This window comes from Salmo trutta, chromosome 3, assembly GCF_901001165.1.
Source record: "Salmo trutta chromosome 3, fSalTru1.1, whole genome shotgun sequence".
Taxonomy (NCBI): Eukaryota; Metazoa; Chordata; class Actinopteri; order Salmoniformes; family Salmonidae; genus Salmo; species Salmo trutta.
This window is the reverse complement of record NC_042959.1, coordinates 28740990-28813078: the sequence shown is the minus strand read 5'-3', so window position 1 is coordinate 28813078 and position 72089 is coordinate 28740990. Positions and strand designations below refer to the sequence as shown.

The window sequence follows — 72089 nt, the reverse complement described above, 5'->3', positions numbered from 1 at the left end:
GCACATCCTCATCTGCACATATCACTCCAGTGTAAATTGCTAAATTGTAATTACTTCGCCACTATTGGTCTATTTATTGCCTTACCTCCTTACTTCAATTGCACACACTGTATACAGATTTTTCTATTGTTATTGACTGTACGTTTGCTTATCCCATGTGTAACTCTGTGTTGTTGTTTTTGTCGCACTGTTCTCAACTGGCCTACCTGGTTAAATAAAGGTGAAATAATATTTTTTTAAAGCCGCCTTTGCCGTAGAGAACAGAGAAAAAGCTGCAGATGCACAATTTAGCTGTCTGTTTTTAACTTTGACGCCAGCCATCAAAGAACAAATGTATGTCCAGCTGTCCTTCGGGTCCATTATACACGGCTGGTCAGCAGCACTGATTTAGGACACTTTTGCCAAAGGAGACATCTCTGAGACCTTCATTCCTCTTGATTGATTCTACCGCATTGGTCTGAATAGTCTTGGACAAGTTTTTATCAATGAGGAACACATCAGGATCCTTTTGTACAAAAAAGTCACTGATATTTGAGTCTATGCCCATCTAGTGCATAACATTCTGAAACCCATATGTTTCTTAGAGCTTGGTTAGAGCGTGTTTGTCCTATTTTGCATACAACTTTCCCACAACATTCTGGGAATGGTGCAGGATACCCAGCTAGCACATACCATTCTGAGAACCATATGATTCTCAGGTGGGAATTTCAGTACTTCAGCATAACATTTCCTACAGATGGTTCTATATAAACGAATGTTCTAAAACCGTTCCGAGAATGTTAAGAAACAAAATTCTTCTGTGGAAATTTCAGTACTTCAGCATAGTGTTTTTACAGGTTTCATCATGGTTCTATAGTCATGTACTCCAAACGTTCAGAGAACGTTAAGAAACAACGTTCATCTGTTTGAATTTCAGCCCCTCAGTATAAGAAAGAAAACATTAGTAACATTCAAAGAAAGTTTTAAAAATGTTATTTAAAAACATATGCATTCCATTCTCAACGTCAACAAAACTCTCTGTATCCTCTATTTTTAAGAGTGCTTGTTTCCTTTTAAATGGCGTCTGTTTGAATAGACTAAAATGCTTTGCATTAGTTAAAAAACATGGCATGCTAGCTCTGTCCTGGTGGCGCAGTGGACTAATTCCATGGATCGAGAACAGAAGATCATAGATTAATGCCTAAGCAAATTCATTTCCATTTGTCCCATCTGTGCTTGACGTTCAGAAACAATGAACCCAAACCAAGATAGCAGTGTTATTAAAAGTCGTATCGAAACATTAAATGAACGTATTAAAGAAGTTATTCAAAAACCTCCAAATAACCTATAATTTCCATTCTCAGAACGTTAATAAAATCTCCCAGGAAAACTTTCAGGGAACCATAGCAAAATGTTCTCAGAACCTCCCTGCAACCTAAAAATGTGCTTCCCAGAAAAGGCACCATTTTCACCTCCATTCTCAGAGCATTTAAAAAACGTAAAAGTTTACATGTTAGGAAACTTATGGCTTCATTCCCAAAATCAGTGGGAAACCAAAAACATATGTTCCTTTTGTAGCCTAGGCTAATGAAAAACTGAGGAATGGAGTAAATAGACTGGAACACCTAGACCTATAGGTTGTTTTGTAATACTAACAACCTTTGGCCAATGTAGCATCTTATGGCAACGTGTATCAAAGTGATTGTTTTGCCATCCTGGCATTAAAATCAACTTAATTTAAGTATGTTTATCTTACTTTTGCCTCCTCAGGGCTTGTACAGTAATCAACTGACCTATTTATGCTGTTCCATAAATAATTTCATCAGGAAGAGAATCCGATAAGCGGTGAGAGGGAAACATTGCGCAATATACCAAATGTGATCTCTCTCTTTCTTTCTCTCAGGCTGTGTACCCTGTGTACTTTATTTTGTGTAGTCATAGATTTTCTAGAGAAAAACGAAAATGACATGTTTCTTCTTGCTATTTTCCAGTTTGGTTGTCTTGATACCAGCAGGATGGCTTGTTTTTGTGTGCACACTGACAGACAAGCACCATGATGCCCGGTGCACACAGACAGTAGTAGTCTAGCAATTGGGGGGAGTAGGAACCAGATGGAGTAGGAGCCAGATGTGACGAGAGCGCTGCGCAACTGACTGGTGCAACGAAGTCTGGAGTTGATAGATAGATGATGAGTTCTCTCTTTGTCTCTGTCTGCGTCTCTTTTGCAGGTCTAAATTGCTCTGTCTTTTCACCACTTGGGATGTGGCAAAGTGTGTGTGTGTGTGTGTGTGTGTGCCTGTTTCCTCTTTCAGTGTCACTAACGCACCAAACACCAGGAGAATTTGTCCCAATTTGCTCCCTCCTCCGCCCACGCCTTATCCCTTACATTTACACTAGGGGGACTTTTCTTTCACTGAGAGCAGTAAACACACAAAGCACAATAACACACACACACACACACACCAATTTGGATAAGCAATAACACACACACATACACAGTCACACATTCTGCTCAGAGCAGACAGATCTGTCACAGGGGAACTCTTCTGAACTCTGGTCTGATGGTGAGACAGAGTTTGAGTGCCAAGCATCCAGAACATGAACCCAGGGCTCTATTCAATCAAATCCGCTTTAGCCGACATCCGCATAGCGGAAATGCATTACAGCTATCAAATCCACAAGCGGCTCCTGGTATTATATCTAAAGGGGACATTGCTAGAGTCGCATTAAGAGAAACCCCATTCAGCCCTGTTTACAAGTTCAGACACTGGAATGTGAGATCTCCACCTCCACCTCTATCTCTCTCTCTCTCTCTCTCTCTCTCTCTCTCTCTCTCTCTCTGTCTCTCTCTCTCTCTCTGCCTCTCATTCTCTCTCTCTTTCTCTCACTATCTCTCTCTCTCTCTCTCTCTCTCTCTCTATCTCTCTCACTATCTCTCTCTCTCTGTTGGAGGTGATATCCAGAGTGACAGAGACTGAGTGGTCTGATCTTTAAGAGCAGAAGCCCCACTGTGAGCTCATGATCCGATATGGCAGCAGGACAGACCACAGGAGACAAAAAGCACCCTGTGTGTGTGTGTGTGTGTGTGTGTGTGTGTGTGTGTGTGTGTGTGTGTGTGTGTGTGTGTGCGTGCGTGCGTGCGTGCGTGCGTGCGTGCGTGCGTGCGTGCGTGGGGACATTTTGGTAGTCCCCACAAAGTCAAATGCTATTTCTAGGGGGTTTAGAGTTGAGGTTAGAATTCGTCTTAGGCTTAGGGTTAGGAGCTAGGGTTATGGTTAGGGTTAGAATTAGATTTAGGTTTAGTGTTAAGGTTAAGTTTTCAGCTTAAAGTTAGGGTTAGGGTTAAGGTTAGGGTTAGAGCAAGGGTACAGGTTAGGGGTTAGGGAAAACAGGATTTTGAAAGGGACTGAAATGTGTCCCCCATAAGGTTAGTTTAACAAGACTGTGTGTGTGTGTGTGTGTGTGGAGGAAGGTGAAGGAAGGAAAGAAAGAATGAGCAAGGTGGAGGGAGGGAGGAGCATAGTGTGTGGTCCACTTTCCATTAGATTAGTGTGTTGTCCACTCACCAGTATCCTAGTGTGCAGTCCAATCTCCAGTATCCTAGTGTTTGGTCCTCTCTCAGTATCCTAGTGTGTAGTCCACTTTCCGGTATCCTAGTGTGTAGTCCACGCTCCAGTAGACTAGTGTGTAGTCCACTCTTCAGCAGACTAGTGTGTTGTCCAATCTCCAGTATCCTAGTGTGTAGTCTGCTCTTCAGTATCCTAGTGAGTAGTCCACTCTCCAGTATCCTAGTGTGTAGTCCAGTCTCCAGTAGGCTAATGTGTAGTCCACTCTCCAGTATCCTAGTGTGTAGTCCACTCTTCAGTAGACTAGTGTGTAGTCCAGTCTCCAGTAGGCTAATGTGTAGTCCACTCTCCAGTATCCTAGTGTGTAGTCCACTCTTCAGTAGACTAGTGTGTAGTCCACTCTCCAGTAGACTAGTGTGTAGTCCACTCTCCAATAGCCTAGTGTGTAGTTTTCTCTCCTGTATCCTAGTGCGTAGTCCAGTCTCCAGTAGGCTAGTGTGTAGTTTACTCTCCAGTATCCTAGTGTATAGTTTACTTTCCAGTATACTAGTGTGTAGATAACTCTCCAGTATCCTAGTGTGTAGTTTACTCTCCAGTATCCTAGTGTGTAGTCTAGTCTCCAGCATCCTAGTGTGTAGTTTACTCGCCAATATCCTAGTGTGTAGTCTACTCTCCAGTATCCTAGTGTGTAGTCCACTCTCCAGTATCCTAGTGTGTAGTTTACTCTCCAGTATCCAAGTGTGTAGTTTACTCTCCAGTATTCTAGTGTGTAATCCACTCTCCAGCATCCTAGTGTGTAGATAACTCTCCAGTATCCTAGTGTGTAGTTTACTCTCCAGTATCCTAGTGTGTAGTCTAGTCTCCAGTATCCTAGTGTGTAGTTTATTATACAGTATCCTAGTGTATAGTTTACTCTTCAGTATCTTATTGTGTAGTCCACTCTCCAGTAGCCTAGTGTGTCGGCCACTCTCCAGTATCCTAATTTATATTCCACTCTCCAGTATCCTAGTGTGTAGTCTACTCTCCAGTATCCTAGTGTGGCATCCACTCTCCAGTATCCTAGTGTGTAGTCTACTCGCCAGTATCCTAGTGTGTAGTCCACTCTCCAGTATCCTAGTGTGTCGGCCACTCTCCAGTATCCTAGTGTGTAGTTTACTCTCCAGTATCCTAGTGTGTAGTTTACTCTCCAGTATCCTAGTGTGTAGTCCACTCTCCAGTATCCTAGTGTGTAGTCCACTCTCCAGTAGCCCAGCGTGTAGTCCACTCTCCAGTATCCTAGTGTGTAGTCCACTCTCCAGTATCCTAGTGTGTCGACCACTCTCCAGTATCGTAGTGTGTAGTTTACTCTCCGGTATCCTAGTGTGTAGTCCACTCTTCAGTATCCTAGTGTGTAGTCTACTCTCCAGTATCTTAGTGTGTAGTCTACTCTCCAGTATCCTAGTGTGTAGTCTACTCTCCAGTATCCTAGTGTGTGGTCTACTCTCCAGTAACATAGAGTGTAGTTTACTCTCCAGTAGCCTAGTGTGTTGTCCACTTTCCAGTAGACTAGTGTGTCGTCTACTCTCCAGTAGCATAGAGTGTAGTTTACTCTCCAGTATCCTAGTGTGTAGTCTACTCTCCAGTAACCTAGTGTGTTGTCCACTCTCCAGAAGATTAGTGTGTAGTCCATTCTCCAGTATCCTAGTGTGTAATCTACTCTCCAGTATCGTAGTTTGTAGTCTACTCTCCAGTATCCTAGTGTGTAGTCCAGTCTCCAGTAGGCTAATGTGTAGTCCACTCTCCAGTATCCTAGTGTGTAGTCCACTCTTCAGTAGACTAGTGTGTAGTCCACTCTCAAGTAGACTAGTGTGTAGTCCACTCTCCAGTAGACTAGTGTGTAGTTTTCTCTCCAGTATCCTAGTGCGTAGTCCAGTCTCCAGTAGGCTGGTGTGTAGTGTACTCTCCAGTATCCTAGTGTATAGTTTACTTTCCAGTATACTAGTGTGTAGATAACTCTCCAGTTTCCTAGTGTGTAGTTTACTCTCCAGTATCCTAGTGTGTAGTCTAGTCTCCAGCATCCTAGTGTGTAGTTTACTCGCCAGTATCCTAGTGTGTAGTCTACTCTCCAGTATCCTAGTGTGTAGTCCACTCTCTAGTAGACTAGTGTGTAGTCCACTCTCCAGTAGACTAGTGTGTAGTCCACTCTCCAGTATCCTAGTGTGTAGTTTACTCTCCAGTATCCTAGTGTGTAGTCTAGTCTCCAGTATCCTAGTGTGTAGTTTATTATACAGTATCCTAGTGTATAGTTTACTCTCCAGTACCTTATTGTGTAGTCCACTCTCCAGTAGCCTAGTGTGTCGGCCACTCTCCAGTATCCTAATTTATAAACCACTCTCCGGTATCCTAGTGTGTAGTCTACTCTCCAGTATCCTAGTGTGGCATCCACTCTCCAGTATCCTAGTGTGTAGTCTACTCGCCAGTATCCTAGTGTGTAGTCCACTCTCCAGTATCCTAGTGTGTCGGCCACTCTCCAGTATCCTAGTGTGTAGTTTACTCTCCAGTATCCTAGTGTGTAGTTTACTCTCCAGTATCCTAGTGTGTAGTCCACTCTCCAGTATCCTAGTGTGTAGTCCACTCTCCAGTAGCCCAGCGTGTAGTCCACTCTCCAGTATCCTAGTGTGTAGTCCACTCTCCAGTATCCTAGTGTGTAGTCCACTCTCCAGTATCCTAGTGTGTCGACCACTCTCCAGTATCGTAGTGTGTAGTTTACTCTCCGGTATCCTAGTGTGTAGTCCACTCTCCAGTATCCTAGTGTGTAGTCTACTCTCCAGTATCTTAGTGTGTAGTCTACTCTCCAGTATCCTAGTGTGTAGTCTACTCTCCAGTATCCTAGTGTGTGGTCTACTCTCCAGTAACATAGAGTGTAGTTTACTCTCCAGTAGCCTAGTGTGTTGTCCACTTTCCAGTAGACTAGTGTGTCGTCTACTCTCCAGTAGCATAGAGTGTAGTTTACTCTCCAGTATCCTAGTGTGTAGTCTACTCTCCAGTAACCTAGTGTGTTGTCCACTCTCCAGAAGATTAGTGTGTAGTCCATTCTCCAGTATCCTAGTGTGTAATCTACTCTCCAGTATCGTAGTTTGTAGTCTACTCTCCAGTATCCTAGTGTGTAGTCCAGTCTCCAGTAGGCTAATGTGTAGTCCACTCTCCAGTATCCTAGTGTGTAGTCCACTCTTCAGTAGACTAGTGTGTAGTCCACTCTCAAGTAGACTAGTGTGTAGTCCACTCTCCAGTAGACTAGTGTGTAGTTTTCTCTCCAGTATCCTAGTGCGTAGTCCAGTCTCCAGTAGGCTGGTGTGTAGTGTACTCTCCAGTATCCTAGTGTATAGTTTACTTTCCAGTATGCTAGTGTGTAGATAACTCTCCAGTTTCCTAGTGTGTAGTTTACTCTCCAGTATCCTAGTGTGTAGTCTAGTCTCCAGCATCCTAGTGTGTAGTTTACTCGCCAGTATCCTAGTGTGTAGTCTACTCTCCAGTATCCTAGTGTGTAGTCCACTCTCTAGTAGACTAGTGTGTAGTCCACTCTCCAGTAGACTAGTGTGTAGTCCACTCTCCAGTATCCTAGTGTGTAGTTTACTCTCCAGTATCCTAGTGTGTAGTCTAGTCTCCAGTATCCTAGTGTGTAGTTTATTATACAGTATCCTAGTGTATAGTTTACTCTCCAGTACCTTATTGTGTAGTCCACTCTCCAGTAGCCTAGTGTGTCGGCCACTCTCCAGTATCCTAATTTATAGACCACTCTCCGGTATCCTAGTGTGTAGTCTACTCTCCAGTATCCTAGTGTGGCATCCACTCTCCAGTATCCTAGTGTGTAGTCTACTCGCCAGTATCCTAGTGTGTAGTCCACTCTCCATTATCCTAGTGTGTCGGCCACTCTCCAGTATCCTAGTGTGTAGTTTACTCTCCAGTATCGTAGTTTGTAGTCTACTCTCCAGTATCCTAGTGTGTAGTCCAGTCTCCAGTATCCTAGTGTGTAGTCCACTCTCCAGTATCCTAGTGCGTAGTCTACTCTCCAGTATCCTAGTGTGTAGTCCACTCTCTAGTAGACTAGTGCGTAGTCCACTCTCCAGTAGACTAGTGTGTAGTCCACTCTCCAGTATCCTAGTGTGTAGTTTACTCTCCAGTATCCAAGTGTGTAGTATACTCTCCAGGATTCTAGTGTGTAATCCACTCTCCAGCATCCTAGTGTGTAGATTACTCTCCAGTATCCTAGTGTGTAGTTTACTCTCCAGTATCCTAGTGTGTAGTCTAGTCTCCAGTATCCTAGTGTGTAGTTTATTAAACAGTATCCTAGTGTATAGTTTACTCTTCAGTATCTTATTGTGTAGTCCACTCTCCAGTATCCTAGTGTGTCGGCCACTCTCCAGTGTCCTAATGTGTAGTTTACTCTCCAGTATCCTAGTGTGTAGTCCACTCTCCAGTAGACTAGTGTGTAGTCCATTCTCCAGTAGACTAGTGTGTAGTCCACTCTTCAGCAGACTAGTGTGTTGTCCACTCTCCAGTATCCTAGTGTGTAGTCTGCTCTTCAGTATCCTAGTCTGTAGTCCAGTCTCCAGTAGGCTGGTGTGTAGTCCACTCTCAAGTATCCTAGTGTGTAGTCTACTCGCTAGTATCCTAGTGTGTAGTCCACTCTCCAGTATCCTAGTGTGTCGGCCACTTTCCAGTATCCTAGTGTGTAGTTTACTCTCCAGTATCCTAGTGTGTAGTTTACTCTCCAGGATCCTAGTTTGTAGTCTACTCTCCAGTATCCTAGTGTGTAGTCCAGTCTCCAGTAGGCTAATGTGTAGTCCACTCTCCAGTATCCTAGTGTGTAGTCCACTCTTCAGTAGACTAGTGTGCAGTCCACTCTCCAGTAGACTAATGTGTAGTCCACTCTCCAGTAGACTAGTGTGTAGTTTTCTCTCCAGTATCCTAGTGCGTAGTCCAGTCTCCAGTAGGCTAGTGTGTAGTTTACTCTCCAGTATCCTAGTGTATAGTTTACTTTCCAGTATACTAGTGTGTAGATAACTCTCCAGTTTCCTAGTGTGTAGTTTACTCTCCAGTATCCTAGTGTGTAGTCTAGTCTCCAGCATCCTAGTGTGTAGTTTACTCGCCAGTATCCTAGTGTGTAGTCTACTCTCCAGTATCTTATTGTGTAGTCCACTCTCCAGTAGTTTACTCTCCAGTATCTTATTGTGTAGTCCACTCTCCAGTATCCTAGTGTGTCGGCCACTCTCCAGTATCCTAATTTATAGACCACTCTCCGGTATCCTAGTGTGTAGTCTACTCTCCAGTATCCTAGTGTGGCATCCACTCTCCAGTATCCTAGTGTGTAGTCTACTCGCCACTATCCTAGTGTGTAGTCCACTCTCCAGTATCCTAGTGTGTCGGCCACTCTCCAGTATCCTAGTGTGTAGTTTACTCTCCAGTATCCTAGTGTGTAGTTTACTCTCCAGTATCCTAGTGTGTAGTCCACTCTCCAGTATCCTAGTGTGTAGTCCACTCTCCAGTAGCCCAGCGTGTAGTCCACTCTCCAGTAGCCTAGTGTGTAGTCCACTCTCCAGTATCCAAGTGTGTCGGCCACTCTCCAGTGTCCTAATGTGTAGTTTACTCTCCAGTATCCTAGTGTGTAGTCCACTCTCCAGTAGACTAGTGTGTAGTCTATTCTCCAGTAGACTAGTGTGTAGTCCACTCTTCAGCAGACTAGTGTGTTGTCCACTCTCCAGTATCCTAGTGTGTAGTCTGCTCTTCAGTATCCTAGTGTGTAGTCCAGTCTCCAGTAGACTGGTGTGTATACTCTCAAGTATCCTAGTGTGTAGTCCACTCTCCAGTATCCTAGTGTGTCGACCACTCTCCAGTATCCTAGTGTGTAGTTTACTCTCCGGTATCCTAGTGTGTAGTCCTCTCTCCAGTATCCTAGTGTGTAGTCCACTCTCCAGTATCTTAGTGTGTAGTCTACTCTCCAGTATCCTAGTGTGTAGTCTACTCTCCAGTATCCTAGTGTGTAGTCTACTCTCCAGTATCCTAGTGTGTGGTCTACTCTCCAGTAGCATAGAGTGTAGTTTACTCTCCAGTATCCTAGTGTGTAGTCTACTCTCCAGTAACCTAGTGTGTTGTCCACTCTCCAGTAGATTAGTGTGTAGTCCATTACCCCTGGACAGGGACAAGCAGGCAGGATATAATGCCACCCACTTTGCCAAAGCACAGCCCCCACACCACCAGAGGGATATCAACAGACCCACAACCTACTACCCTGAGACAAGGCTGAGTATAGCCCTCGAAGATCTCCTCCACTGTATGAGCCCGAGGGGGCGACAAACACACACACGCACACACACATACATGTGCACACACACATGCAAACTAAGCTGCACCTGATCTATGTCCACACGTAATCATACAGACACGTAAGACAGCCCTGGCTTTAACATGGCCTGGGCGCATCCCTCACAACCTAGGGATGTGATGGAATGGGGTCAGGTGAGTTTTGATGTGTGTGTCTGAGGCTCTGTGACTTTGATGCTTGGGACTGGGGGTTTCACTGGTCACAGGGGTGAATGTATCAAGCCTGTCAGAGTAGGAGTGCTTATCTAGGGTCAGGTCTCCCGTGTCCATGTCATCTTATTCATTGTGATCTAAAAGGCACAACTGATCCCAAATCAGCACTCAGTGAAAAAACGGATGAAATACACCCACACATGGTTCTGAAACAAGCCCATGTTGATCTGCACTGACTGCCATGACATAACCAGGCCAAGGAGTATGGAACTCCATTTGAGTCTTTGTGTGTCAAAAAAAACTATTTCACACGTCAAAAAAGCTTGTTAACCAATCAGGACATGAATATAACTGCACGTCACATAATAATTGAACACGTTCATTAATTGTTTACGCAGTTATTACACATTGATTACACATCATACATCATAGTGATTCACTGATACTTATACTATGATGTTGGGAATGTTGTCTCGCACACCTGCCGCACGAGGCAGACACACACTTCCCCAAGCTCTGGGACAGTACTGGTCAAACACACACTTCCCTAAGCTCTGGGACAGTACTGGTCAAACACACACTTCCCCAAGCTCTGGGACAGTACTGGTCAAACACACACTTCCCCAAAGCTCTGGGACAGTACTGGTCAAACACACACTTCCCCAAAGCTCTGGGACAGTACTGGTCAAACACACACTTCCCCAAGCTCTGGGACAGTACTGGTCAAACACACACTTCCCTAAGCTCTGGGACAGTACTGGTCAAACACACACTTCCCCAAGCTCTGGGACAGTACTGGTCAAACACACACTTCCCCAAGCTCTGGGACAGTACTGGTCAAACACACACTTCCCCAAGCTTTGGGACAGTACTGGTCAAACACACACTTCCCCAAGTTCTGGGACAGTACTGGTCAAACACACACTTCCCCAAGCTCTGGGACAGTACTGGTCAGACACACACAGCCAACCTCCAGTTTCCAAACTGTCATCAATATTGCCAAAATGCTTGCTTATTATTCTGTATTTTGACTAGCTAGGATGAATCAGGTGCAACTGTTTGGAATATGGCTGGCTAGCTGGCTGGCAGAAGCAGCAGAATCACCATCCTTTCTCCCCTGTCTCTGGGGCGGTTGCGTGTCGGGGAGAATGTTGGACTACCTAGCTAACATTTTTGAACCTGCTCTTTTGATCCTGATCTCATTTCAAATGCTCACACCAACATTTTCCCATTTGGTCGAACAAATATTGGCTTATTACCAATGCATCATTGTAAACACATCGTGGCCGCCGTGTGTACAGCGCTTCTTTACAGATTTTTTTTATATTTTTTTTTACAGTTTTGACTGTGCTACTGAGTGTAATGGTGGCACTTGGCTATCTTCATATTTGTAACATAGTTATTATGATTTGTCTGGGAAAGGTTAGACCTCTCACACACACTTAGAGTGAAAAGGTCAAGGTAACATGTGGAGGAAAGGGAAGAGAGAGAGGGGGAGGAAGACAAAGAAAGAAAAATAGCTCAAAATGCGATTTACCTGTGTGTTGTATACAATGTCAGTATAGCGTTGGACCTGGGAGCTTTACACTTTGCTGAGAATATGTCCAATGCATGTTACAAGCTCAAATAAATGACTGAATTGAAGGGCGCACAGTACAGGTTTTCTAAGACACGTATACAGAGAGCTAAAAAGAAGCATCCTATATCATTTATGAGTTTTTTTCATTTTCATTGTATTTGTCTTGCATGCACTCTGGCAAGGTGCCTACTTTTTATAATATAGTGGCTGTGCATACTGAATGCGTGTGTTTCTGCATGAGTGTGTGCATGTGTGGGGACATGTCTGGAGACATCCCATAGGAAAGGAAAATCAAGGATGAGATCTCTTTTTTATGATCTTCATGTCTCCTAGACAAAACGGAGTATTATTCAACACCAAAGAGAGATTTAGAGCATTTTCGTAAATACTGTATCTCAAATGTTGCTCCTGAGAAGCAATCATGGAATAGTCTCACATTGATCAATGTATATGTTCTCTTAAATGTGTCTCCTTTCAACTCCCTCAATTCATGAAAAAAAGAAAAGAAGAACAAGATCTCAATGACAATCTTCAGTAAGTTTTCAAGGTTATTAGTCTTTAAATCTGACCAAATGATGTAGATGTTGGAGGATGTCAAAACATTTCACTGCTTTTGCTCACTTTAAATTGAGTCTGCTAAACAAACTCTAGGAGGCAGGGCACAGCCTGGTTGCAAAATAACAGTGTAGCTACGTACTGTATGGGACTGGGGGTAAACCATGGCTTCATGTTAACACATTTCAACATCTGGATTTGGCTAACCAGGCCATGGTATGGGGTAAACTGTTCCTAGCATAGCTAGCTACTTTCTTAAGAAGCCTATAGTCCCGTGTGGCTCAGTTGGTAGCGCATGGTGTTTGCAACGCCAGGGTTGAGGGTTCGATTCCCACGGGGGAATCAATGTATGCATTCACTACTGTAAGTCGCTCTGGATAAGAGCGTCTGCCAAGTGACAAAAAAAAGGCTGTTTTGATTGCTCTGATTAATTGAAATTATACATCAATCAATGTGTTACAGTTTATTTTAGTTTTAGTTATCCCGAGAGTTTCAGTTGCAGTTGAAAAGCAGCTATGTAAGCAACGTGATCACAAGCTTTTCTTATTTGTTTTAACCTATTCTACCTAGCTAGCTAATGTTACCCCTATCCTGTATTCCACTAATTAGGTTCGCAAGTGATCAAAGTCTGTCAAACAGTTCAAACTTACTGTTGACAGCGGGGGTACAGTGGCATCGTGCCACATTGTGAGTTGATCAGCTGTAATGTCAAAGAAGACGCCTTTCTTAGAAGAGTTAGTTACTATGACTTCTCAGTGATCACTACTGTCTCTTGCTTCTTCTCTTGAGGTCACGTGGTAGCCTGTTTTACTTTGTGATTGGCTGGAAGGGAGTTAGATGTATACATTTTTGTAATCATTGTTCCTCTAATTGTCCTGGCTGGCAAAGTACCAGATGTTGTTGAGAGGTTACACACAGATTTGTAAATTAATCTTTCATTTCCACATATAGGCTGCTGGCCTAGCTGTTAGAATAAGATACTATGCAAGGTGTTGGCATACGCAGGGGATTGAGGATAACATTATAAATAGCGAAGGGCAGCCTGACAAGGACTGATAAGCAACTCCATGTCTTTTCACAGTCAGTGATAGTAGGCTACCAAGACTGTCATCGGTGTGCTGACAACGCACCATGGCTGTTAGAAGGCTAGCCTGTATAGCATTGCTTCGGGGACACCGTGTGTGTGTGTGTGTGTGTGTGTGTGTGTGTGTGTGTGTGTGTGTGTGTGTGTGTGTGTGTGTATGTGTGTGTGTGTGTGTGTGTGTGTGTGTGTGTGTGTGTGTGTGTGTGTGTGTGTGTGTGTGTGTATGACTTCACATTAACTTAGCCTAACACTTTACAGTGTATAGTATTGGCAACGCTAATCTCCCCTGCACCAAAGAGGTAGTGTCCACTTGAACCACAGACTTTTAGAAATCCCCCCGTTTTCCCAGCCACACTAATATTTTTACTTAAATTTTTCAAATGAAAAAAGGTAGATTAGAAAATTGGAAAAACAATATCAAAATCGACATTTTACAGGGTAGAAAAAAAATGATATTGAAAAATGTACACCTATTTTCTATTAGGCCTATTCAATTTGAACACGTGTATCAGAAAATGTTGAAATGTAAACATGAAAACAAAACTAGATGGTAATTTTCCATGAAGAAGAATTGTGTGACTTGCTTCAGCTCTTTTAAAGTATTTTGTGGCAGTGGATAGGATAGCCTAAAAGTTGGTTTGGTGTCTCTAGCTTGAACAGTTCAAGGGTTACTTTTGGTGGGTTATTTTAGGCAAATTTATGCTAATTTATATAGTTATAGTTTATAAAAGTTTAAAGAATTTGAAGTTGGGAAATGGTCAAAGTAGCTGATTTGTGTCAAAAGTTACATTGTTTACAGTGAATAGAATAGAATGTTGGGAATGATGATCCCATGAAAGTGGATGGTGGACAAAAAAAAGGTTCTACATGTTTTAAAGTTTGAACGGTTCTGCTTGCTTAAACAGTGTAAGAGGATTAGCATTGTAATTAATATTGATAATAACTATACGTCAGCAATATCTATTGGACAAAACATAATCTGAAAACACAACCAAAACAAGCTGTAAATGCATCCAACAAGTGTGTAGCGTCAATAGCTTGATAAAGTCTGTGTGTAAGGAATGTGGGACCAAATACTAAACATTTGAGTACTTAAATACACTGTCATGATGTTGCCCTGTTGGGTGAGGTTTATGACACCCTCATAAATACCTTTCTCCCTTTTCTCTCCATTCTACAGAATGGACTCTTGGAAAGCCCTTTGTTAACATAGAGAGAGTATGGTAACACAAAAGGGATGGGGAATGGAACAATATTTCCCTTTCTCAACCAGTTGAAAATGTCCATTGGTATTTAAAGAATATGATGTCCGATCAGTTGGTGTCTGGGACAGATCTGATGATAGGATGACATAAATTGTATCTTGGAAAGTCAGATTCACATGGAATTGTTGTGCAATTTAAATGTTTAAATATGAAACTATTTGTGAAAAGATTAAATGTAATTTTCGCTTCTAAATGAGAGAATTGTTTTCATAAGTAAACTTTTGCTCACTCAGTGGCCACGCCCAAGTGAACAGACATTGGTTGAGAACTATGAAACTTCTCTCTTTCAACGTGGAGGTGACGATCACCACGCTGGAATGGTGAATTTCGACTAGACCAGCCAGAATGCAGCACGAGCTGATTATGGCAACTTGGTATGAACTTTGAACGATTATTCACTAAAGGAGTGATACATCTTAGATGTTGAGATATCAGCTGCAGCTGTAAACGTACGTGGCCTAGGAAAGTACAGACAATCTTCGAAAAACGACAGGGTACTTTACGTATCCGTTCTACAACACTATGACCAGAAAGATTCTTCAAAGGACAATGACGATCTCTGCTGGGTAAACCAGTCTTCCATCTTCGACCCATCTATCGAAGCGCAGCTCAGAGTAAATATATATTTCTTGCATTTTCCTTTTCTGAATGGGAGGTTATTAGAATGCATAAGATTCTGTATTTACGGTAGCATAGCTTCTCAAGGTCCGATAGATCCCGTTGTGCCTCAGTCTTCCCGCTCTTTCATTCAAACCCAACCCCCTTCCTTTATGTAACCAGCTGTCATATCAGGTTAGCCCACTAGGGGCTTTTCATGACATGATTAGTAATCGATGTGTGATCTATCCTGGTTATATATTTGTAATTCTGTGTGATTATTTAGGTATTTAGTAAATAAATAATTAATCCAATTTGTGTATTGCTGATTCAACTTATTAGCTAGGGTTCGTGCAGATAACCAAGTACTTATGACAAACAGAATGAGACCGATCGAGGTGACAATTAAAATGGTTAAAGACCTGGAGAATTAACCCTCCTCCTCACAGCTGTCCAAGTCCCTTAATGTAATGATGTGGTTGTTACTGACAAGAAGCACAGGGCTGAGCTCTTTAATCACCCCTTCATTAAGTCAGGATTCCTATTTGACTCAGCCATGCCTCCTTGCCCGTCCAACATTTCCTCACCCCTTCCTCACCTCGTCTAATGTGACTATCCCCGATGCTTCTCCCTCTTTTTCCCCTGCCCCGCTACAAAGTTTCTCCCTGCAGGCAGTCACTGAGTCCAAGGTGCTAAAGGAGCTCCTTCAAGTTGACCCCAAAAAAACATCTGGGTCAGATGGTTTAGACCCTTTCTTCTTTAAGGTTGCTGCCCCTATCATCACCAAGCCTATCTCCAACCTTTTTAACCAGTCCCTTTCTGGGGAGGTTCCCATTACTTGGAAGGCAGCCACGGTTCATCCTTTAATTAAAGGGGGAGATCAAGCTGATCCTAACTGTTATAGGCCTATTTCTATTTTGCCCTGTTTATCAAAAGTGTTGGAAAAACTTGTCAATAATCAACTGACTGGCTTTCTTGATGTCTATAGTATTCTCTCGGGTATGCAATCTGGTTTCCGCTCAGGTTATGGATGTGTCACTGCAACCTTAAAGGTGCTAAGCAATATTGTGCTGCTATTTTTATTGACTTGGCCAAAGCTTTTGATACGGTAGACCATTCCATTCTTGTGGGCTGGGCCATCCCTTTATATCCAGATAAAACAGTCTTATACTCAGCTGGCCCCTCCCTGGACTTTATGTTAAATGCTCTACAATAAAGCTTTCTTAGTGTCCAACAAGCTTTCTCTACCCTTAACCTTGTTCTGAACACCTCCAAAACAAAGGCCATGTGGTTTGGTAAGAAGAATGCCACTCTTCCAACAGGTGTTATTACTACCTCTGGGGGTTTAGAGCTTGAGGTAGTCACCTCATACAAGTACTTGGGAGTATGGCTAGACTGTGCTCTGTCCTTCTCTCAGCACATATCAAAGCTGCAGCCTGAAGTTAAATCTAGACTTGGTTTCCTCTATCGTAATTGCTCCTCTTTCACCCCAGCTGCCAAACTAACCCTGATTCAGATGACCATCCTACCCATGCTAGACTACGGAGACATAATTTATAGATCAGCAGGTAAAGGTGCTCTTGAGCGGCTAGATGTGCTTTACCATTCGGGCCTTCAGATTTGCCACCAATGGATTAAATTAATGTTCTTCCTCATCAGTCTACACACAATATCCCATTATGACAAAGTGAAAACTGTTTTTTAGCTATGTATGCAAATGTAATAAAAATCTAAAACTGAAATACCTTATTTATATAAGTATTCAGACCCTTTGCTATGAGACTCGAAATTGAGCTCATGTTTCCATTGATCATGCTTGAGACGTTTCTACAACTTGATTGGTGTCCACCTGTGGTAAATTCAATTGATTGGAGAGGATTTGGAAAAACACACACCTGTCTATATAAGGTCTCACAGTTGAAAGTACATGTCAGAGCAAAAACCAGGCCATTAGGTCGAAGGAATCGTCTGTAGAGATCCGAGACAGGATTGTGTTGAGGCACAGATCTGGGGAAGTGTTCTCAAACATTTCTGCAGCATTGAAGGTCCCCAAGAACACAGTTCGTCCATAATTTAGAAATGGAAGAAGTTTGGAACCACCAAGACTATTCCTAGAGCTGGCTAGTTAGGAGGAACTATGGAGCTCTATCAGAGTGACCATTGGCCTCCCGGCTCCTTAGGGAGCCGGGAGGCCAATGGTCACTCTGATAGAGCTCCATAGTTCCTCTGTGGAGATGGGCGAACCTTCCAGAAGGACAACCATCTCTGCAGCACTCCATCAATCAGGCATTTATGGTATAGTGGCAAGACGGAAGCCACTCCTCAGTAAAAGGGACATGACAGCCCACTTGGAGTTTTCCAAAAGGCACCTAAAGACTCTCAGACCATGAGAAACAATATTTTCTGGTCTGATGAAACCAAGATTGAACTCTTTGGCCTGAATGTCAAGCGTCACGTCAGGAGGAAACCTGGCACCATCCCTACGGTGAAGTATGTAGGTGGCAGCATCATGCTGTGTTTTTCAGCGGCAGGGACTGGGAGACTAGTAAGGATCGAGGCAAAGATGATTGGAGCAAAGTACAGCGAGAACCTTGATGAAAACCTGCTCCAGAGCACTCAGGACGTCAGACTGGGGTGAAGTTTCACCTTCCAACAGGACAAGGACCCTAAGCACACAGCCAAGACAATGCAGGAGTGGCTTCAGGACAAGTCTCGGAATGTCCTTGAGTGGTCCAGCAAGAGCCCGGACTTGAACCTGATCGAACATCTCTGGAGAGACCTGAAAAGAGCTGTGCAGAAACGCTCCCCATGCAACCTGGCAGAGCTTGAGAGGATCTGCAGAGAAGAATGGGAGAAACTCCCTAAATACAGGTGTGCCAAGCTTGTAGTGTCAGTTGAGTAAACTCTTACTGACAGTTGTGGCTGCTTTGCGTGATTTATTGTTCTCACCCTTCTTGCCCTTTGTGCTGTTGTCTGTGCCCAATAATGTTTGTAACCTGTGCTGCTACCATGTTGTGTTGCTACCATGTTGTTGTCATGTTGTGTTGCTACTATGTTGTGTTGCTACCATGTTGTCATGTTGTGTTGCTACCATGTTGTTGTCATGTTGTGTTGCTACCATGTTGTTGTCATGCTGTGTTGCTACCATGTTGTTGTCATGTTGTGTTTCTACCATGTTGTTGTCATGTTGTGTTGCTACCATGTTGTTGTCATGCTGTGTTTCTACCATGTTGTTATCATGTTGTGTTGCTACCATGTTGTTGTCATGCTGTGTTGCTACCATACTGTTGTCATGTTGTGTTGCTACCATGTTGTTGTCATGTTGTGTTGCTGCCATGCTATGTTGTTGTCTTAGGTCTTTCTTTATATGTGTCTCCCTTGTCGTGATGTATGCTTTTCCTTATATTTTTTATTTATTTTAAATCCCAGCCCCCGCAGAAAGCCTTTTGCCTTTTGGTAGGCTGTCATTATAAATAATAATTTGTTCTTAACTGACTTGCCTAGTTAAATAAAGGTTAAGTAAATAAAATAGTGTCATATCCAAGAAGATTCAAGGCTATAATCGCTGCTAAAGGTACTTCAACAAAGTATTGAGTAAAGGGTCTGAATACTTATGTAAATGTAATATTTCAATTTTTTTATTTTTTATAAGTGGAACAGCGTAGGTTCCGTCCCTCTCTTCGCCCCAACCCGGGCTCGAACCAGGGACCCTTGCACACATCAACAACTGACACCCCACGAAGCATCGTTACCCATCGCGCCACAAAAGCCACGGCCCTTGCAACGCAAGGAGAAACCCTACTTCAAGTCTCAGAGCGAGTGACGTCACTGATTGAAATGCTATTAGCGTGCACCACCGCTAACTAACTAGCCATTTCACATCGGTTACATAAGCAAAAACATCTAAACCTGTTTTGCTTTGTCATTATGGGGTATTGTGTGTAGATTGATGAGGGAATTTTAGAATAAGGCTCCAACCTAACAAAATGTGGAAAAAGTCAAGATGTCTGAATACTTTCCGAAGGCACTGTACATTCATAGAAGCCACAATTTGCAGTATTAAAGCTGATCTACCCCCTAAAAAAAATATATACTAATAAACTGGGATGCCACAGATCTCAAAGGGACAGGAATTATACCTAAATAGTGGCCTGTACCTGTCCCCATATCGCTTGGTAGCGATGCACCAGGCCTCCAAACACAGCTGCCTTCGCCAGTTTCAAATCCTTTCTCGACCACTTCTTCTGAGGAAGAATACACCAATGTAGTGGCATTTGGGAAGAAAGGAGGGAATATCCCAGAGGGGAAGAAAGATTGTACTAGGTGAACACAGTCTGACATCACAATTTAAGTTTTAAACGTAATGGTATGATAAATAAATATAGCATTGGCTCAAACGGTTTTGAACTAAGAGTTTAATGAATGAATTCAGGATTTTATAATGTATTATCAGTTGGTTCTTTACCTTGGAATGAGTATACATGCCCAGGAGAAACGGATTTTTATTGCTTATGATAAAACATGTTTTATTGTCACCTGATAGGTGCAGTGAAATGTGTTGTTTTACAGGGTCAGCCATAGTAGTACAGTGCCCCTGGAGAAAGTGAGGGTCAAGTGCCGTGCACATCCACAGCTTCGTCACATTGTCGGCTCGGGGATTCGAACCAGCAACCTTTTAGTTACTGGCCCAGCTCTCTTATTGCTAGACTACTTGCAACCTGATCGTAGTTGTGACTCTTTGTTGGCATTTTATTTCTTATAGAATGATTCCTTATTGAGAAACCCATTTTTTCCCTATTGGGTGTGTGTGTTTGTGTGCATGACATGCAAAGGGTGTATGTGTATCAGTGTGTGAGAGATAGCAACATGTATTACATATTGTATTATATATCTACATATTGTATTACATATCTACATATTGTAACGATTCAGGACCAAAGGATTGATGGACAAAAAAAATATATCTCCCATATTTAGGACTACAGCAAAAACTTTGCTGTGTCGGAGACACCTGAATCATTGTCATACCAAGGTTGCCCCCTAGTGGAATAAAATAATGCTACACTTAAAACTATCACGTTCAATTTGTCTGTAACATCCGCGTCACTCTGTGCGACTTCTAAACAGTTCCAAGCGAATCCAAATTAAGGGATTTAGACATTCAATACTGCATGATGAAATACAAACTTTCGGTATTCAAAATATCTTTATTCTGTTTTGACGTACATCCGGAACAATTGTTTGTAGTTGATTCACTGTGTTGCCCTCATACTCATTAACAGTAATCGCATTCGTGACCTCAGTGGGGGGAAAAAGTTGTCTATACATTGTACTTGAATAATAACTTATTATAATTAACTTGTTGCTGAAGTGCTCAAACTAGTATGAAATAAGAGTCAAAGGACACAAAACCCAAATCAAACAAATAGAACCCAAACAATCCCTTGCTAATGAGGTCCCTCGACGAACACAAATAGAACACTGATCGTCCAATCAGAGTGGCCTGGATGCCGCCGCCATTCTACTCACAGACGAATTAAGTTACACTAACTAAGACCACAATAGTTGGGTCACAAGGTGATAATGGTTTTGAGAAGTCTATTGAGAAGAAGTCAGGCAGAATTAAGTAAAATGTTGTTGGTACATACAGTAACTACAGAGAATATATTGTAAATATTACACTAATTCAAAGAATTTCAGTCTTAAGAATGCTACATTAGTGTATTGTGGCTTTGAGACAAGCTAATATTTGTAATTCGTTTTCTGTGCATTGAGTGAACTCTCTCAGTGTAATATGTAAATGTGAGTAAAGGCTCTATAGCAAGGTGATGTGCTATTCTGACTCACAGTGTGGCAGGGGAAGGCAGGCCATAGCTCAACAGTATGGAGTTGGAGTCTAACCATAGCAAGTTGGCTGAAAGGTTCAGGAGAAACTGGAGACGGAGGGGCTATAGATCCAGGCTGGAGGTCAGGGTTAAATTGTTGGTAGGGTGTCCTGGCCTCCGTTTGGGGAATTAGCATCAGAGGGTGAATCGGCAGGGGGTGCCGAGTTAGTGGGGGGGGTCCTGGGTCCAGACTGGGGATGGAAATTAGTTAGAGGGTGGTGCTGGTTTCCCAACGAGGGAGGGGTGATGAGTTAAAGTGGGGTGCTGGGTCAGGACTGGGGAGGGTGCCGAGTTAGAGGGGGGTGCTGGGACCGGACTGCGGGGGGATACTAAGGAACATATGAGGGGCAGGTGTAAAAATGAGGATGGTCCCCAGGGCCGACACGGTGAGGGAGGCCCACAGAAATATGCTGTCCAGAACCTGAGCAACAAACTTCCAGTCCTGCACAACCTGGAATGAGGAGAACAGGAAAAGCAGGAAAACTCAGCTGATGATTATATCATTATTTACATGGCATTACACTACATATCTTGTTGATTCAAATATATAGCATTGTGACCCACCTCGCTGATAAAGTGTTTCTTGCGGAAATGGCGGCTGATGTAGCGCACTTAATACGTAGCACTCTCCAGCACGGTGACCCAGGCCTGACTCATCCTCCTTCCCCTCCAGAAGACTCCGTCCATGGGTCTACCCGCTCCCCCTCTGACCCCCGCTCCAGCACGGTGACCCAGGCCTGACTCTCATCCTCCTTCCCCTCCAGAAGACTCTGTCCATGGGTCTACCCACTCCCCCTCTGACCCCCTCTCCAGCCCCCAGACCAGAGCTTCAGCTCTGGGCTCTCCGGTGCCAGCTCTGGATAGTGGTACCGGTCGGTGTGGCCCCGCATGCACAGCATCCTGGCTAGCTTCTGAAGGAAGAGGGAACGAACCCAGGGGGACATGGGGTGGTAGGAGGTTGAGGAGCGGTGGTGCACGTTGATGACAAACACCGTGACGATGACGGAGAGAGTGACGAAGATCATAATGAAGAGGAGATCATCCCTCTCATCGGGGAGTACCTTGGAGGAAGATGGGATGATCTCTATGACAAGGAGGAACACAGTGAGCGACACAAGGACGGAGGTGGAGAGAGAGAGCTTCTCCCCTTCATCCGACAGAAGATATAACACCAGCATGGTCAGGAACGACAGACCGAGACACGGAATAATAAAGAGTGTATAGAACAGCGGGAGACGGTTCAGAATGAAAGAGTAGGTTATAAAGGGGAAGGAATAGCTCCCATCCCACCGGTTTCCTCTGGCGTTCAGGATCTCCCTCCGTTGTCGAAGAAGTCTTTCCTGTCTACATAATCACCTAACAGGATCATGTCCACCATGTTACCATCGCATGTCCAGGATCCAAACTTCATGGAGCGGTTTTGTCTGTGCAAAGGGGAAGAAGGTGACATCCATAGTGCAGGCTGACTTGTAGCTGGCCGGAGGGGTCCACGTGACCTTAGGGTTAGACTTAGCGATGGCTTTGGACGTCAGGGAGCCCTCAAACCGCCCGTCAGCACTGGGGGAGGAGAGTAATACGAGTTAAGGTTATTGTGCATATAAAACATACATTTTAGGAAAACATCAAACAAAACGGTCTATTAAATGTGAACCATCAGTGGGAAAATAGGTGGATGTTAACACCGTCTTGTCCGAAGACATTATGCTTAACGGTGCTCACCATAATATCTGACACATCATAGAGCTTTCTTCTCAGAGCACGATGTCGGGCAGCCGGACTGTCTCAGATAGAACTCCGATCGACGTGATCCCACCATAGTCCTCAGGGTTCCATCGTAGTTTATAATATAGCCCCTCATGTTGAGGGAAAGACACGTATTACAATACATCCATCCTCATCTATGGAAAACAGGCCACAACCTCTTTTCCTCCTCACCTGCCACAGCCACACATTAGTAGTCATCAGCTGGTTCTTCTCATCCTGTGAGACAGACAGAGACCAAGATATCATGTAGATTAGACATCCAGGTCAGAATCATGTCTGTTTCAGGCCAAATTGCTTCAATTCCTTGTTCATTATCCCATCTCATTTGAATGGAGCACGCGCACACACACACCAATAGTGTTCACAAAATCGTGGTATTGTAATATTCAATTAAATGTAAGAAAATGACCACACTGGTAAGCAAGACTGACAGAAGGAGAGAAAATGAGAGGGAGCGTGGAAGAGAAGCGTATAAGTAGCGGGGATCAGCTGTCGGATTGAGTTTGAGGTTGTGGGGATCCCATAGTCCAGAGGTGAACTGTAACCTAATACAGGACAGACACCTAGCAACACTGGTGCCACTCATCAGCCTGGAGCAGAGCACTTCTCTCACTAGCTCACCATACCTCTTCCTCCTGCGTTTCACCTCTCGCTCTTTCTTTCTCTCCCTCTTTCCCTATCCTCCTTGTTCTATTCATTTTCCAACCTCATCTCTCCTTCTTTCATTCTCTATGGTATGATAACATCAGTTTGTATTCACAACAACCCTTTTCGATAATTACATACCACAGGCCTCTCCCCCTATACCCTCAGAGAGACAGACAGGAATACATAGCCTGCTGTGTGTGTAGGGGAGGTTCATATTTAACACCATGACTGGGATTGTTCCATTACCTGCTTGTGTTCTCTGACAGAACAGCTAAACCATCTCAGCCTATCACATCTGGCCCTGAAAAATGTAACCTCTGTTGAAAAAGAGCGTGTTCTGTGAGGTCTATAAAAAGAGAAAAAAAGCTAGATGGAAGTTCTACGGAGGCCAACAGCTTTACGTCAGGACCTTGGACAGCTCAGCAGAATGGGGCTGTTTCACTGTGGCGGTGCTTGTTTTGTTTCAGCAACATGGACAGGGACAGAATTATAATTCTGGTTTAAGAAGTACATGGTTCAAGCCATTCAGACAAGATATTTAGAATCTTTTGTGTCTTTCATCGTTTGTTAGTGCGGTAAGGTCTTTCGTCACTGTGTGTGTGCGTTTCGCTTCAATTCCTTGTTTGTGTGTGTGCGCATCCTCACCACGTCCAGCAGCTGTGAGATCTGAAGTCCGAAGCGTACTGTGACCGTGTCGTTGGCGTGCTGGATGGGCCGGACCCAGCGCTGGTACCCCTGGAACAGGTTCCTCAATAGGAGGCCCTCCATCTCAGCCAGAGACCCAAACTCACCTGGGGATGGGAGTGAAGGGGAAAAGAGATCGGGTTTAATGGAGTGAGAGAAGAGAGGAAGAGGTGGCACAGAATAGAGGCTTTAAGTTATGTATAAGACCTTAATAAGAAAATCATTTTATCACCAGCTGTCAGTTAAGAATTTATATTGGAAATAATTGTTTAAGCACCATAGACTAATGGTCTCTAATTTTAATTTAGCATGTAGATAGTGTTTACTGTGGTTGCATAAGAAGGGATTGTGGAATATGAATCGGATTACAAACAGTTGAACAATGGGGGTGGGGGTACAGAGACAGGTTAGAGAGCTGGCTACTCAACTGAAACTCCTCCAGAAGAGATGTGTATAGCTGAAAGTGTGTGTCTTTTGGTGGTGTCTGTCTGTCTCTCCCGCACTTTCTGTATTGTGTGTGTGTGTGTGTGTGTGACCCTTAACCTGCAGCTAGAGTTGATTCATCCTCTGACTCCCCATCTGTCAGCCCTAACTTCCTCTCCATCCAGGAATCAAAACAATATATACATATTTATGTATAGAACTGTATTATGTTTACTTAACGTTAGAAATTAAATGCAACCCTTTACTAAGATTTTGCCATCTTCAACATTACCTTCACACAACGTCCAATCGTTCACAAATAGCCTTGAGGTTTTACTGCCAAATAGCATCTGCACTTCAGAAGTTCACCAGATATGATGACCATTATTTTCAGAAAGATAACACATACACTGTCACCCCTGTTGGTGAGCAGAAACACAACCAGACATGAAGGAGACATGAAGGAGACCGGAGGGAGCGCGTGTTTGCGCCGGAGATTTATCCCGTGCCAGAAGAAACAGGCGCGCCACGGTGGCCGAGTGCAGTTAATGCTCCCAGTTTGTCAGATGGCATGATTATGAGTAATTGGAATCGTGTGGAATGTCATATCGTAAATTTACGTAAACCCAGATGTGTTATGTTTTTTTCCCCTTGTGACTTGGATTGGTAAAAAAAAGTGTCATGCACTTTTCAGTTCCACAGGCTATCCCTCGCAAACACCACACTTTTAGAACTCCTTTAATAGGCTACTTAATTGTTCAAGACATGCAGTGGTTCCAGTTCCTGTACTTACCCGGAATGGTGCCGAGACAAAGTGCACACATCGATGAAAAGAGGACAGGTGTCCGCAACTTCATGGTGATTCTCAATGGCTCAGAGGCTTCTGTAAACTGATATCATGCATTAGGCTAAAGACAACGACTTGAGAACCACCTGAGCAATAAACAAGTCTCATAATTCCAATAGTAATGTTGTTAATGAAACAAAAAAAACGATATAATATTAAAAACGAGCCCTCGGTTGAGCTCCTCGAGAACAAAAATCTAATTGCGTGGCGGAATGGCACCGGCGACGCCCCACAGCCGTTCTGCAAATCTCTCCAGCGTGCGGCGACAAGAGGGAGGGGGGTTTGAATGGGGTTTAAACAGGATCCTAAACCAATCAAAGGAACGTCTACGGATCCACAGCACTGTGCAGATTACCAGGCGTGGGTGCGCACCTGTGAGAAAACTGTAGACTAACAGTGTAGTCTACCTGTTGTTGTGATAATATTCTGAGATACCGGGAGTTAGCTTGGTAGTCTGATAAAGCTAGACTATATTACCTGCCACTATGGGAAAGATAAGGAGGAATTGGAAATAGTTCAGAAAACAGCATGATATAACGTTAGCATATATAGGTTACCCAACAGTCATGCGTATAGTGAACATGAACTTCTGACATTTCTCACCAAGAAAATCAAATTTTGACGCTTGGCAGCTGCTGGGGTGAGATGTATTTTCTCTGCAGTTCGCTTGTCTGCTTCTCTCGTCGTGGTTCTCCACATGCAGGTCACAGACCGTCCACTAGGGCTCGCTAAAAGCAGTGAAGTCTGGCTGGATGTCATTTTCTGTAGCTTTCGTTTGATAAAATATATGACACACGTCTACCAGTTCTTCCTCCTAAGGGAAGCCGATAAAAGGTTTTAAGGATCAGCCTGTCCTCCAAGAGAAGAGTGAGTGGTGCTAGAGCAGGGGTGTCAAACTCATTTTAGCTCAGGGGCCACATGAAGGAAAATCTATTCCCAAGTGGGCCGGACCGGTAAAATCATGGTATATATAACTTAAAAACAACAACTTCAGATTGTTTTCTTTGTTTTAATACGATCAACATAAAACATAAAGCTGGAGCCTGAGGACAGTGTGTCCACAATAGTACAAGCACAACATCACTATTAATCATAAAACACCAAGTTTATTTGAAAATTCTAAAGAAAAAGAACACACAAACACACAATGCCTCAGTGATTCACAGAAGTATATCACAGATCACAGAACTATATCAGGGTGTCTCATGCAGCACTTTAAGTGGGGTTGCATAGTTTATTTGACTCCTGATACCTGGCATCTTTTAGCTTTCACCAGCGCATCAATATCAGGCGTCACATCCTGAGTGGCAGCCAACTTCAGGATGTGATTCAAGTGCTTGTGCGTGAGCCTTGAGCGCATCTTTGTTTTATTTATGCTCATTACAGAGAAAACTTGCTCACAAAGATATGTGGTTCCAAACATGCACAACAGTTTTGCAGCGAGGGCTGTCAAGTTGGGGTAACCTGGCAAGAGATTCTGATAAAATGTGTCCAAGCCAGCTGCGGCAAATTTGCCCTTCATATCCGAGTCACACTGCAAGTCTATTATTTCAAGTTGGATGCTGACGGGCAGATCAGAGGGATTCACGGTGAATGGCGAGCAAAAAACGTTGAAGTCTTTCTCCAGTTCACCAAAAATCTGAAAGCGTTGCTCAAACTCCCGTAACAGTGCCGTTCGTTATTTTATCTTTGAACCGCTTCATGTCTGCCACATGTTGGGTCGCGCACACATTTTTCAGACAGGGGAAGTGAGCTGCATCACCACCGGCGAGTTGCGTCTCCCACAATGACAGCTTCAACTTGAAAGAACGTATGCTGTCATAATACTGCGTGACGACTTTGTTGCGCCCTTGCAGCTGTTTGTTCAAGTTATTCAGGTGCTCTGTAACATCCACCATAAATGCAAGGTCCTGCATCCATTCTGCGGAATGAAATTCTAACACTGGTTTGCCCTTTTCTTCCATAAACTGTTCAATTTCTTCTCGTAAATCAAAGAAACGCCTAAGCACAGCACCTCGGCTTAACCATCTTACCTCAGTGTGGTATGGCAGGCCATGGATGTGGTCTTTCTCTCTGAGAAGGCTGTCAAACTGACGGTGATTCAGGCTTCTGGATCGGATGAAATTAACAGTTTGGATGACCACCTTCATGACGTTATCCATCTTTAATGACTTGCAACACAAAGCCTCCTGGTGCAAAATACAGTAAAAAGTCCAAAAATCACGTCCTCCATTTGCAGATTGCACTTTCTCTTTGAACTTTGTCACAACGCCTGCTTTTTTCCCGATCATTGAGGGCGCACCATCTGTAGCCAGGCTGACAGCGCGGGACCAGTCCACTCCGACCCTGTCCAGCGCGCCAACAAGTGCGGTGAAAATATCAGCTGCTGTCGTTGTATCTGTCATCGGCACCAACTCCACGAACTCCTCGGTGACGGTCAATGTGTCATTAACTCCGCGGATGAAAATGGCCAGTTGTGCAACATCTGTAATGTCCGTACTTTCATCAATTGCAACTGAAAACCCAATAAATGACTTTACTTTTTGCTTCAACTGGCTGTCCAAATCCACTGAAAGATTGGAAATCCTGTCTGCAACTGTGTTTCTTGTCAGGCTGATATTTGCAAAAGCCTGGCGCTTTTCAGGGCACACAATCTCCGCTGCCTTCATCATGCATGTTTTTACAAATTCACCCTCACTAAATGGTTTTGAAGCCACTGCGATTTCATTAGCAATGAGGTAGCTAGCTTTCACTGCAGCGTCACTGATGTCTCGGCTGTGAGTAAACACAGACTGCTGTTTCTTCAGACCCGCCAACAGTTCATTCACCTTCTCTCTTCTCTTCTCTGCTGTCCTTGAAAGTTGTCATATTTGTCGGCATGAAGACTCACATAGTGGCGACGAAGGTTATACTCTTTCAGCACTGCAACATGCTGTGAACACACCAAACATACAGCTTTCCCATTCAATTCCGTGAATAAATAGGAGGATGACCATTTTTCTTGGAACACTGCACTCTGCGTCCACTTTTCTCTTTTTTGACAGAGACATATTGGGGCAATGAGGGTGCCATAGCACAAAATGTTAAAAGTAGAAGCCGTAATAAATATCGCGGGCAAAACAAAGTAGCTCATCTGGACTGGCTGCACTTGCTTGACCTACTTGCTCTGCTCCGGTATAAACAGTTTGCTTGCTTAACACAATTGCTATTGCGCCATCCAGTGGACGCAATTGGAACAGCAGTTTCTTTTATTGAAAAATTGCAGCTCATTTTTATACTTTACAAAATCATATCGCGGGCCGGATTAAACCCCTTTGCGGGCCTGATCCGGCCCGCGGGCCGGACGTTTGACACCCCTGTGCTAGAGCCTTATCTCTTTCTTTATTGATTGACAGCTGCATGTAGCCTACTTAGAGAGGAAGTTCTTTACTATGGACAAGGGGGCTTCAGGGGGAAGAGGGAAGAGGGAAGGATGGCTGACTGCTTTAGGAATCTCACAGCAAACTGAACTTAAACATCTTCTGACCTTTTTCTGACACGGTAGAGAGAGGGAGTATTATTATTGTTGCCTTATTTATGTTGGTCCCACCATTCTATGTTATATGCATACTTTGACAATGGAATTAATTGAACTTGCCATGTCAATAAAGTCTACTGAATTGTATTGAATTGAATTGAGAGAGAGAGAGACAGTTTGTGCTCTCTCTCTCTCTCTCTCTCTCTCTCAATTGTGTGTGTGTGCACCCGCTCATGCATACATGTAGCAGGTGAGAGAACCGGGCACAGCATCAGGATTAGTGTGGCATAATTGGGTGTGCAGCAGAGCAGAGAGCCCAGACGCCGCGCCAACCTCAGCTCCTACTTGTGGCACCCCAAGGGGCACAGCGAGGTGCCAACCTCAGAGAGAGATAGGGAGTATTATTATTTAGTATTTTATTGGGATCCCCTTCCTGGGGTCCAAACAGGAAACAATAAATACACTACATAACATTACATAATACTACAGAACACTACATAACACTATATAATACTACCTAATCTCCTGCCTCTGCCTCACGCTTCAGAAACAGGAGATGGCTCTTTCCCTATTAGCCATTCCGTCTCGAACAAGCCAAGGCTCGGGCAAGGCCATACACCTATATAATACAATACATAATATAGTGCAAATTACAATACTGAATATATAAACATGACTGTGTCTCTTCACAGTCCCCGTTGTGCCGTAATGTGTTCTTTTATCTGTTTTTTTTTATTTAGTTTTATTGCTAGCTAGCAGAGAGTTCCATGTAGTCAGGGTTCTATTTAATACTGTGCGTTTTCCAGCCTGTGTTCTGGACCTGGGGACTGTGAAGAGACTTCTGATTGCATGTCTTGTGTTGTACCGATGACTGTCTGAACTGTGTGCCAACTGCTTGAAGACACAGTTTGGTACCTTTAACACATCAACACCTCGCACAAAGACCAATAGTGATGCAGTCAATCTCTCCTCAGCTTTGAGCCAGGAGAACATCTAAGTGCAATACGTGCTCCTCTGTTCTGGACCAACTGGAATTGACCTACAGTACCAGTCAAAAGTTTGGACACACCTACTCGTTCAAGGTTTTTTCTTTATTTTTACTATTTTCGACATTGTAGAATAATAGTGAAGACATCAAAACTATAAAATAGCACATATGGAAATATGTAGTAACCAAAAAAGTGTTCAACAAATCAAATTGATTTTAGATTTTAGATTCTTCAAAGTAGCCACCCTTTGCCTTGATGACAGCTTTGCACACTCTTGGCATTCTCTCAACCAGCTTCATGAGGTAGTCAACTGGAATTCATTTCAATTAACAGGTGTGCCTTGTTAAACGTTAATTTGTGGAATTTCTTTCTTTCGTAATGCATTTGAGTCAATAAGTTGTGTTGTGAAAAGGTAGGGGTGGTATACAGAAGATAGCCCTGTTTGGTAAAAGACCAAGTCCATATCAAATCAAATCAAAGTTTATTTGTCACGTGCGCTGAATACAGCAGGTGTAGTAGACCTTACAGTCAAATGCATACTTACAGGCTCTAATCATGGCAAGAACAGCTCAAATAAGCAAAGAGAAACAACAGTCCATCATTACTTCATTTCTTCAAGTGCAGTCGCAAAAATCATCAAGCTCTATGATGTAACTGGCTCTCTAGAAAGACTGCCACAGGAAAGGAAGACCCAGAGTTACCTCTGCTGCAGAGTGCTATTTCATAGTTTTGATGTCTTCACTGTTATTCTACATTGTAGAAAACAGTAAAGATAAAGAAAAACCCTTGAATGAGTAGGTGTGTCCAAACTTTTGACTGGTACTGTATGTCTTTGCCACACATGACCATACACCAGGCCAGTAGTCCAGCTGAGAATAAACTAAGACCTGTAGGTTGGCTGAGATTTCAAGAAAGCAGAGCAACGCCTTATCATGGACAGACCTCTTCCCATTTACACAACCATTGAGTCTACATGTTTTGACCATGACAGCTTGTTATCTAGGGTTACACCCAGCAGTCTCGTCTCCTCAACTTGCTCAGCCTCCACAATATTCAATAGTAGATTTAAGTGAGGTTTAGCGTTGAGTGAGTGATTGTCCCAAAATCAATGCTTTTAGATTGAGATATTTTTATTTTTATTTTTTTTATTTCACCTTTATTTAACCAGGTAGGCAAGTTGAGAACAAGTTCTCATTTACAATTGCGACCTGGCCAAGGTAAAGCAAAGCAGTTCGACACATACAACAACACAGGGTTACACATGGAGTAAAACAAACATACAGTCAATAATACAGTAGAAAAATAAGTCTACATACAATGTGAGCAAATGAGGTGAGATAAGGGAGGTAAAGGCAAAAAAGGTAATGGTGGCAAAGTAAATACAATATAGCAAGTAAAACACTGGAATGGTAGATTTGCAGTGGAAGAAAGTGCAAAGTAGAAATAGAAATAATGGGGTGCAAAGGAGCAAAATAAATAAATACAGTAGGGGAAGAGGTAGTTGTATGGGCTAAATTATAGATGGGCTATGTACAGGTGCAGTGATCTGTGAGCTGCTCTGACAGCTGGTGCTTAAAGCTAGTGAGGGAGATAAGTGTTTCCAGTTTCAGAGATTTTCGTAGTTCGTTCCAGTCATTGGCAGCAGAGAACTGGAAGGAGAGACGGCCAAAGGAGGAATTGGCTTTGGGGGTGACCAGAGAGATATACCTGCTGGAGTGCGTGCTACAGGTGGGTGCTGCTATGGTGACCAGTGAGCGGAGATAAGGGGGGACTTTACCTAGCAGGGTCTTGTAGATGACCTGGAGCCAGTGGGTTTGGCGACGAGTATGAAGCGAGGGCCAGCCAACGAGAGTGTACAGGTCGCAGTGGTGGGTAGTATACGGGGCTTTGGCGACAAAACGGATGGCACTGTGATAGACTGCATCCAGTTTATTGAGTAGGGTATTGGAGGCTATTTTGTAAATGACATCGCCGAAGTTGAGGATCGGTAGGATGGTCAGTTTTACGAGGGTATGTTTGGCAGCATGAGTGAAGGATGCTTTGTTGCGAAATAGGAAGCCAATTCTAGATTTAACTTTGGATTGGAGATGTTTGATGTGAGTCTGGAAGGAGAGCTTAGTCTAACCAGACACCTAGGTATTTGTAGTTGTCCACATATTCTAAGTCAGAACCGTCCAGAGTAGTGATGCTGGACGGGCGGGCAGGTGCAGGCAGTGATCGGTTGAAGAGCATGCATTTAGTTTTACTTGTATTTAAGAGCAGTTGGAGGCCACGGAAGGAGAGTTTTATGGCATTGAAGCTCGTCTGGAGGGTTGTTAACACAGTGTCCAAAGAAGGGCCAGAAGTATACAGAATGGTGTCGTCTCTGTAGAGGTGGATCAGAGATTCACCAGCAGCAAGAGCAACATCATTAATGTATACAGAGAAAAGAGTTGGCCCAAGAATTGAACCCTGTGGCATCCCCATAGAGATGACCAGAGGCCCGGACAACAGGCCAGACGATTTGACACATTGAACTCTATCAGAGAAGTTGTTGGTGAACCAGGCGAGGCAATCATTTGAGAAACCAAGGCTATTGAGTCTGCCGATGAGGATGTGGTGATTGACAGAGTCGAAAGCCTTGGCCAGGTCAATGAATACGGCAGCACAGTATTGTTTCTTATCGATGGCGGTTACGATATCATTTAGGACCTTGAGCGTGGCTGAGGTGCACCCATGACCAACTGAAACCAGATTGCATAGCGGAGAAGTTGCGGTGGGATTCGAAATGGTCGGTAATCTGTTTGTTGACTTGGCTTTCGAAGACCTTAGAAAGGCAGGGTAGGATAGATATAGGTCTGTAGCAGTTTGGGTCAAGAGTGTCCCCTCCTTTGAAGAGGGGGATGACAGCAGCTGCTTTCCAATCTTTTGGAATCTCAGACGACACGAAGAGAGGTTGAACAGGCTAGTAATAGGGGTTGCAACAATTTCGGCGGATAATTTTAGAAAGAAAGGGTCCAGATTGTCTAGCCCGACTGATTTGTATGGGTCCAGATTTTGCAGCTCTTTCAGAACATCAGCTGACTGGATTTGGGAGAAGGAGAAATGGGGAAGGCTTGGGCAAGTAGCTGTGGGGGGTGCAGTGCTGTTGACCGCGGTAGGGGTAGCCAGGTGGAAAACATGGCCAGCCGTAGAAAAATGCTTATTGAAATTCTCAATTATAGTGAATTTATCAGAGGTGACAGAGTTCCCTATCCTCAGTGCAGTTGGCAGCTGGTAGGTGGTGTTCTTATTCTCCATGGACTTTAGCACCAGCCTATTGCTAGTTACCCATTCTAAAACTGACTGGAGCTCTATGTTAAGGGTGTCAGTTATTTATACTGTATACTGTTCAGCGTACATAGACACACAGGCTTTATTCAAGGTCAGTGGAAGGTCATTTGTAAAAACAGAAAACAATAATGCCCCTAGCCGGCTGACCTGCTGTACACCACACTCAACTGCATTAGCATTCGAGAGGCTTCCATTTAAAAAGAACTCTGTGTTCTATTAGATAGGTAACTCTCAATCCATTATAAGGCAGAGGGTGCAAATCCATAACACCTACGTTGTTTTAGCCTTCCCTGTAGCTCAGTTGGTAGAGCATGGTGTTTGCAACACCCGGGTTGTGGGTTCGATTCCCACGGGGGGCCAGCACAGGGAAAAAAAAAAAAAAATGTATGAAATTGTATGAAATGTATGCATTCACTACTGTAAGTCGCTCTAGATAAGAGCGTCTGCTAAATGACGTAAATGTAAATGTAAATGTAGCAATAGGATATAATCAATGATATCAAAAGCTGCACTGAAGTCTAAGAAAACAGCTCCTACAAACTTCTTACTCTCAATTTCTTTCAGCCAATCATCAGTCATTTGTGTCAGTGTGAGCATGTTGAGTGCCCTTCCCTATAAGCATGCTGAAAGTCTGTTGCTTAATTTGTTTTCTGCAAAATAACTTTGTATTTGGTCAAATATATTTTTTTACAATGGTAACCGGCAGATTGGTTGACTGTTTCAACCATTAAAGGGTGCTCTGCTATTCTTGGACAGCAGAATAACCTTGTCCTTCCTCCAGGCCTGATGGCACACACCATCTTCTAGTCTTCATTTGAAGTCAAAATGTATTTGACTTGTACCTCAGAACTTTACCGTCCAGGTTGTCGGTACCAGATGGCTTGTACTTATTTATAGATATAACAACAAAGAATTCACCTCTTTCACACTCACTTTGCGAAACTCAAAACTACAGTGCTTATCTTTCATTATTTGGTCCGTTGTGCAAGAATATGAAGGCTCAGCATTTGATGTTTGCATGTCATTGCCTAAGTTTGCTAATCTTGTCAACAAAAAAAGTTATTAAAGTGGTTGGCAATATCAAAAGCTTTTGTTATGAACAAGCCATCTACCTCAATGAAGAATGGAGCTGAGTTCGCTTTTTTGCCCATAACTTTTTTTAAGTACTCCAGAGTACTCTTTATATCATCTTTGTTCCATAGTACAGTTTCTTCTTCTTTTTGTTGAGTTTAGTTTCCTGATTTCTCAATTTACTGTATGTTTGCCAGTCTCCTGTGTTGTCAGAATGATTTGCTATTCGCTTTGCCTCATCCTTCTCAGCCACACAGTTTTTCAATTCATCATCTATTCATGGGGATTTGGCAGTTATAACAGTCCGTTTCTTCTTGGGTGCATGCCTATCAGTAACCGGAAGATGCAGTTTCATAAATGCTTCAAGTGCGGCGTCAGGTTGTTCCTCATTACACACATCACACATCTTCGACATAGGAATCATTGCAAAAACCTCTTCAATGATTCTTTCAGACAATTTTAGGTCCAGTCTTAGGAGCTTTGTTTTTTATAGATATGGCTATATTATTATCAATGTGGTGTGGATAGTGCTTTAGAGCAGATTTCTGCAGCATTAGTAAAGATGTGATCAATACGCATTAATGATTTACTTCCTGTTATTTTTGTAAGTACCCTGGTAAGTTGACTGATAACCTGAACCAGGTTGCAGGCATCGGTTACAGTTTGACGCTTATTTTTGAGTGGACAGCTTGATGACAACTAGTCCATTTTTAAGCCACCTAGAAAATATACCTCTCTGTTGAAATCACATGAACTAATGAGCATTTCACACATATAGTCCAAATACTGACTTTTAGCACTTGGTGATCAATAGCAACTTCTGTGCGAGAATAAGCTTCAGGTGAGGCAGATGAATCTGTAGTCATATTACTTCTATGTCATCTGACATGAGATCCTCTCAGCCTAACAGGCATCATTTGAATCGATTGGACGTGTACCTGTGGATGTATTTCAAGGCCTACCTTCAAACTCAGAGCCTCTTTGCTTGACATCATGGGAAAATCAAAAGAAATCAGCCAAGACCTCAGAAAAAAATGTAGACCTCCACAAGTCTGGTTCATCCTTGGGAGCAATTTCCAAATGCCTGAAGGTACCACGTTCATCTGTACAAACAATAGTACGCAAGTATAAACACCATGGGACCACACAGCCGTCATACCGCTGAGGAAGGAGATGGGTTCTGTCTCCTAGAGATGAACATACTTTGGTACGAAATGTGCAAATCAATCCCAGAACAACAGCAAAGGACCTTGTGAAGATGTTGGAGGAAACAGGTACAAAAGTATCTATATCCACAGTAAAACGAGTCCTATATCGACATAACCTGAAAGGCCGCTCAGCAAGGAAGAAGCCACTGCTCCAAACCCGCCATAAAAAGCCAGACTGCGGTTTGCAACTGCACATGGGGACAAAGAATGTACTTTTTGGAGAAATGTCCGCTGGTCTGATGAAACAAAAATAGAACTGTTTGGCCATAATGACCATCATTATGTTTGGAGGAAAAAGGGGGAGGCTTGCAAGCCGAAGAACACCATCCCAACCATGAAGTACAGGGGTGGCAGCATCATGTTGTGGGGGTGCTTTGCTGCAGGAGGGACTGGTGCACATCACAAAATAGATGGCATCATGAGGACAGAAAATTATGTGGATATATTGAAGCAACATCTCAGGACATCAGTCAGGACGTTAAAGCTTGGTCGCAAATCGGTCTTCCAAATGGACAATGACCCCAAGCATACTTCCAAAGTTGTGGCAAAATGGCTTAAGGACAACAAAGTCAAGGTATTGGAGGGGCCATCACAAAGCCCTGACCTCAATCCCATAGAAAATGTGTGGGCAGAACTGAAAAATTGTGTGCGAGCAAGGAGGCCTACAAACCTGACTCAGTTACACCAGCTCTGTCAGGAGGAATGGGCCAAAATTCACCCAACTTATTGTGGGAAGCTTGTGGAAGACTACCTGAAATGTTTGACCCGTTAAACAATTTAAAGTCAACGCTACCAAATACTAATTGACTGTATGTAAACTTCTGACCCACTGGGAATGTGATGAAAGATGTAAAAGCTGAAATAAATCATTCTCTCTACTATTATTCTGACAATTCACATTCTTAAAATAAAGTGCTAATCCTAATTGACCTAAAATAGGAAATTTTTACTAGGATTAAATCGGGAATTGTGAGTTTAAATGTATTTGGCTAAGGTGTATGTAAACTTCCAACTTCAACTGTATATTCTATAACCATGTATAGCTCCTACTGAATCATCTAATGCATTATCTAAATGTGTTTCAGAGATGGCCAGAATATCAATGTTTTCTGACATTAGTAAGTTGTTAATTTAATGAACCTTGTTTCTCAGGCCCCTAAAAAAAGGCTACATATGTTAATATTGGCTATTTGTTGTCATTTTCTGGTTGCCTGTTTGTTTTTAGTGCTTTTCTGAGAGGCTGATCTGAGTACATGTCAGCAACATTTACATTTTAGCCAATGGTACTAAGTGGGCTGCCCACAGTGGGCTTCTTCCCAAGGCAGATAGTTTCAGTGCATACAGTGAAATTCAATTCTATGGGCATATGATTATTGCAGACAATACCCTCAGAGCTAACAGTTAAAGGAACATAGATTAGGTTGCTTACATTGACTGCACTTGTATTCCCCTGTTGCATATTGTGACAGGGAGAACTGGAGGGCTACCAAACCCAGGCCGTCAGTCTCTTAAGCAGTTCGTTGTGTTGGTGGACATAATCCTGGAACCCCTGCGGTTAGGGTGAATCCCGTTTCTTTTAAAGAGGTTGGCTGCTCCCACAGCAAGTCAAAATTGTCACAAAAAGGAGTCATTTCTGACAGACATAGAGACACAGAGACACAGAGAGAGCGAGAGACAGAGAGGAAGAATAAATGAAAAAGGAAAGAGAATCAGAAGAGTACGTACTTAACCGCTTGAGAGATAACATACCGATTTATCTCCCAGAGAACACAGAACCACATGAAAAACACACAAATCAACTCCTCCCAGATCACACTGATGGATGTGTGTGTGTATGTGTGTGCGTGCGTGTCTGTGTGTGTGTGTGTGTTGTGCTTTCTATGCACAAGGAAGTTAAACCATTGAAGGGAAAGAGTTAATCTGATCATGGATTATGGCATTTACTCTTAGCTAGAGCAACCACACATGCTTCATGGGTGACAGACACAGTTACTGTTAAAAATAACAGTGTGCGTTAAATTAGAGAGTCACACAGAGAGAGAGAGCTACTGTGGGAAACCAGGCCTTAAGTGCACATTCTTTCTTTTGTATTTTTCTTCCTTTCTTCCCCGCTCTTCGTTCCGTGGAAGTGGTCGGGAAAGGGGAGGCTGATTATCACAATGGAATTATATGGATTTTCCGCTCCACTTGGTGCCATGGGCCAGACAGCTGCTGCCTCTGAGAGGCTCCCGTTCACTCTAATGACTTGGAAAAGGGAAGTCTCGCGGGCTAAAAAACCTGCACGCCGGTTCCCTTCCCAGCCTATGGGGGGCAGTGTGTGTGTGTGTGTGTGTGTGTGTGTGTGTGTGTGTGTGTGTGTGTGTGTGTGTGTGTGTGTGTGTGTGCTTACTCTATTTGCTTCTCTTGCTCTCTGGTTGTTTGCTGCTTCTATTGTTGATCTTGCTGTTGTTCTTGTTTGGCCCATAATTAGTATATGCAGAATTTGACTCAGTAAAGGAGTATAAATAAGTAAAACAGTCTTCTTCCCCTCTCGACCCTGCGGGTTAATCTTAATCTGTTTGTTACTTGAAGGATTAGACACGAGAGGCTAACGAGGGCCATCAAAGCTCAAATCACCCAGCTTCAAAGGAAATGCACAGAATATTGTCTCACTCAAAGTCGTACTCTAACAGTAGCTGTTATAGGCTATACGTCCACTAATTAATACAGCAAGGCTACGCTAATGGTACAGTGTTACTACAACACTGTGATACGTGGTTGTCTCACCTAGTTAACTTAAGATGAATGAATTCACTTTCAGTCGCACTGTATAAGAGTGTCTGCTAAATGACTAAAATGTAAAAAATAATCATGAATAAATAAATAAATAATTCCCCTGTTCTGGTGTTTGAAGATGTCTTTGTATGGTGCCTTAGTGCTCTGATGAACTGAGATCTCTCAATCAGCAACTATGAAAGGCTACACTCATCAGAGACGATGTGATTGAAATCCTTCAAACTGGGTTAGTGCTGGGCTTCAATGGTTAACTGGGTTTTAGTGGCTGCAGTACTTAACTAGAGGCCCACATCCTGATCAGAGAAAACTGTCTCAGTGACTCGAAGCTGATCAAAGCAGGTGTATCAGAGGGAGAAAAATTAATGAGAGAAGAGGATTATGGTAAAATGGCCACTCAGCGTCGACATGGTGCATTCTGGGATGGAGGTCTTGAGGGGTCATAGGTTAACTGACTGAGTTGAGAAGAAAGTTGTGACAGAAAAATAATAGAAATTCCTCATCTGACCCCAATCTCGAACATGCTCTCTCTCTCTCATACAGACAAGACATGTCCACATTAATGGCATGTCTGTCACAATGATCTAGAAGAGGATGGCATGTTCCCCTTAACATAGTCAGTGACTTGCATTTGCTTCACGCAGCCTATAGAATCCAGCCAACGACTGACACGTGATGTCACAGCCCATAGAACACGATTGACAAATGATGTCATCGCATCTGGGCGATGACAGCTGATATTAGGAGAAAAAGAGTTGACATCGGATGGACTAAAACGCTAGCATGCAAACCACCACTACAACATCTCATACCTTCCTCCTTATCAGAGTAATGGGCTGTTCAAAAGGTTTGTGACTATGGTGTTTCTCCCCCCAAATAGGTCTGATTAGTTATTAATGAACCACTTCACCACCACAGCCCAAACCAGTACAGAGATAGATACTGTAGAGAAGTGCGGCGGGCTGCCATAATCGACATCCACGTCTTTGGCGCCCAGGGAACAGTGGGTTAACTGCCTTGCTCAGGGGCACAACGACAGATTTTTACCTTGTAAGCTCAGGGATTCAATCCAGCAACCTTTTGGTTACTAGCCCAATGCTCTAACCACTAGGCTACCTGCCCCCCATAAGGCTACCAATACCCACATAATGACAAAGAAAAACAGGTTTCTATAATTTTTTACAAATGTATAAAAAAAAATGTTGACATATACACTTACATAATATTCAGAACCTTTATTCAGTACTTTGTTGAAGCACCTTTGGGAGCGATTACAGCCTTGAGTCTTATAGAGTATGATGCTACAAGCTTGGTAAACCTGTATTTTGGGAGTTTCTCCCATTCTTCTCTGCAGATCCTCTCAAGCTCTGTCAGGTTGGAGGGGGAGTGTCGCTGCATAGCTATTTTCAGGTCTCTCCAGAGATGTTTGATATGGTTCAAGTCCGGGCTCTGGTTGGGCCACTCAAGGATATTCAGAGACTTGTCCAGAAGCCACTCCTGCGCTGTCTTGGCTGTGTGCTTAGGGTTGTTGTCCTGTTGGAAGGTGAACCTTCGCCCCAGTTTGTGGTCCAGAGTGCTCTGGAGAAGATTTTCATCAAGGATCTCTCTGTACATTGCTCTTTCCTTCGATCCTGACTAGTCTCCCAGTCCCTGCTGCTGAAAAACATCCCCACAGCATGATGCTGCCACCACCATGCTTCACCGTAGGGATGGTGCCAGGTTTCCTCCAGATGTGACGCTTGGCATTCAGGCCAAAGTGTTCAATCTTGGTTTCCTCAGACCAGAGAATCTTGTTTCTCATGGTCTGAGAGTCCTTTAGGTGCCTTTTGGCAAACTCCAAGTGGGCTGTCATGTGCCTTTAACTGCGGAGTGACTTCCGTCTGGTTGTCCTTCCAGATGGTTGTCCTTCTGGAAGGTTCTCCCATCTCCACAGACAAACTCTAGAGCTCTGTCAGAGTGACCATCGGGTTCTTGGTCATCTCCCTGACCAAGGCCGTTCTCCCCCGATTGCTCAGTTTGGCCGGACGGCCAGCTCTTGGAGGAGTCTTGGTGGTTCCAAACTTCTTCCATTTCAGAATGACGGAGGCCACTGTGTTCTTGGGGACCTTCAAGGCTGCAGACATTTTTTGGTACCCTTCCCCAGATCTGTGCCTCAACACAATCCTGTCTTGGAGCGGTAAGGACAATTCCTTCAGCCTCATGGCTTGGTTTTTGCTCTGACATGCACTGTCAATTATTTACGCTACTGCTACTCTCTGTTTATCATATATGCATAGTCACTTTAACCATATCTACATGTACATACTACCTCAATCATTCTGACCAACCGGTGTCTGTATGTAGCCTCGCTACTTATATAGCCTTGCTACTGTATTTAGCCTCGCTACTGTTTTTCACTGTGTTTTTACTGTTGTTTTTATTTCTTTACTTACCTATTGTTCACCTAATACCTTTTTTGCACTATTGGTTAGAGCCTGTAAGTAAGCATTTTACTGTTGTATTCGGTGCACGTGACAAATAAACTTTGATTTGAATTGTGGGACCTTATATAGACAGGCGTGTGCCTTTCCAAATCACGTCCAATCAATTGAATGTACCACAGGTGGACTCCAATCAAGTTGTAGAAACAACTCAATGATGATCAATGGAAACAGGATGCACCTGAGCTCAATTTCTGGCCTCATAGCAAAGGGTCTGAATACTTATGTAAATAAGGTATTTCTGTTTTCACTTTGTCATTATGGGTTATTGTCTGTAGATAGTTGGGGAAATTAATTAATTCAATACATTTTAGGTAAGCCTGTAACGTAACAAAATGTCAACGGGTCTGAAGACTTTCCGAATGCACTGTAAGTAGGAGGGTAGGAGATTTGGGTTGTGCCGCAGGGCATGTGTGTTGAGTTGATCAAGTTCTCGATAAATGGTTGAACTAATTCCTGTCTCCCTTCTCATCATTATTGAATTGGATGTGGTCAACATAGTGTACTTATGAAACTGTTCCATCCTTAACTGATGCTATCATCAACAGCCTCGAACCCCCCCCCCCCCACACCCACACACACTGTAGGGCTTGCCCTGTCCTCTCCATCTCTCTTCTCTCACTCCTCTCATCCTTCAGTGATTTCTCCCAGCAGATTTAGCTGTGGTTCCCCCCCCCTTCCTCTCCCCCCTCTCCTTCCCTGGCACCCCTATAGGTACTACTGTGATTTTCACCCTGACATTGGAGAGGTGCTTCCCTGTCAAACACACACACGTTCCTATCAGTCCCTGTGTCCCACAGTCCCTGTGAGGTAAAATAAAGTCACTGGACTGCCATACCTATCAGGGAATGGGGGTTTGGGGGTCACAAAGCGAAATTGATTCATACATGATAATAAAATTGTATTTCTACATGATATTACTATTAACATGGACCATCAAGCTATTTGACTCTCTGATTCTCTATTTTTGGACACCTGTGTTTATCAGAAACAAATGTGTGAAATAGTTTGATGAAACTTAAGAATCCGACCTCATTGCCATCATCTCAAGAAAGTTTTAGCGCAAGGTATGTCAAATCAGATAGTGGGAAATGTCAGTCTGTAGTGGAAGTATGCTTTGGAGTGATTGAAATACATCCGAAAGGTATTGGACAGTTCAGGAAAACATCAGGGATGATGCTTTGTGGAGAATCAATTCATTTCCCTCAGGTATTCTGTGCAGATTCATCACTCTCCCTTCTAACGATTCCTGCACGGCTTGTGTCGTAGCTGGAAACAGAAGACACGTACGTGTTCCTGAGAGTGTTAGCTTTCAGGGATGGGGTAGTACCAGTCATAGTCGGTAATATTTCCCACTGTTCAAAATCTAGAACCAAATTTGGAGGATTAAAATTATTTCAAGATGCGTTTGTCCCAGCCGCTATGTGCTTGGGTTCAAAATACTAAATATCTTCATTAAAATATGATACTTAAGCCATTCTGAACTATTTATTGTCAAAAGCACATTCTTTTGTTTATCCAAAACTAACATGCTGTTCTTTAAATTCACTGACAATGTCTCTCTGTCCTGCCATGAATATTCAACAGCAGTAAGTAAAATAAGACAGACAACACACCCAGTTTGTGGGGGTGTTTGTGTGTACTAATGTGAGCGGGTATGTGGGTGCATGCACAAGTTTGTGTGTGTTTGTGTGTACTGTATGCACAGAAGTTTGTGTGTGTGTTTTGGTGTGCATGTGCACACAGCTTACCATTGTAATGAATTATTTCGCTCAGAGTCTCCTCCACTTAGTCACGGTCGTCTGGCCCCTGGCTTCCCTCCCTCAACACAGGAGAATACCCCACCTTACCGTTAGTCTACTGCGGTAATGTCAGTCAACCATGCCCTTATACCACACATGTCCCTCACTGCAACCTGTATGTCCTTATGGCAGCCCTGTCACCTACAACAGCTGTGGCCCCTTACCTACGAACAGAAGGTCCAGGAAGAGGGCTCCAGGGGAAAGAGGGAGAACAGAGAGACCAGGGATGAGGTCAGAGCAAACTGAGAGGCACGGAGAGGGAGATAGGGAAATAGAAAGAGAGCTAGGGCAAACATGAGGCCGAAAGGAAGAATTGGAGCGAAGGAGAGAAGGAGACAGAGGGGAGAAGGAGAGAGATGGGTGAGAGCAGCCAGGTGGTGGAAACAGGAAACAGGTATTGATATGGACTGAGAGAAGAGAGTGAAAGGGAGGTAGAGTGGGAAGGAGAAGAAATTTAGAGATAGAGCAGGAGGAAGTGGGGGGAGGAGGGGGATATAGGGAAGAAGAGATGAAGCAAAGGAAATAGAGAGGGGGCCCAAAGGAGGAGAAGGGCACAGGAGCACAGGAAGCTTCCTGTCTCAAACATTATTGTCAGACTCTGGAAGTTTCTAAAAGTTTGATGACAAAAACACAGACCATACTACTGCCTGAACACACAAATGAACACACGCACACGCACACACAAACACTCAGACAATGCAAACACACACACACACTTTGCGTTGAGTCTGGTATGCTATCCAGGAGCTGGATGAGTGCCGTCACACTGTGAGAATGAAGAGAATAATGTACAATATTCACCCTGTGCCAGTCTCAATAATGCATCAGTCTGCCACTTATGGTACGGATGTGCCGCGCCTCCTACAAGCTAGCCACGCTGTGAAAATACATCAGGCATTTCTGCTCCTGACACATCCCAGAGATGCATGAAGGAGTTGTTGGTTTAGCTTGGAGGTTGACTATATGCTTTGAGCTTTGCCACATCATCTGGGCCAATCATGTGTCAGAAGGCTAAAGGCTGGTGTGGATCATGATCATTTGAGGAAACAGCTATGTGACCAAGTCAGGATCAAAGACGAGGGGAGGAGACAAAAAGAGAGGGATGAAGATGACAGCAGGGAGGGAGGTGGTGGTGACAGGGGGAATGAGAAGTAGACACAGAAGTAGCCTCTCTCACTCTACCCATAAATCCCACTCTTACATCCCATCTCCTCTCACTCTGCCACACTCCCTCTCTCTCTCCGGCTGATCTTTAGGCCACATTATCAACAACCCATGACACTCTGTCAGGCTGCTCTTTGGTATGGGTGGATGAGGGCAGGCAGGCAGACAGACATCTCCATATTAATGACTGGATGACTCTTCGCCATTACCTAATCCCACAGCTCCAATGTGGGACAGGGATTACAAACCACCACAGGAGGGGTGTTATGAGCCAACCACAGCGTAGTCAGACCCACACTAGGTCTCAGACAGGCTCAGGCTCTAGTCTAACTGGGAGATGAACAGTAGAAGCACCACGTGACTCAGTCAGACACAGTGTTTGAGTGTGTGGTGTGGTGTGATATACAGTTGAAGTCGGAAGTTTACATACACTTAGGTTGGAGTCATTAAAACTCATTTTTCCACCACATTTCACATTCTTAAAAGAAAGTGGTGATCCTAACTGACCTAAGAAAGGGAATTTTTACTAGCATTAAATGTCAGGAATTGTGAACAACTGAGTTTAAATGTACAGTTGAAGTCGGAAGTTTACATACACCTTAGCCAAATACATTTAAACTCAGTTGTTCACAATTCCTGACATTTAATCCTAGTAAAAAGGATCACCACTTTATTTTAAGAATGTGAAATGTCAGGATAATAGTAGAGAGAATGATTTATTTCAGCTTTTATTTCTTTCATCACATCCGCAGTGGGTCAGAAGGTTACATACAGTCAATTAGTATTTGGTAGCATTGCCTTTAAATTGTTTAACTTGGGTCAAAGGTTTCAGGTAGCCTTCCACAAGCTTCCCACAATATGTTGGGTGAATTTTGGCCCATTCCTCCTGACAGAGCTGGTGTAACTGAGTCAGGTTTCTAGGCCTCCTTGCTCGCACACGCTTTTCAGTTCTGCCCACAAATTTTCTATGGGACTGAGGTCAGGGCTTTGTGATGGACTTTGTTGTCCTTAAGCCATTTTGCCACAACTTTGGAAGTATAAATCGGGTCATTGTCCATTTGGAAGATATATTTGCGACCAAGCTTTAACTTCCTGACTGATGTCTTGAGATGTTGCTTCAATATATAAACATAATTTTCCTTCCTTTTTGTGATGTGCATCAGTCCATCCTGCAGCAAAGCACCCCCACAACATGATGCTGCCGCCCCTGTGCTTCACGGTTGGGATGGTGTTCTTCGGCTTGCAAGCATCATCCTTTTTCCTCCAAACATAATGATGTTCATTATGGCCAAACAGTTCTATTTTTGTTTCATCAGACCAGAGGACATTTCTCCAAAAAGTACGATCTTTGTCCCCATGTGCAGTTGCAAACCGTAGTCTGGCTTTTTTATGGTGGTTTTGGAGCAGTGGCTTCTTCCTCGCTGAGCGGCCTTTCAGGTTATGTCAATATAGGACTCATTTTACTGTGGAAATAGATACTTTTGTACTTGTTTCCTCCAGCATCTTCACAAGGTCCTTTGCCGTTGGTCTGGGATTCATGTGCACTTTTCACACCAAAGTACGTTCATCTCTAGGAGACAGAAGGCATCTCCTTCCTGAGCGGTATGACGGCTGTGTGGTCCCATGGTGTTAATACTTGCGTACTATTGTTTGTACAGATGAACGTGGTACCTTCTGGCGTTTGGAAATTGCTCCCAAGGATGAACCAGACTTGTGGAGGTCTACATTTCTTTCTTCTGAGGTCTTGGCTCATTTCTTTTGATTTTCCCATGATGTCAAGCAAAGAGGCTCTGAGTTTGAAGCTAGGCCTTGAAATACATCCACAGGTACACCTCCAATTGACTCAAATTATGTCAATTAGCCTATCAGTAGCTTCTAAAGCCATGACATCATTTTATGGAATTTTCCAAGCTGTTTAAAGGCACAGTCAACTTAGTGTATGTAAACTTCTGACCCACTGGAATTGTGAAACAGTGAAATATAAGTGAAATGATCTGTCTGTAAACAATTGTTGGAAAAATTACTTGTGTCATGCACAAAGTAGATGTCCTAACCGACTTGCCAAAACTATAGTTTGCTAACAAGAAATTTGTGGAGTGGTTGAAAAATGAGTTTTAATGACTCCAATCTAAGGTGTATGCAAACTTCCGACTTCAACTGTACATGACTGTGTGTGTGTGACATTGAAGCACTATCAGGGGTCATATTGATGTAATTCCAGTGGCTACTCTGCCTAGTGTCTCTCAGACAGGGACTTGATGTAACTCCAGTGGCTGCTCTGCCTAGTGTCTCTCGGACAGGGACTTGATGTAACTCCAGTGGTTGCCCTGCCTAGTGTCTCTCAGACAGGGACTTGATGTAACTCCAGTGGCTGCTCTGCCTAGTGTCTCTCAGACAGGGACTTGATGTAACTCCAGTGGCTGCTCTGCCTAGTGTCTCTCAGACAGGGACTTGATGTAACTCCAGTGGCTGCTCTGCCTAGTGTCTCTCGGACAGGGACTTGATGTAACTCAAGTGGCTGCTCTGCCTAGTGTCTCTCAGACAGGGACACAGAGAGAGATGGCACATTAAAGCCAGCATGACATTAACAAGCCCCCAGTAATTCCTAGATGACTGTAGTTAACTCCCCATCACATCAACCTTCACGGTTTCCTCTTCCTTGATCCCTCTATCCCCTACCTTCAACTGGATCTAAATCTATACAAGAGGTGTCCAAAACCTGGTTTGTGCCCCTGAATACTGTAGATAGTTTATGAAATGTGGACCGCAATACGAAAAAAAACATACAAGAAACTTGTGTCCGATAAAATGGAACATAACATTTGAATGGCTAGGGCAATTAGCTCAGTAATACTCTCTCATCTAGTTTTCCCTTCCCTGCCTCTCCATGTATTCACCACCCTCCACTAAACTCTCCTCCATCCATGAGCTCACTTGTCCTCTCCCCTTCCATCTGCCTATGGGACTTATTGACCCCAATAAGGATTCCATGGTTTATATAACATCATTATGGCATGATTAACCCCTTTCATCCCGCCATTAACCCTCTCTGTCCCCAGAGGAGACACTGCCCGTGGCCAACAACAAAAGCAACTCACACACATAACGCAAAACATCAGAGCCCGCCGGCCCTGTACCCATAAAAAGCCCACTTGATTCCAGAAAAGCAAAGGGTGATTTTCCACCTATCCCCAGTCATAGATCGTATAACAGTCACGTTGCAACGCGTATACACCTTGTCAATGAAAGAAACCAGACAGGATGGGGTTTCACATCTTTTTACAGAGAAGTTTTAATCTACAACGTGCATTTCAAAGTGTCTTTACAGTTTGTACATTTACATTGAGTGGTTAGTCGACCCCCAGTGTGAAATGCAAACATGCTATCATGACATGCTATCATAAAACCATGTCTGTGCAGAAACCATATTTAAAGTTAGCATCATTAATCATGCATAATCTATATATTTTCTACAGTACCAGTCAAAAGGTTGGACACAAACTATTTTGTGTGTGTGTGTGTGTGTTTTGTGTGTGTGTGTGTTCTACAGCAAAGCTGTCATGAAGGCAAAGGGTGGCTACTTTGAAGAACCTCAAATATGAAATAGATTTAGATTTGTTTAACACTTTTTTGGTCACTACATGATTCCATATGTGTTATTTCATAGTGTTGATGTCTTCGCTATTATTATACAATGTAGAAAATAGTAAAAATAAAGAAAGACCCTGGATTGATTAGGTGTCCAAACTTTTGACTGGTACTGTATATAAAGTATAACTTGGGCCAGGAGTGTTTCCATAGAGTTGTTCCTGGTAAGGAAATACTCCTAGCCCTAAGCATAACACAGGAGTGAAGATAGGTAGAGAAGATAGAGATATAACAGATAGTAAGTAGACTACAATATCCTAACATGAACAGTATGCCATTAAGAAAGAGGCATTGTGTGGTTACTCCTTCAGTCAGCCACTGACTACATACGGCACAGAGCTACATATTCTAGATCCGTTTGGCATCATGTTTAGAACAAGAACTAACTTCTCTACTGGCATAATACAGGGGTAGTAACAGAGATGGTAACACATCAGTAAGAATGTAGTTGTCCTAAGAAAAGGGTTATACACAGTTAATCACTGGTTATAATGAGGCAATGCCATTTAAGAAATTAAAATAAATGTATTGGACCATTGTCTTTTGTATTGTTTTTCCTGCTTTTGGACAGGAAGATAATAGATGCCAGTAGAAGAGGAAATAAATAATGGGAGTGTGAGAGAGAGAATTGAAAAACGGAAGATTGGAGAGAATGAGAGGATAACGGAAACAGAAAGACAACAAAGAAAGGAGAAAAGAGTAGTGTCATGGTTCATGTGAAGAAGCCGATGAGAGGCTGTAGGAACAGTCCCAGAGTTCCAGTGATGCACACCGTCACAAACACCCACAGGAAGATCCTGTCAATCACCATGGCTACGTACTTCCAGTCATCCTCCACCTGGGGGAGGGAGGAGGTGGGAGGGGGGAGGGGGGGGACAGAGCTCGTCAGAGGACAGGGAATCACAGATCATTAAAGGCAATTGGAAATACTGTAAGACAAAGAAGGAAAGGGATGTGAGGGGAGGGTTAAGCAGGGATTTAAAAGTTCAAAAGGGAAGTCATATAAATCTCTCCCTCTCTCCCTCCCTCTCTCTCTCTCTCTCTCCCGCTCTCCCGCTCTCTCTCTCGGACTGCCATAAGAAACAGCAAGAGAACAAGAAAGACCGAAAGAGACAGAGAGAGAATAAAATAGCAGTTTTCCTTGAGCCCTATAGCATATATGAGGATTGGGTCAAGCCAGGTGTGTGTTTTCCTGAAGCAGCCTGCTGTGATCCACTACTTCAGGGTGAAGTAATGCCATTGTCTCCTGAGATCAGGCCTTGCTAAGAAAAGACTACGAAAAGACTGAGCAACAACAAGCGTATCAGCCAGATGCAGAGAGGGAGAGAGAGAGAGAGAGAGAGAGAGAGAGGGAGAGTGAAGCTTACTAAAGCTCTCTCACAAACAGCTTTGCAGATTAAACCAGGTAGAAAGCAGGAATGAAACCCCATGGAGTTAGGCTATCTATCGGAGAACACCCTGCCTCAGTTTGGTCTGTTTGGGTCTGGCTGTGTAACAATATTTGTGTGTGGGAATGTGTGTATGAAATTGTGTTTGCAAGAATTAATGTGAATCTGTGTGTGTAAGGATGTACCGTGTGTGTGTGTGTGTGTGCATGGCCCAGCACATTTGCCAATTCCATTTTTCTGAAGTCCAATTACAGCTTGTATTTTATATACCACTTCCACTGGACAAGCTGCAAGAGGGAGAATGACCAGGGAATGCTTCTGCTCTCTTCAGTTCACTATTAGAGATGTGATCCAAAACCTCACCTCACAGAGAACTACACTGCAGAGCATTTATCTGTGGTTACTGACAAATAACTATGTAATAACTCAAAGTGTCCTACCTCTTTGGCCTTGTTGCGTGTCCTCATATTCTCAGCGATGTACTTGACACTCTCGATGGCCTGTTTGATCTCTGGTGACACCACGGAGAAGGCCACCACTGCGTTGACGTTGGGCGGGGCGTTGAGCGCTCGGGGCAGTTTGGGTAGGTCCGGCTCAGAAGGGGCAGGAGGGGGAACCACTGGGGGTACGGTGGGGATGGGCACCTCTTTCCCCTTACAGGGGAACTTCGGCTTGTTTTGCACTTCACCGTACTCAACACAGTTCATCGCCCCCACCTGCCCCCTTTCGGCTGCGACCGCACCCCCGTCCACTTGCACACACCCTCCCCCTATCCCTCCCCCTATTCGTCCTCCAATGCTGTTTTTCCTCCTCTTCCCCGTTCCCCTCGCTCCTCCTCCCACACCTCCACCTCCAATACTCCCCCCTCCTGTTCCTTCTCCTCTCCCACTCCCCACAGAGGAGGGGCAGCCCTGGTCTACAGGCCTCCTCATGAGCATCACCTTGGGCAGCAACCCCAGGAACACAGACCTGACCCAGGCCGGCATGGTGTGAGTCATGGGCGTACGGTAGTGGACGTTCAGCACGAACACGGTGATGACGATGGAGAGGGTGACGAAGATCATGGTGAAGAGGAGGTACTCCCCAATGAGGGGGATGACCAGAGACGTAGAAGGGATGGTCTCAGTGATGACCAGGAGGAACACAGTGAGGGACAGGAGAACAGAGATACAGAGGGTCACCTTCTCTCCACAGTCAGAGGGGAGGTAGAAGACGAGGACGGTGAGGAAGGAGATGAGGAGACAGGGGATGATGAGGTTGATGGTGTAGAAGAGAGGGAGGCGTCTGATGTAGAAGGAGTAGGTGATGTCTGGGTAGATCTCCTCACAGCAGTTGTACTTGATGTCGTGTTTGTAGCCCGGTGCGTCGATGATCTCCCACTCGCCGCTCTCCCAGAAGTCTTTGAGGTTCACCTACGGAGAGACAGTAGTATGTTAGCAGTGAAGCAGAGCCTACGGAGTTCTCTCCTAGAAGGAGATAAAGAGGGTTTCGACTGAGATTACATCATAAAAAAGACCAGGAAGTACTTCCTGTTGAAATTTACTAAGTAAACAAACCCAGCCACATTGAATTAGCCAAAAAACACAGGACATTTTCTTAATGTGGAGTTAGCTAACTAGCTAGCAAATGAGTTAGTAAACTAGCTAACCAGTGTGATTACTGACCTTTGACCCTATGAGCACCAGGTCGATCTTGGCCTTGTCGTAGGTCCAGGAGCCAAACTTCATGGAGCAGTTCTGGTAGTCGAAGGGGAAGTAGGTGATGTCCATGGGGCAGGAGGATTTAAAGATGGCGGGGGGGATCCAGGTGATGGTGCCGTCAAACTTCAGCAGAGCTTTGGTTTTGTCCTCAACCAGGAAATCTCCCACAGCACTGAAGAGAGGGGAGATATGATAGTTAGCATATCATTTATCACTGATGGCAACAAAAAAACACCCACAGAACTGGAGAAGAGACAATGGGTGATGGTTAGCATAGCATTTAGCACTGATGGCTAAGAAGCAACAAGAGAACATCGATATAATGTACATAGTTAAGATATTGAGCTCACTTGTTGTAGAGGACGATGTCCGGCCTCCATATCTTATTGGAGGGCACACGAATGAACTCAAGTCCATCATACTCAACGGGAAACCATTTCAGCTTGTAGTCATTCCAGACCTGCAACAAAGAGAGGAGAAAACAGGTCTTAGACCAGATTTTAACAGTGCATACTATACTAACTGCTGTATTACGGTTTAGACTTCAGTTCTTAGATCAGATGATAACTTGACTTACATGTCTCAGCCAAAGATTGGTCTCCATAATCTGATTGACTTCATCCTGAGAAGAGATGGAAATAAAATGAACATGACGTCATAGCCTGTACAAAATCAAGTAATTAGTTCAAAGGTATATCCTTATTTGCTCCAGTAATGATGCAGGTGAGTCTCACCACTTTGACCAGTTGGGATATGGAGACCTCAAACTCCACAGTAACAGGGTCAGAGACATTCTCCACTGGTCTGATGAACTGGTTGTATCTCCTGAATAACTTCCTGAACAGCCTGTCCTCCCCCTTAGATGACAAACAGCCTGAGAGAAGAGAGAGAGAGAATCTTCACTTGGGGGGGGTGCTTTTACAAAATAGTTGGGTGGCTTTTTAAATTATTACCATGTCAGGCTTTAAATGAAGGGGACTTAGAGAAGTTAAGCTTTTCTCATGATTCAACCTTTAGCATTTTATCACTTCGTCCACATTAAGGTTTTAATCAATAGCTCTTTGCTGTGGATGGATGGAAAGTTGTGTCTCATCGAAGTACGGTGTGTGAGGAGTCACACATAGAAGCTGTTTCTACAGAGGAAGCCAAGTGGAAGCTTTTAGTAAATCCCCACAGACTGGAACACAATGTCAGTTGTGTGTGTGTGTGTGTGTGTGTGTGTGTGTGTGTGTGCCCGAACCTGTTAAATTCTGAGTATACCTGGCATAGTAGGTATGAAGGTCATTTCGTGACTTGCAAAAACCTACCCCGCTGGTGACTTGGTTGCCGGGGACAACGCGTGAAACCCACGCCTGTCCGAGCAGAAAATCGTGCCTCACTTGGGACATCCCTCCACCCCCTCTCCACCCCCGCCTTGGCCATGGCTTCAAAGGACACCAATCTCTTAATTCCCCTCCTCTCCCTCTAACCTTCACTCTCCCTTTCTTCCTTCATCATTTTCCCCTCTCTCCATCTCTCTCATGGTTAATTGAACACAGCCTTTAAAAGACCACCAGTCTCTCGTCTCTCTCCCCAGCCTGCACGCTCCAAAGTTAGCTGTCTGTCCGTCAGCCGTCTGTCCGTCAGCCGTCTGTCCGTCAGCCGTCTGTCCGTCAGCCGTCTGTCCGTCAGCCCGTCAGCCGCCTGTCCGTCAACCGTCTGCTAGCCGTCTGTCCGTCAGCCGTCTGCTAGCCGTCTGTCCGTCAGCCGTCTGCTAGCCGTCTGTCCGTCAGCCGTCTGCTAGCCGTCTGTCCGTCAGCCGTCTGCTAGCCGTCTGTCCGTCAGCCGTCTGCTAGCCGTCTGTCCGTCAGCCGTCTGCTAGCCGTCTGTCCGTCAGCCGTCTGCTAGCCGTCTGTCCGTCAGCCGTCTGCTAGCCGTCTGTCCGTCAGCCGTCTGCTAGCCGTCTGTCCGTCAGCCGTCTGCTAGCCGTCTGTCCGTCAGCCGTCTGCCTGTCTGTCTGTCAGCCGTCTGCCTGTCTGTCTGTCAGCCGTCTGCCTGTCTGTCTGTCAGCCGCCTGCCTGCCTGTCAGCCGTCTGCCTGCCTGTCAGCCGCCTGCCTGCCTGTCAGCCGCCTGCCTGCCTGTCAGCCGCCTGCCTGCCTGTCAGCCGCCTGCCTGCCTGTCAGCCGCCTGCCTGCCTGTCAGCCGCCTGCCTGCCTGTCAGCCGTCTGTCTGCCTGTCAGCCGTCTGTCTGCCTGTCTGTCTATCAGCCGTCTGTCTGCCTGTCTGTCTATCAGCCGTCTGTCTGCCTGTCTGTCTATCAGCCGTCTGTCTGCCTGTCTGTCTATCAGCCGTCTGTCTGCCTGTCTGTCTATCAGCCGTCTGTCTGCCTGTCTGTCTATCAGCCGTCTGTCTGCCTGTCTGTCTGTCTGTCTATCAGCCGTCTGTCTGTCTGTCTATCAGCCGTCTGTCTGTCTGTCTGTCTGTCTATCAGCCGTCTGTCTGTCTGTCTATCAGCCGTCTGTCAGCCGTCTGTCAGCCGTCTGTCTGTCTGTCAGCCGTCTGTCTGTCTGTCAGTCTGTCTGTCTGTCTGTCAGTATGTCTGTCTGTCAGTATGTCTGTCAGCAGTCTGTTTGTCTGTCAGCGGTCTTTCTGTCTGTCTGTCTGTCTGCCTCTGCACCAGTAGACAGCTAACACCAGTACAGCCTAGATACTGGGACCAGTGGATTTGAGCATCAGTGCAACACCCCTCCATTCTGTGACCAGAGAGTAGAGTGGCTGAAAGCATTTAGTGACTAAAAGTGCAAACAGGGCCAAAACAACACAAAAACGTTTCCTGGTAATAATGAATTAATAAAATATGTTATTTTTGGGGACTCTTTTATCCAAGTGACTTACAGTTAACAATAAATCATGTGTGTTCTGTAGGTTATATGTGGTCCAGACAGGTATTGAATCAACAACCCTGCCAGTACCACATTCCAACCAAATTTAACCATGCATATATGTTATCCATACCAGTTGGATGTTTAGATTACTCTTGAAAAACATGGATCCTATTTAACGTATTGACTAAGAACTCAGTGCAAACTTCCACTCAATACAATTGGTTTGAGAGGTGAGGTCAGGAAGAGAAGTGCTAGATAACCAACACATACACCCGCAAACACACACCCACACACACACACCGTCCTGTAATCTTCTAACTGGTAACAGAATAAAGGCACAAACAGCACAAACCGTCATTCTGTTACCCAACATTGTTAATTTTCTCTTAATCTAAAAAGGCACAACCTAGATCTGAACCAATGTCTTAAGAAGTTGAACATGTTATTACTCCAACCACGTGAAAGCGACAAACTGACACATTTTCATCTTCATCAAAAATAACTTCATTTTTTTATTTAAACTAGGCAAGTCAGTTAAGAACAAATTCTTATTTACAATGACGTCCTAGGAACAGTAGGTTAATTGCCATGTTCAGGGGCAGAACAACAGATTTTTACCTTGTCAGCTCGGGGATTTGATCTAGCAACCTTTCGGTTACTGGCCCAATGCTCTAACCACAAGGCTATCTGCCACCCCTTTAATTGAAGGAGTGCTTTTGATTTGACATGCACATGCACAGTTCGGCGCGAGACAACCGTGCCAGGCTACTACCATACCCTGTTCAAATAAACTTTAATCTTTTGTCTTGTCCATTCACGCTCTGAATGGCACATATACACAATCCATGTCTCAGTTGTCTCAAGGCTTAAAAATCCGTCTTTAAAACTTCTTAGGGCTCGGACCCTTTTTTCTCCATTTCCGCATGAATGATGTGCCCAAAGTAAACTGTCTGTTACTCAGGCCCTGAAGCCAGGATATGCATATAATTGGTACCATTGGAAAGAAAGCACTGAAGTTTGTAGAAATGTGAAAATAATGTAGGAGAATATAACACAATACATATGGTAGGAGAAAATCCAAAGAAAAACCAACCAGAACTTTTTTGAGAGAGAAACCATCCTCTTAGAATGGCAAGTATAAGGCCATATTGAAAATTCGCTCCCTGAATGCAATTCCTATGGCTTCCACAGGGTGTCAGCAGTCTATGTTCAAGGTTTCAGGCTTGTAACTTCAAAAACGAATAAGAAATATCAGTTTTAGCAGAAGGACACAGTCTTGGAAATGCGTGTTTGCGCGCACCATGAAGAAATTACGCACCTGCTAAAATCAGTTTCCTATTGAACATACTTCTTTCCGTAAGAAATATTATAGTTTGATTACATTTTAGGCTATCTGAAGAGTAAATAGAAACGTATTTTGACTTGTTGAAACAAAGTTTAGGGGTAGATTTTCAGATTCCTTTCTCTGCATGTTGAACAAGTGGATTACTCAAATCGATGGCGCCAACTAAACAGACGTTTTGGGATATAAAGAAGGATTTTATCTAACAAATCGACACTACATGTTATAGCTGGGTCCCTTTGGATGACAAATCAGAGGAAGATTTTCAAAAAGTAAGTGAATATTTAATAATCATTTGTGAATGTATGAAATCTGTGCCGGTGGAAAAATATTTTGATGTGGGGCGCCGACCTCAAACAATTGCATGGCATGTTTTCGCTGTAATAGCTACTGTAAATCAGACAATGCCGTTAGATTAACAGGAAGTTAAGCTTTCAGCTGATATAAGACACTTATAAGTACCTAAACGTTTAATATCCATAATTTGTATGATTATTTATTTGAATTGCGCACCCTCCAGTTTCAACGGAAGTTGTCCCGCTAGGGGGACTCCTATCCTTAAGAAGTCCTCCCCTTCATCTACACTTATTTAAGAGGATTTAACAAGTGACATCTATAAGGGATCATAGCTTTCACCTGGTTAATTTATGTCATGGAAAAAGCAGGCGTTCATAATGGTTTGTACGTTCGGTGATATTTATGTCTCTGTTTAGATACTGTATTTCAGAGGGATCTGGCACTCTCAGTCTTCCTCTACATTAAAAACACACACAAAAGATGGCGCTGACCTAACCAATGTAGCATTTGTGTTACAATGTTTTGTCTACTCAGTGTGTATGGTAATGCTGTGTGCCAGTCTGTTGCTGCTCTCTTGCCAACTCCTTATGGAATTCTCACACAAAACATGTTTGGCTTGAAAATGTCAACGGAGTAGGCAAAAGTGCAAACTGATTTGGGTCCAGGCTAATATGCTGCTATATTGCGGAAAGTTCTTACTTTCAATGACTGTGATATGTAGTTGTTTAATCTACCTTAGCTGAATACACAAACTCTAAGTGGCTCTGGCATGTAGCCGACAGAGATGGTCGTCTCGCTTCAAGTTCTTAGGAAACTATGCAGCATTTTGTTTTTTTATGTATTATTTCTTACATTGTTACCCCAGAAAATCTTAAGTCTTATTACATACAGCCAGGAAGAACTATTGGATATAAGAGCAACGTCAACTTACCAACATTACGACCAGGAATACGACTTTCCCGAAGCGTACCGTCTGTTCGGACCACTACCCAGGACAATGGAGCTAATTCCAGTAGGCGATGCAAAACAACAACGCCGCAGAAGGGGCAGACGAAGCGGCCTCCTGGCCAGGCTCCATAGACATGCACACCGCTCCCGAGTATACTACTATGTCCAGTCTCTTGGTCTTGTTAGGGATAGGGTCTAGTTTCCTAAATTTCCACCTGACTGACGTGCCCAAAGTAAATTGCCTGTTACTCAGGCCCAGAAGCCAGGATATGCATATAATTGGTAGCATTGGATAGAAAACACTTTGAAGTTTCTAAAACTGTTAAAATAATGTCTGAGACTATAACATAATTGATATGGCAGGCGAAAATCCAAAGGAAAACCAACCATAATAAAAAGAAATTGAGGTCCCAGGCTCTTATAATGGAAACCTATTGTTCCTATGTAAATAGATGTCAGCAGTCTTTATTCAAGGTTTCAGGCTTGTTTTTTGAAAAACAAGCAAGAATTTGGAGTTTTGGTGTGGGGATCACCAGAACAATATCAGTCTTTCGGCGCACGAGGGAGAGGGCACGCGCTTACTAATTTTGCTTTCCTATTGAACATACTACTTTCCCTATGAAATATTATAGTTTATTTACATTTTAGAGTACCTGAGGATTAAATAGAAACGTCGTTTGACTTGCTTGGACAAAGGTTAGGAGTAGCTTTTTGGACTCCTTTGTCTGCATGTTGAACGAGTGCATTACTGAAATCGATGGCGCCAACTAAACAGACTTTTTGGGATATAAAGAAGGATTTTATCTAACAAAACGACCATTCATGTTGTAGATGGGGACCCTTGGGATTGCAAACAGAGGAAGATCTTCAAAAGTGAGTGATTTATTTAATTGCCATTTATGATTTTAGGAAGTCTGTGCTGGTAGAAAAATATGTTGATGTGGGGCGCCGTCCTCAGACAATCACATGCTATGCTTTCGCCATGAAGCCTATTGTAAATCGGACAACGCAGTTAGATTAACAATAATTTAAGTTTTAAATTATATAAGATACTTGTATGTTCATGAATGTTTAATATTACGATTATTCATTTGAATTGCGCTCCCTCCAATTTCGCCGGATGTTGTCGGCTGGTGTCCTGCTAACGGGACACCTATCCCTAAGAAGAAAAGGTAGACAAAATTTGAGCAAGGGTTGCCTTCCAGAGAGACATCAAAGATTGTAACATTCTCTGTTTCACGGAAACATGGCTCTCTCGGGATATGTTGTCGGAATCGGTTCAGCCACCGGGCTTCTCCGTGCATCACGCCGACAGAGATAAACACCTCTCTGGGAAAAGGAAGGGCGGGGGTTTATGTTTTATGATTAATGACTCATGGTGTAATCCTAACATCATACAGGAACTCAAGTCCTTCTGCTCACCCGATGTAGAATTCCTTACAATCAAGTGCCGGCCATTTTACCTACCAAGAGAATTCTCTTCAGTTATAGTCACAGCTGTGTACATTCCCCCTCAAGCAGACACCAAGACGGCCATCAAGGAACTTCACTGGACTATATTCAAACTGGAAACCATACATCCTGAGGCTGCATTTATTGTAACTGGGGATTTTAACAAAGCAAATTTGAGAACAAGTCTACCAAAATTCTTCCAGCATTGATTGCGCTATGCGCATGCACAATACCCTCGACCACTGCTACTCTAACTTCTGAGATGCATACAAAGCCCTCCCCCGTCCTCCCTTCGGCACATCCGACCATGACGCCATCTTGCTCCTTCCATCTTATAGGCAGAAACTCAAACAGGATGTACCGGTGACAAGAACCATTCAACGCTGGTCCGACCAATCGGAAGCCACGCTTCAAAATTGTTTTGATCACGCGGACTGGAATATGTTCCGGTCAGCCTCAGAGAACAACATCGACCTATACGCTTACTCGGTGAGTGTGTTTATAAAGAAGTGCATTGGAGATGTTGTACCCACTGTGACTATTAAAACCTACCCTAACCAGAAACCATGGAAGCTCAATCCACTGCATTTAACCATGGAAAGAAGTCTGGGAATATGTCTGAATATAAACAGTGTAGCTATTCCTTCTGCAAGGCAATCAAACAAGCGAAATGCCAGGACAGGAACAAGGTGGAGTCACAATTCTTTGCTCAGACATGAGATGTATGTGGCAGGGTCTACAGGAAATCACGGACTACAAAAAGAAATCCAGCCACATCACGGACACCGACGTCACGCTTCCAGACAAACTGAACACCTTCTTTGCCCGCTTTGAGGATAATACAGTGCACCCCCCCTCTCATTCTCTGTGGCTGACGTGAGTAAAACATTTAATTGTGTTAACCCTCGGAAGGCTGCTGGCCCAGACAGCATCCCTAGTCGCGTCCTCAAAGCATGCGCAGACCAGCTAGCTGGTGTGTTTACGGACATATTAAATCGCTCCCTATCCCAGTCTGTTGTCCCCACATGCTTCAAGATGGCTACCATTGTTCCTGTACCCAAGAAGGCAAAGATAACTGAACTAAATGACTACCACCACGTAGCACTCACTTCTGTCATCATGAAGTGCTTTGGGAGACTAGTCAAGGATCATATCACCGCCACCCTACCAGTTACCCTAGACCCACTTCAGTTTGCATACCGCCCCAACAGATCCACAGACGATGCAATCGCCATCACACTGCCCTATCCCATCTGGAGAAAAGGAATACCTATGTAAGAATGCTGTTCATTGACTACAGCTCAGCATTCAACACCATAGTACCCTCCAAGCTCATCACCAAGCTGGAGTCCTTGGATCTCAACCCCGCCCTGTGAAATTGGGTCCTGGAATTCCTGACGGGCCGCCCCCAGGTGGTTAAGGTAGGAAACAACATCTCCACTTCGCTGACCCTCAACACTGGGGCCCCACAAGGGTGTGTGCTCAGCCCCTTCCTGTACTCCCTGTTCACCCACGATGGCGTGGCCATGTAGGCCTCCAACTCAATCATCAAGTTTGCAGACGACACAACAGTAGTGAGCTTGATTACCAACAACGACGAGACAGTCTACAGGGAGGAGGTGAGGGCACTCGGAGTGTGGTGTCAGGAAAACAACGTCTCACTCAACATCAACAAAACAAAGGAGATGATCATGGACTTCAGGAAACAGAGGGAGCACCCCCTATCCACATTGAAGGGACAGCAGTAGAGAAGGTGGAAAGTTTTAAAGTTCCTCGGCATACACATCACGGACAAACTGAAATGGTCCACCCACACAGACAGCGTGGTGAAGAAGGCGCAGCAGCGACTCTTCAACCTCAGAAGGCTGAAGAAATTTGGCTTGTCACCTAAAACCCTGACAAACTTTTACAGATGCACAATCGAGAGCATCCTGTCGGGCTGTATCAAAGCCTGGTACGGCAACTGCACTGCCCTCAACTGCAAGGCTCTCCAGAAGGTGGTGCAGTCTGCACAACGCATCACCGGGGGCAAACTACCTGCCCTCCATGACACCTACAGCACCCAATGTCACAAAAAGGCCAAAAAAATCATCAAGGACATCAACCACCCGAGCCACTGCCTGTTCACACCGCTACCATCCAGAAGGCGAGGTCAGTACAGGTGCATCAAAGCTGGGACCGAGAGACTGAAAAACAGCTTTTATCTCAAGGCCATCAGACTGCTAAACAGCAATCACTAACTCAGAGGCTGCTGCCTACATTGAGACCCAATCACTGGCCACTTAAACCTGTTGGGGCTAGGGGGCAGTATTGAGATTTTTGAAAAAAATATGTGCCCATTTTTAACTGCCACCTACACCAACTCAGAAGCTAGGATATTCATATTATTACCAGATTTGGATAGAAAACACTCTGAATTTTCTAAAACTGTTTGAATGGTGTCTCTAAGTATAACAAAACTCATATGGCAGGCAAAAACCTGAGAAAACCTGAGAGAAAAAAAGAATTTTGTGGCTGTACTATTTTTTTTGAGTCATTGTTTAATAGATAACACCGTGAGAAAGGATTCATTTCGCAACTCCTACGGCTTCCACTAGATGTCAGCGATCTTTATAAAGTTGTTTGAAGCGTCTATGATGAACAGAGATCGAATTAGAATGCAGGGAAGTTGACCTCCCTGTGATGTCGTCACTTCCATTATTGCCTGCACCTGCGCATGTGACGCGAGACATTTTTCAAAAACGTTTTCTAGACACAGGAGAGGTCGGGTTGAAACATTACTGATGTTTCACGTTAAAAATGGCTCTAAAGATTGATGCTAAACAACGTTTGACATGTTTGAACGAACGTAAATAGATTATTTTTTTAAACTTTTTGCCGTGACTTCCCACCCCCCCGCGCTACTTTTTAGTAGCCACCGAAGCCTAACAACTTGGAGTTATTTGGACATCAATTATGAACTTTGTCAAAAGAAACCACATTTGTTATGGACCTGGGATTCCTGGAAGTGCCAATGGATGAAGATAATCAAAGGTAAGGGATTATTGACAATAGTATTATTGATATTACATGGTTACAAGATGATGCTAACCTATATAGCCTAGCCTATTGTTCTTAGCACAGCACCCGGTTTATTGCAACTTGTGATTTCCCAGTAAAGTTATTTTGAAATCTGGCAATACAGTAGCATTTACGAAATGTTAAACTATAATTATTTGAATGACAATATTATAATTTACCAATGTTTCGAATAGTAATTTTGTAAATTGTAACGTTGTTCACCGGAAGCATTTCAGAGAAGAAAAAAATCTGAATTTCCCCGCTACTGTAAAATGCTGTTTTTGGATATAAATATGAACTTGATGGAACAAAAAATGCATGTATTGTACAACATAATGTCCTAGGAGTGTCATCTGATGGAGATTGTCAAAGGTTAGTGCATCATTTTAGCTGGTTTCTGCTTTTGGTGACGCCTGACCTTGAATTGAAAATGGATGTTTGTACTTTTGTGGCTATGTACTGTCCTAACATAATCTAACTTTATGCTTTTGCCGTAAAGCCTCTTTGAAAATCGAACAATGTGGTTAGATTAAGGAGATGTTTATCTTTTAAATGGTGTAAAATAGTTGATTGTTTGAGAAATTGAAATTATTAGATTTTTGATGTTTTGAATTTCCAGCCTTGCTAGCAATCCCATCTCAGGGTTCATTGCTACCCCGTAGCCCCAACAGGCTTTAGCTTGTTATGGATAGGGGGCAGTATTTTCACAGCCGGATAAAAAACGTACCCGATTTAATCTCATTATTACTCCTGCCCAGAAACTAGAATATGCATATAATTATTAGCTTTGGATAGAAAACACTCCTAAGTTTCTACAACTGTTTGAATGGTGTCTGTGAGTATAACAGAACTCATATGGCAGGCCAAAACCTGAGAAGATTCCAAACAGGAAGCGCCCTCGCTGACTATTACTTGGCCTTCTTGATCATCTCTATCCAAAACAGGGGATCTCTGCTGTAACGTGACATTTTCTAACGCTCCCAAAGGCTCTCAGAAGGCGCCAGAATGTTGAATGATGACTTTGCAGGCCATGGCTGAAAAACAGTAGCGCATTTGGATAGTGGTCGATCTGAGAACAATGAGACTGGGGGCGCGTGCACGAGATAACTCCATGTTTTTATTTTTTCGTCTTTGAACGAAAACAGGGTTTCCCGGTCGGAATATTATCGCTTTTTTTTACGAGAAAAATCGCATAAACATTGATTTTAAACAGCGTTTGACATGCTTCGAAGTACGGTAATGGAATATTTCGATTTTTTTTGTCACGAAACGCGCCGGGCGCGTCACCCTTCTTTACCCTTCGGATAGTGTCTTGAACGCACGAACAAAACTCAGCTATTTGGATATAACTATGGATTATTTGGAACCAAACCAACATTTGTTATTGAAGTAGAAGACCTGGGAGTGCCTTCTATAGCCTCTTTATGGAAAATAGAGGATCTCTGCTGTAACGTGACATTTTCTAAGGCTCCCATAGGCTCTCAGAAGGCGCCAGAACGGGGAATGATGACTGCAGTCCCTGGGCGAAAAACAGTAGGGGTTTTGGAAAGTGGTCGTTCTGAGAACAATGACACTGGTGCGCGCGTGCATGTGAAGACTCCATTTTCTATTTTCAGTGTTTGAACGAAAACAAGGTCTCCCGGTCGGAATATTATCGCTATTTTACGAGAAAATTGCATAAAAATTGATTTTAAACAGCGTTTGACATGCTTCGAAGTACGGTAATGGAATATTTTGAAATTTTTTGTCATAATACGCGCCGGCGCGTCACCCTTCGGATAGTGTCTTGAACGCAAGAACAAAACGCAGCTATTTGGATATAACTATGGATTATTTGGAACCAAAACAACATTTGGTGTTGAAGTAGAAGTCCTGGGAGTGCATTCTGATGAAGAACAGCAAAGGTAATCCAATTTTTCTTATAGTAAATCTGAATTTGGTGAGTACCAAACTTGGTGGGTGTCAAAATAGCTAGGCATGATGGCCGGGCTATCTACTCAGAATATTGCAAAATGTGCTTTCACCGAAAAGCTATTTTAAAATCGGACACCGCGATTACATAAAGGAGTTCTGTATCTATAATTCTTAAAATAATTGTTATGTTTTTTGTGAACGTTTATCGTGAGTAATTTAGTAAATTCACCGGAAGTTTGCGGTGAGTATGCTAGTTCTGCACGTCACATGCTAATGTAAAAAGCTGGTTTTTGATGTAAATATGAACTTGATTGAACAAAACATGCATGTATTGTATAACATAATGTCCTAGGAGTGTCATCTGATGAAGATCATCAAAGGTTAGTGCTGCATTTAGCTGTGGTTTTGTTTTTTGTGACATTATATGCTAGCTTGAAAAATGGGTGTCTGATTATTTCTGGCTGGGTACTCTGCTGACATAATCTAATGTTTTGCTTTCGCTGTAAAGCCTTTTTGAAATCGGACAGTGTGGTTAGATAAAGGAGAGTCTTGTCTTTAAAATGGTGTAAAATAGTCATATGTTTGAAAAATGGAAGTTTTGGGATTTTTGAGGAATTTGTAATTCACGCCACGCCTATCATTGGATATTGGAGCAGGTGTTCCGCTAGCGGAACGTCTAGATGTAAGAGGTTAATAAATGGATCACTAGTCACTTTATACAATGCACTCTAAATAATGCCAATTTAATAATGTTTACCTATCTTACATTACTCATATCACATGAATATACTGTATTTTATACCATCTATTGCACCTTGCCTATGCCGCTCGGCCATTGCTCATCCATATACTTACATGTACATATTCTCATTCACCCCTTTAGATTTGTGTGAATTAGGTAGTTGTTGGGGAATTGTTAGATTACTTGTTAGATATTACTGCACTGTCGGAACCAGAAGCACAAGCATTTCGCTACACTCGCATTAACATCTGCTAACCATGTGCATGTGACAAATAAAATGTGGTTTGATTTGGATAAGAGCATCTGCTAACTGACCAAAGTATAAATGTAGATGTCAAATGTGGCTAAATGTGTCTCAAACGTCACTCAAGTCCTATACAATTAATGTGAGTGTTTTTCTGGAAAATAACATTTCCCATCAGTCTCCTGAACTGGCCTGGGGTAAATGTCAGACATCTTGGCCAGGGGTACATGTCAGAACCTTCTTACAGTTTCCCACAGCCAGCCAGTCCCTAATGTTCCATGTTACTGTAATACATTCTGAAGTTAGTAAGATCCCAGACAAACTTTCCACAAGATTTCTGAGGTCACTTAAAGCGGCGCCGAGCGCTGCTGAGTCTTACAGCTTAATGAAAAATCTCCTCTCCAGAGAGAGCCCAGTGGATGGCTGTAATTTCTATCTTCGCTACCTGCCGACATTAAAACACAGCACTGGTCCCTGATTGGCTGCGCTCTGAGAACCTCGTTTAAACCCCTAATTGGGTAGGGGAAATGAGGGCAATTATAATCTGTTCATTAATTGGTCCTTTTGTTCGCACTGAAAAATAAAAGAAATGCATTTCCTCTGTTGCTTCCTTCCCCATCCTTTCTTTCTTTTTCTCTGTGTAGATTGTTAGGTTCCTTACACCATAGAGACTTAACAATACCCTCTCACTTTTCAACCACTGGTGACATCATTGTGACAGAAACTGCCAGCTGTCCCATTGAACATGGCTCAGTCAAGACGCAAGGATATGCGTTTGTGTGTTGTATGCAACTATGGAGAGAGAACCAGAAACACAGAGAACCAGACGTATGTATATGTCCTCCTCCTGATCCATCAACTCTTTATCCCAAATCTCAGTCCAAACTAAGACTAGGGGCTTTATTCAATCAGATCCACTTCAGCCGACATCTGCATAGCGGTTGTTTTGGCGAAGTCGGAGGTGGAACTGTGTTAGATCTTTCAAATCCACAAGCTGCTTCTGGGTTATACCTAAAGCGGACATTACATTTTAGTCATTTAACAGACGCTCTTATCCAGAGCGACTTGCAGTAGTGAATGCATATATTTCATACATTTTTTCTCCGTACTGGTCCCCCGTGGGAATCGAACCCACAACCCTGGCGTTGCAAACACCATGCTCTACCAACTGAGCCACACATTGCCATTGGCTGCATGGAGTCGCATTAAGAGAAATCCCATGCAGCCTTGTTTACAAGTTCAGACACTGGAATGTGAGGTGTGATCTACACCTCCATTAAGCTGATAGAAATCCACATTATTTAGTTTAATGATTACATTTTTTGGAGCGTCATTATTTCTATGTAGCCTACACTTTCTCATTCTGAACTTCTAACATGTGGGACGCGTGTGGCTTCATGACAATGATCAAGAGCAGCTGCTCACCGATTTGACAGCTCCAACACCGCCAAAACATCAGCTATGCGGGTGTCGGCTATCGCCGGTTAACAGGTGATCTGACTGAATCTAGGCCTGACTCTCAGAGACAGCTCTTAGAAAGCACTAAGCAGACACATGGAAGTCTTTTCAACGGCCACATTGATTGGGAGTTAAGAAGCCAAGCAGAGTGTCCCTTTCTGTGGAAATGGAGCAGAGAGCCCTAGAGACCTGAAACCTCATTGGCTGAGAGCCCTTTGATCAGGCGTGTGCTTGACGTGATCGACCACGAGGCGTGAGGCTGCGGGTCGCTCGCTCCCAAGGAACTAATTACGACCAAAAATAAGCTGATGGCTCTGATTGGTCTGAGTGTGTGTGTGTGTGTGTGTGTGTGTGTGTGTGTGTGTGTGTGTGTGTGTGTGTGTGTGTGTGTCCGAGAGAGTAAGATGGAGGGTGTTTGTCACATGCTTTATGATTCACTAGAGAAATGAATGTGATCACTGAACGTTTGACCACAAAGCAGTGTGTGTGTGTGTGTGTGTGTGTGTGGGCGCGTGTGCGCCCATGCGTGTTGCCTCTCTATCCATCCACCCGATTACCATACTCCCCATATTGCTCCTATCAGCTGCCCTCTTGCATGCAGAATGTCCACAGTGAGGAGCTTATGCGAACGTCTGCCAGCCTACTGTGTAGTAACCCTGCTACCTGAGGTCATCAGGAGCTGATGGTGCATCTCCATCAACAAACACCATTCCCTTTTACTCAAAACAACCTTGCCCTGAACCTCTCACACTCCAACTGCCCCACACCACTGACACACACACACAGACGCAGATGACACACACACACACACACACACTCAGAGACACGTGCACGGCGCTTTACGAGGATGGAATTCCACAGGAGACGTAGTGGCCCTGGACTGCAGCGCACAACAGAATCTACAGGCTTCACAAATGTGTGTGACACGAAGGTAGGCAGCCAGTATTGTTGAGTTGAATGCTCAGTGGCGTTTGCATCATGATTCATAAATGTACGTATGCAGTCAGGCAGCAGTCATGCAGACAGGAGTGGATGTCGAGGAACATTCAGAACATTCTAAACATTCTGAATATGGAGCAAGGGATTAAAAAGAATCATCTTCATACAGGCATGCTGTCTCTATATGTAGCAAGGCCAGTATTGGCCACTTAGCTAAATGCATGGTTGGTAATGTTGGCCACTCTACTGTCACAGTACAACTAGAGGCAGCACAGCAAGAGTTCTTCAGGGAGATGAGGGTAAGAACCAAAGGAAATAGAGAGGGAGGAAGAGGGAGACATCAAGATGGAAGGAGACACCCTTCTCTTCCTGCTCTGGAGTGTTCTTTTTCTGCTCCTGCAAGGCTCCATCCCTCCATCCTCTCCTCTTTCTCTCCTCCAGCAAGGCTCCATCCCTCCATCCTCCGGCAAGGCTCCATCCCTCCCTCCATCCTCTCCTCTTTCTCTCCTCCGGGCAAGGCTCCATCCCTCCATCCTCCTCTCCTCCGGGCAAGGCTCCATCCCTCCCTCCATCCTCTCCTCTTTCTCTCCTCCGGGCAAGGCTCCATCCCTCCATCCTCCTCTCCTCCGGGCAAGGCTCCATCCCTCCCTCCCTCCATCCTCTCCTCTTTCTCTCCTCCGGGCAAGGCTCCATCCCTCCCTCCATCCTCTCCTCCAGGCAAGGCTCCATCCTCTCCTCTTTCTATCCTCAGACGTGACTCAGTCTGTCCGCAGTTCAGAAGACTGGGATGTTTCAACGGACATCCATGGGAAGGAGGAGGGAGGCAGCGAGAGGTAAGGTGGGTTTTGCCAAGCTGTGGGGGGTATCGGGGTGAAATGAGGCTCCCACTGTGTGTGTGTGTGTGTGTGTGTGTGTGTGTGTGTGTGTGTGTGTGTGTGTGTCTGTCTAAGACCGAAGTGCCGAGCAATAATTGTACAGCAATCATGTTAAGGGGATCCGTGAACCTCTGAGACACCAATACACACCCACAAAAACATAAACAAAAATAAACACTCACCATGAAAAGGCAAATCGGGCTGTAGTTTTACTATAAGGGTTGTGGGAGAGGCACCACTGAGAAATGCAGCACTGCTCTGCGACCATTTGGGTTTGGGAAAGGTTCAGTCATTAGACTGGGGCTGGATGTAAGGGTTTGGAAAGGGTTGGTGGAGATGAAGCTATAGGCTTAGGTTTCAGTTTAGGCTTAGGTTTATGTTTATTAGGGCCAGAAGTAGAATTAGGACTTTGGGAGTGGACTCTTAAGCACTCTTTAAATATTATGAATATACATTACTCTGACAGCCTCTTTCTAGTGTACCTATTTGTCCTTCCTTACCTCCAAATTCCCTCATCCAGTCTCTGTCCCAAATACCCCAAATCCTAGGACTGCAGGATCAGCAATTCCTCTGTTACAGAGACAAACCACCAATCCACAGGATGGAGACAATACCTGTTCTAATGCCTCAGTATGGGAGGCTGAATGGACCTCCTCTAAGAGTGTACTGTACTGTGTACTCTAATCTACACACTGACCAGGATACAGCCCTGACTGAGACAAAGCCCACACATTCACCATGGCACCTGAGTGGAGGGGAGGGAGACATAGGGGGAGGCGGAGAGAGTGGGGAGGGATAGAGTGAGGAGGGGAGAGGTAGGCAGAGAAAGAGGGGAAGGAGAGAGAGAGGAAGGGAGAGGGTAGGCAGAGAGAGAGGGGAGGAAGAGAGAGAGGATGAGAGAGGTGGGCAGAGGGGGGAGGAAGAGAGAGAGGATGAGAGAGGTGGGCAGAGGGGGGAGGAAGAGAGAGAGGAGGAGAGAGGAAAGGAAGAGTGTGAGGAGAGGAAGAGAGAGAGGGGAGAGAGGGCTCTGTGCTCTCACCATAACACAAATAGGTCAATAGAATTAAACAATTGAATGAAATTGAATGTGTCCGAGATGAGAACCTCAGGAAGGCTTATTACGATTTTCTCCTACTTTTACGTTTTGCTAATCTAATCCCAGTTTAATGGCCTGTATACAGTATAGTACAGTAGAAACACCATATCTGTCTTGCACCTGTCCAGAACAGGTAAAGGGCAATGGGTGAAGTGAATCCTGGTGGATTTACAGAGACCTCCTCATAAACACACTTCCTTCTGACTCCCACTAACACCATTAGAGAGAGTTGTGTCCCAGTCTCTCACTGGCTGCTACAGTGGGACTGTATGGCACAGTCTGCAGGTAGCAGGTTTGGAACACACACACACACACACACACACACACACACACACACATACACACACACACACACACACATACACACACACACACACACACAGGATCAGAATGCAATTTACCAACCCACATGGATTTGATTTTATTTCACCTTCATTTAACCGGGTAGGCCAGTTGAGAACAAGTGCTCATTTACAACTGCGACCTGGCCAAGATAAAGCAAAGCAGTGCGACAAAAACAACAACACAGAGTTACACATAAACAAACGTAAAGTCAATAACACAATAGAAAAAAATCTATGTACAGTGTGTAAATGTAGAAGAGTAGAGAGGTAGGCAATAAATAGGCCATGGTGAAATAATTACAATTTAGCATTAACACTGGAGTGATAGATGTGCAGATGATGACGTGCAAGTAGAGATACTGGGGTGCAAAAGAGCAAGATGTTGGGTGTGCCATTTACAGATTGGCTGTGTACAGGTACAGTGATCGGTAAGCTGCTCTGACGGCTGATGCTTAAAGTTAGAGAGGGAGATATAAGTCTCCAACTTCAGTGATTTTTGCAATTTGTTCCTGTCATTGGCAGCAGAGAACTGGAAGGAAAGGCGACCAAAGGAAGTGTTGGCTTTGGGGGTGACCAGTGAAATATACCTGCTGGAGCCAGTGGGTTTGGCAACGAATATGTAGTGAGGGCCAGCCAACGAGAGCATACAGGTCGCAGTGGTGGGTAATATATGGGGCTTTGGTGACAAAACGGATGGCACTATGATAGACTACATCCAGTTTGCTGAGTAGAGTGTTGGAGGCTATTTTGTAGATGACATTGCCGAAGTCAAGGATCGGTAGGATAGTCAGTTTTACGAGGGTATGTTTGGAAGCATGAGTGAAGGAGGTTTTGTTGCGAAATAGGAAGCCGATTCTAGATTTAATTTTAGATTGGAGATGCTTAATGTGAGTCTGGAAGGGGAGTTTACAGTCTAACCAGACACCTAGGTATTTGTAGTTGTCCACATATTCTAGGTCAGAACCATCCAGAGTAGTGATGCTGGTCGGGCGGGAGAGTGCGGGCAGCAATCGGTTGAAGAGCATGCACTTAGCTTTACTAGCATTTAAAAGCAGTTGGAGGCCACGGAAGGAGTGTTGTATGGCGTTGAAGCTCGTTTCGAGGTTTGTTAGCACAGTGTCCAAAGAAGGGCCAGATGTATACAGAATGGTGTCGGTGTTTCAGGAAGGGTCTCACACACACACGAGAGAGAGAGAGAGAGAGAGAGAGAGAGAGAGAGAGAGAGAGAGAGGAGAGAGAGAGAGAGAGAGAGAGAGAGAGAGAGAGAGAGAGAGAGAGAGAGAGAGAGAGATAGAGAGAGAGAGAGAGAGAGAGAGAGAGAGAGAGAGAGAGAGAGAGAGAGAGAGAGAGAGAGGAGAGAGAGAGAGAGAGAGAGAGAGAGAGAGAGAGAGAGAGAGAGAGAGAGAGAGAGAGAGAGAGGAGAGAGAGAGAGAGAGAGAGAGAGAGAGAGAGAGGAGAGAGAGAGAGAGAGAGAGAGAGAGAGAGAGAGAGAGAGATAGATAGATAGATAGATAGATAGATAGATAGATAGATAGATAGATAGATAGATAGATAGATAGATCCTGAACCATCCCTGGGTAACGAGATGAGAACAGAAAGCTGTGACAGAACAGAAAAGACCAGAGTGGAACTGCAGAATGACTAAACAGAACAACAAAACAGAATGGAACAGTAATGTAGATGGGAACAGAACAGACTTATAGAGTAGAATGCAGAGACAGGATGTGATGTACTCTGTGCTCCTCACCCCAGACTGTCCAGATCACAGGCACATGTGAGTCAACTCACAGCTCTGGAATGGACAGTTCTATTTAACTCAGGTGTACATAAACCACGTGTGTGTGATGCACAACGTGCACGGTCATGGTACATAATGCACGGCACAGGAAGTTAGGTCAGGAGCACTTTAGTTTGGCTTGGAGGTATACATTTATTTTAACACGTTACATCTGTCTTGAAGAGGCACAGCTGAAATGATACGTCAGTAACACACTCAGCATGCATAGTGTACGAATCAATGGACCTGCATGCAGTGAAAACTGAAAACATAGGTTCCGGGTGCTTGAAGGCGCGTAGTGCGGATCGGTTGTCTACGGTAAAATTAGGAATTCGAATTGAATAGGATCTCTATGATTAATGATGTGACATGTCACGACCACAGTTCATCCCCTGGGATAACAAACCATCGCCTACAGTACTACCCATACCGCAGATGAGTCTTGTGAGGGGAGGAAGGATCATAATAATGGATGGTTTGGAGTAAATGGAATGTTATCAGACACTTGGAAAACAAGGTGTTTGTTGTGTTTTATACCATTTCTTTCATTATATTCCAGCCATTACTATGTGCCCGTCCTCCCAATTTAAAGTGCCACCAGCCACCACTGCCATCCCGTTATATTATATTAATCTGAATAGATAGCGCTGCAAGGCCCTATGATATGACATTTTCTATTACATTTTCTCAGAATCTGTGATTTTAACCAACTTTAGTTGCCTTTAAAAAAACTGATTAGCGTATATTAATGTGGTTTAGTTTATTGTCCAAGTTATCGCAAAACCACATTCAAAAGACAATTAGCCTACTTTGTTGATAAGCTTCAACGCGCAAACATAGCAATCATTACACTTAATTTGTGAATTTCTGTCGGGAGATGTTGGCTACATTTCTGACCGTACATGCTGCGGATTGAAAAACGGGGTTTCTAGTGCGTCGCACAATCAGAAAAATCAACCCAACAACAACGCGAACTGCTTACAATAAGACAGAAAATACATAATTAATGTGTCTGTGAGATGAATAACCTAGCATATATTATACTATGTGAAGTTTGCAGTAGCGCTCAGATCTCTCATATTGTAAGTTGGTTCTGCGCTCCCCAAACTCTCCGACATCCCCACTTCTTCAAAACGCTTCTCTTACCTTGCACTGTCAGGACCACCAGCATAAGCAGCACGGTGACTTTCCTGGAGGAACTCATCTACACCTCGGCGCTCTGGGGATGCCTTTTAGATAAGAACTGGGAGTATTTGGTAAACACACAGAAGGAGTCGATGGGTAAAATTTAGAGAGACATTTTTCTGGGCGCCGCGCATTGGGAGATTGATGTCAGCGCGCGCTCTCCGACATTGAGAACCTCGGCTTGTCCCGCCCCCGTCGGGCACAACCTCACGCGTGTTTTTTTTTCTCACAATGTAATTTTAGATATATAAGCATGTTAACCAAACATGACCAATATAGCCTAGTGTTAGCCCAGGATAGCCCTAAGAATTGTTACGACACGTCAACCCATAGGCTACGGTATTGGTGTCGAGACCTGCGTTCAGACAGGATGGTTGCGCGCATTGCCACTCCCGAATTTTTAACCAAGCCCAGCCCTGTTTAGCGTTTAAATTTGTCACTGACTACTACCAATGTGCTATCGTGAGATTGATTATTGAGAGATCTCTTAGTAACGAAATCGATTCACAGTTGCTATCGAAGTCGTTTCTCGGGGTAGGTTTAACAGAGTAAATTAAATGTAACCATACTTTATTACATATATAATAAATGGTACTATTTAGGCCTATATAGCATTTGCAAAGTAATCAACAGCTATTGTTTCAATTCGACCCAGAATTCAACTAAATAAATAGACAATACATATAGGCCTAACGTTAGGGTTTCAAGCTTTGGTTGATTTCAAATGTAATCTTCAAGTTAATATGTTGGATTCACGTTAATAACAAAGTCAGTGAATAGGACTTAATCAAATTAAACGTTATTTAAAGTGCATTCAAAGTTTGATTAGATTAAGTTATATTCTTTCACTTTGGTTGAGATGGAGACGTGAATTCAAGACATCATATCATGTAGACAATCAGGACATTGAAATGTGTTTGTCAAGACAATGAAATATCAACATTTGAAGGAGATGTACAGGTAACTGCCAAAATAGAAGAAACACCAACATAAAGTTTCTCAATAGTTTGTTGGGCCACCACGAGCCACCAGAACAGCTTCAATGCACCTTGGCATAAATTCTACAAGTGTGTGGACTTCTATTGGAGGGATGCCACACCATTCTTCGATG

General features: G+C 43.8%; 1 protein-coding gene and 1 pseudogene across 1 annotated transcript; both read right to left on the bottom strand.

The window, feature by feature from the left end:
* Positions 1–20329: 20329 nt before the first annotated feature.
* On the bottom strand, positions 20330–25631 carry LOC115172110 (neuronal acetylcholine receptor subunit non-alpha-3-like; annotated as a pseudogene).
* Positions 25632–46966: 21335 nt separating this feature from the next.
* Positions 46967–71113, bottom strand: LOC115172099 (neuronal acetylcholine receptor subunit alpha-3). Its single transcript, XM_029729286.1, has 7 exons — positions 70940–71113; positions 51175–51314; positions 51018–51062; positions 50791–50900; positions 50405–50612; positions 49181–50152; positions 46967–48190 (listed from the first exon to the last, which is right to left on the bottom strand). Exons 1-7 carry the CDS (start codon positions 70995–70997, stop codon positions 48065–48067), a joined length of 1659 nt encoding a protein of 552 aa, XP_029585146.1. The 5' UTR covers positions 70998–71113; the 3' UTR covers positions 46967–48064.
* Positions 71114–72089: the final 976 nt, after the last annotated feature.

Coding starts and splice junctions, on each gene's coding strand:
- LOC115172099 (XM_029729286.1), bottom strand. CDS start 70,997: ATGAGTTCCTCCAGGAAAGTCACCGTGCTGCTTATGCTGGTGGTCCTG. Junction 51,315..70,939: donor GGTGGTCCTGACAGTGCAAG/GTAAGAGAAGCG, acceptor CTCTTCTCTCAG/GCTGTTTGTCATCTAAGGGG. Junction 50,153..50,404: donor TGGTGCTCATAGGGTCAAAG/GTCAGTAATCAC, acceptor GTCTCTCCGTAG/GTGAACCTCAAAGACTTCTG.